This window comes from Gouania willdenowi, unplaced genomic scaffold, assembly GCF_900634775.1.
Source record: "Gouania willdenowi unplaced genomic scaffold, fGouWil2.1 scaffold_160_arrow_ctg1, whole genome shotgun sequence".
In the NCBI taxonomy this organism is placed as follows: Eukaryota; Metazoa; Chordata; class Actinopteri; order Blenniiformes; family Gobiesocidae; genus Gouania; species Gouania willdenowi.
The window spans coordinates 16,457-79,392 of record NW_021144910.1 but is presented as its reverse complement, the minus strand read 5'-3'; the positions used below and the strand labels follow the sequence as shown (position 1 = coordinate 79,392).

At 40.3% G+C, this 62,936-nt stretch overlaps 3 protein-coding genes across 3 annotated transcripts; 1 reads left to right on the top strand and 2 right to left on the bottom strand.

Moving 5' to 3' along the window:
- The first annotated feature begins 2,229 nt into the window (after nucleotides 1-2,229).
- On the top strand, nucleotides 2,230-4,777 carry LOC114458694 (zinc finger BED domain-containing protein 1-like). The gene is made up of 3 exons (XM_028441106.1): nucleotides 2,230-2,520; nucleotides 3,443-4,053; nucleotides 4,247-4,777. The coding sequence occupies exons 1-3, from the start codon at nucleotides 2,253-2,255 to the stop codon at nucleotides 4,664-4,666; spliced, it is 1,299 nt and encodes a 432-aa protein (XP_028296907.1). The 5' UTR covers nucleotides 2,230-2,252; the 3' UTR covers nucleotides 4,667-4,777.
- A 21,218-nt stretch (nucleotides 4,778-25,995) lies between these two features.
- Nucleotides 25,996-38,482, bottom strand: LOC114458697 (NLR family CARD domain-containing protein 3-like). Its single transcript, XM_028441110.1, is given in 8 exon segments — nucleotides 25,996-26,604; nucleotides 31,849-31,975; nucleotides 32,064-32,244; nucleotides 32,247-34,145; nucleotides 34,343-34,445; nucleotides 34,713-34,764; nucleotides 35,234-35,353; nucleotides 38,429-38,482. Coding segments are annotated over 8 exon segments (3,036 nt in total). The 5' UTR covers nucleotides 38,476-38,482; the 3' UTR covers nucleotides 25,996-26,097.
- Nucleotides 38,483-49,807: 11,325 nt separating this feature from the next.
- LOC114458696 (uncharacterized) lies at nucleotides 49,808-51,465 on the bottom strand. Its single transcript, XM_028441109.1, has 3 exons — nucleotides 51,264-51,465; nucleotides 50,822-51,104; nucleotides 49,808-50,684 (listed from the first exon to the last, which is right to left on the bottom strand). Exons 1-3 carry the CDS (start codon nucleotides 51,392-51,394, stop codon nucleotides 49,932-49,934), a joined length of 1,167 nt encoding a protein of 388 aa, XP_028296910.1. The 5' UTR covers nucleotides 51,395-51,465; the 3' UTR covers nucleotides 49,808-49,931.
- Between the last annotated feature and the right edge of the window lie 11,471 nt (nucleotides 51,466-62,936).

The following is a 62,936-nucleotide window of genomic DNA, read 5'->3' as shown; positions in this document are numbered from 1 at the left end:
AATAAAGCAGACACAATAGATCCCTAAATGATATATAATTTGATAATAACAATAACATGTCTACCTAAATAAATGCAGTTCGCTATTCTGTACATACATGTTGTTAAAGTTAATAGTATTCATAGATCTGCTTGACAATGTCATATATTCTCCTTTTTCTATGATAGTGTATTGTTGCTAGGCGACCAGCCTGCTAACTAAACGTTAGCTAAATACTCTCTGGGTTCTAGAATCAAACACGCTGTAATTCAGTCTTTAGATCAATGTGTCCAACTTGTGATACAGTAAAATCAACACCACTGTGAACATTTGAGCACACTGTCAGACTCAGATCCACCTTTTTCACTCAATGATGTTCTGATGAACTTACTGCAGCACTGCCAACAGTAGTTGTTGATGTAACTCACTTTCCTTTACACAGGAGATCTGATCTTTAGATATTGGTGTATTTTTTTATTCAGCCTCTGTTGATCATCATAACTTCATAGCATTTATTCAGACATTCTCAACACAGACACATGGTGATACAGGACTGTGGACCAGAACATGTTATCAGGAGATACAAATGATTTCAGCCTGTCTCACTGTGCCTGATAGAAAATGTATCCCCTCTATAATCCTCAGGTGATGGACTAACATCATCTGCTTTATTCTGTACACATTTATCATCATTCATAATAAAACTTGTGAATTAGGAACAGTTTCACTTTTGTGGAGAAGAAGAACATGAGACAGATGTGACCTCATGCTTTGTGTTCTCAGAGGGTTCTACTTTTAGGCGTCCGGAAAGAAGATATGTCATGTTGACTTCAAAATAGTGTTGGATGAATCTTATAAGATGGGAACAGGTCCTGATAGATGTAGGAAGAGATGAGTTATTATTAATGGGTTATATAACTAGGAATATTAATTATGATTATTAATATTACTTCAAATTTTGCAGGGTGCCACTCCTTTTAACAGGAGAAATATGTCTAAGTTTTTAGACTAAACTCATCAATGTGAAACCAGGGGAAAGTGAATTCTAAACAGCAACATCTACACCATAGTCACAGCTTTAATGAATTAGAGGAATCAAAGATTATGTTTAACCTTTTATTCAAAAGTTAACAATTAACACAGTCAAAATATCAATTGAAATGGGATAATTAAATCATGAAAAAATGCATTTCTAGGCTAATAAAAGTGAGGATTATATGTAATAAAGTGAAATCACTAATCTAGGAGGATGCTAGTCTACTAAATATTGAATAAAAATGCAGGATACATATTCGAATAATAAGATCATAAAATCAAAGAATAAAATCAAAACAAAGAGGGAAGACAGACGGGGGGAGACGGACAAACATATGTGGTGGATTGTGAGTGAAGTGTAAGTATGAGGATGTATTGAATGAGGTTGTATTGTAGTTTAAGTGAGTCAGTTCTGCTGGTCCATTGTTCACTGGTCCATACCTTGAGATATGGCTGGGCGATTAATTGAATTTCGATTTCGATTTCGATTTTGGCTGCCCTCGATTACAAAAACAAGATAATCGTTATGAAACGATCATTCTGCCGCCCGCACGGCGCGTCTTGTGTGGTAAATGCAGCGACCCTTCCAACTGTGCACTCCGCCCCGCCCCTTCCCAGTCCCCGGTGCAAGTGAGTGTTTAGAAAAATCTTGCGGAAGGAGACGGTAGAAGATGGCAGAAAGGGAGCCTTTGGTCGTGAAGAAAGGAAAAGTGAATTCTGTGGTGTGGAAACACTTCGGTTTTGAGGAGTCTGACTCGGAACAAACTAAGATATTGTGCAAGATATGTCACGCGACAGTGTCTGCACCTCAAGGAAACACAACCAATTTATTTAACCATTTAAAGTCCACACACAGAATAATATATGACCAAGCAGTGAAGGAACAAAACTCAAAAATGAAAAGCTCCTCGACTCCTGCCACCGCCACGCAGTCCTCAATTAAGGACACGCTTTATAATGCCACCACATATCCACCCAGCTCCCGCAGGCATAAAGAAATAACTGATGCAGTCACATACATGATTGCCAAAGACATGAGCCCTATTAACACCGTTAACGACCCAGGGTTCATTAAACTGATGAACACAATGGACAAGCGGTATGTGTTACCATCACGTCACCATTTTAGCAGAATTGCGCTGCCTGCACTTTATGACGAATGTCGTGGAAAAGTTGCAAAAGAAGTGTCAAGAGCAGTATATTTTGCCACCACAACGGACCTATGGTCGAGCCGCACCATGGAGCCATATATTAGCCTCACACTTCATTACATCGACGCGGATTTCACCATAAAGACGAATTGTCTCCAAACGGCTTTTTTCCCCGAAGACCACACAGGGCAAAATATAGCCGATGGCCTGAGGCAAGCGATGGCTGCATGGGACTTGAACGAAGAGAAACTCGTCTGTATCACAACAGACAATGCCTCAAATATGAAGCTGGCAGCTGAACTCAATGGGTGGATGAGGCTGCAGTGCTTCGGGCACAGACTCCACTTGGCCATAGGTGAGTAGTAGGTTTCCTTCTCCTGATTGTGTGATGCAATTTATTAATAACTAAACAAATCATGTACAACAGTGGTTCTCAAACTTTTCACAGTCCCGTACCCCTTCAGACATGTAATCTTAAACCATGTAGCCCCTACTTCTGCACACTTAAAAATTATAATAATGAAATGCAGTTTTTTTCCAACTTTGGGGTCAGGACCCCATGTGGGGTCGCCTGGAATTCAAATGGGGTCCCCTGAAAAGTCTAATAGTTTATAATGATAAAAAAAAAAACAAAGCTGAATATCAATGTATTTTTAAAAATGTTATAATTATTATTTTTCAAATTTTAACATCACACAACAATCTTAAACTGTATTGTATACTTTCACTTTCTCAAATATAAATCTAGTTCAAAATAAATTGCAGAATAAAAAACAAACAATAAACATTATCAAAAGCTAATTCTAGAAAGAAAGAAAAAAGTCTCTGGAGATTAAAATGGGGTCACAACCCAAAAAAGTTGGGAACCACTGATTTAATAAACAATGTAGCCCTACAGTGAAATGTGTCTCTGAATAATATATAATAATAATAATAAATTAAATAATAATAATATTCTGTAACCATGGGTTGTCTTACATCAGCTAATGTGTAATTTGTGGCAAAGCATGGAGGCTCCTGACTGCTGGTCGATTTATATTCTAGTTTCCATTTTTTATTTTTTTTATTCACATACCCTCTATGACAATTTGCGTTCCCCACTTTGGGAACCTAGGATGTAGAATATATCATGTTAGCTATCTATCTATCCATCTATCACACACACGATAATGTATTTAATTCCTAATAATAATTCATATTTCCCAGCCTATTGATACATTGATGAAGATTATGATGATGGTAATGATGATAAATGTTTATATTTATTGTACTTTTAGAGAATGCAATGAAGGACCACAGGATTGGCCGTGCAATGGGGGTCTGCAAAAAACTGGTCAGTGCCTTCTCCTACAGTTGGAAAAAAAAAAGGGAGCTGACAGATGTACAGAAGAGGCTGAATTTGCCTGAACACTCTCTTACGACGGAGTGTCCAACGAGGTGGGGGTCTCGGCAGGCTATGATTGGCAGGGTCCTAGAGCAGCAGAAGGCCATTGCAGAGGTCCTCTACAACGACACAAGAAACAGACACCTCACCCCCTCATGGCAGGACATCGATGTACTGGAGGCCATCAACAAGTCACTAAGCCCTCTCGTTGAATTTACCGATGCACTTTCTGGGGAGCAATATGTGAGTGTGTCTTTTGTCAAGCCAACTCTCCACCTTTTCAACACATCCATATTGGCTGTGCAGGAGGACGACACAGACCTTGCAAAGTGTATCAAGAAGAAGATCGTGGGCTATCTCAATGAGAAATATGATGATGCACCAACACAAGAGCTGTTGGACATGGCTTCAGCCCTGGACCCAAGGTTCAAGCTCACATATGTGAGTGAAGACAAGCATGGGTCAATTGAAGAAAGACTGTCATCTGAGATGAAGGCTGTCATGGTAATTATAATTATAATAATAATAACAATGCTATGGTACTAATAACAACCAGTAAATACAATGTAATTTAATGTAAACAAAAGTCGTTTAAGTTATACTTTATTATTTCTAGTTGTGAATAGACATAACCATTTAGTCAGATTAAACATTTTAATCATTTCTCTTCACAATATTCTCCTCCTCCTTTTCCCAGGAGAAGGCCCCTGAGAGAGCAGTGACTCCTGCTGATGACACTGACGCCACCGCTGCTGGTGGTGCACGAAAGAAGAAAGCCCTGGGCAGCTTCTTCAAGCCGGTCATTGAAGGCACAGCTCCAAGATCCGCTGCTTTGCAACCGGACCAGGACCAGGACAAGGCCATAGCTTTTGAGCTACAGTCCTACCTTCAGGCAGGGACACTGGACACTGAGGCGGACCCACTAGAGTGGTGGAAGGTATCCCAGAAGTTCTACCCACGGCTCTCCAACCTGGCAAGGAAATATCTTTGTATTCCAGCCACAAGTGCCTCGTCAGAGAGGGTTTTCAGTACAGGTGGTAATGTCGTCACCTGCCTGCGCTCATCCCTGAAACCAGACCAAGTTAACAGACTGGTGTTCCTGGCTAAAAACCTTTAAGAGGTTGTAGGTGTCAGATTGCAGGGAGCCTGGATGAGGGAGTATGGGACTAGGTGCCAACTACTGTTGTTTTGTTTTTAAAAAGAGTTTAAAAATAAGTTTTGGCAGCTGATTTTTCTTGTGAGTACGATTCAGTTCGTTTATTCTTGTTAAGACTAATTTTGGCCAAAAGGGTGTGCCTTTACCTCAAATATAGTTTTAATTTGTTAACTGTTATATCGTTAATATACTGATTAATACGACAGTGTTTTTTGCAGTACTAGGTAAGGTTGTTGTAGCAAGTGCATTACACCATAGTTGGAGTTGGAATTTTTTTTATGGTAAAGTAATTTTGTTTCAGTGTATAATACTTTAAGTCTGGGATAGTGTTTATTTTTTATTTTTTACATATTATTTAATTCATTTTATCAATATATTTTTTATCTTAATTATTTGCATTTTTCTTGTTTTTCACTTCAAGCTTATGGTGTTAAAAGAAATACCAGAGTTAAAAGATCAATAAATGCTTTTTCTCAAATCAATGAATAATCGTCTTTAATAATCGTGATTACAATATCAATCAAAATAATCGTGATTATGATTTTTGCCATAATCGAGCAGCCCTAGGCGACGGTCTCGGCAGCCGCACGAGAGTGCGTAATAGCATTCACTGACAACGGGTGGGGCTCAGCGAGCTTGGGTGGGTCAAAGGACCAGGGTGTCCCTGATAGCGCCCCCTCCCTGTTTGGCGAGAGCATCGTTGATGTGTTGGTTCTGAAACGCAAGACCATCGGTAGCGAGGGGGTTGTTGGTTGGCACGCACAGGGAGGTACTTCTGGTCGTTAGAGTACGGTCTACGGTTTTAGTAGCCGGACGCATTTGGGCCGGAGACCGGCTGGGGGTCTTCTTTAGAGCCTGAGGGTGGTTCAGTTGGTAGCACTGAACTCCGTCGGGTGAGTCATGCTGCTGCGGCAGTGGCTGCCTGACTTGTGCCCAGATTTTCAGATTTTGAAAGTCGATCAGGGGCTCAAATCGGTTGAGCAGATCGATACCTATGAGAAGGGGAATCTGGTTGTGGTCTGAGATGTAAAACGGGTGCACCAGAGTCAGCTGACCTATGGTGACTTGTACGAGAGCCTTCTTCGTGATAACGGTGGCGTTGTCGCCGTAGGGTTCTATGTCGAGGTGGCACTCTTGGAGTGTCAACTTAAGGTTGTCCTGTGCTAGGCTCCGCAGCTCATTGAACAGTTGGGCGGACATGAGGGATATGTCTGCTCCTGTGTCAAGTAAGGCTTCGTTAGTGAGCACACTTTCTAAAGTGGCTGATATGTAAAATTTTCGGGCGATTCCGCTTTCGTAGAGGTCGCACAAGAATTGGTGAATTGGTGGTTCACCCTCAATGGACTGATGTCCTCCGGAAAAAGGGTGGTTTGGTGCATGTGTTTGCACCAGCAAGACAGCACTAGGCGGATCATCGTCATATTTGCGTTTTGATTGTTTTTGCTTTCTATTGATTTCATCATCTCTCATCTGTTCGACCATTTTCTTGATGGATGCCATTTCTTTAGTGATTTGGTTAGATAACCTAATTTCTAAACTTTCTATTTCATTAGATTCATCGTCTGATATTGATCTGTTTGGCTGCTGGTCGTATGACCTTTGATTATTTTTGTGATACCGAGGTTTTGAGTGTTCGTTTCTGAGTGGAGGTGTTCGGCGGTCGTTGTCGTGTCTTTTCCACTGGTCAGAACGGTCGTAATCATACCACGGTGGTCGCGGTCGGCGATCCGGATAGTTTTGGTTAGGGCGAAAATTTTGGTGTTGAAAGTTTTGCCTTGGAGCGTAGCCGCGGTTATTGGCTCTATTTTGGTAATGTTTTGGTCTCGTACCATGGTACTGTTGCTGGGTGTACCGCGGAGGGGTCTGTGGTGCTTGCGGTGGATGCTCTTGAGGAACGATGAGTTTCTTTTGAATGCCTTCCAGTTGGAGTGAGTGGGAGTTATTCGTTACCGGGAACATTTCGCGAGGTGTGGATTTTGCCGAATTTTGTTTGTACAAGAGGAAGCCTCTGATTGCAAGATCGCGAAGTTTCTTACTGGACATGTTATAGGGATCTGCCGCGACGCCGAGATGGGTGCTCGTGTGTTGATGAAGGTTTCTGAGGAACAGTTTTTTGAACTGTTCTTCTTCCTCCATACCTGGGTCGTTGCGATTACCAAAGTATGCCTGTAGCAAGGTGTGGTAATATTGTTGGGGTGATTCGTTTTTCCCCTGTTTAATGGTGTGGGCATAGTCAAAACCTGTTTGATGAAGTGCGTCAGAGAATTCATCCACCATGAGGCGGCACAGCGTTGTGTAATCATTTCTGACCTGAGGTAGTTGACGTTCAATGAAATCATTAACAAGCCTGCTCGAGGTTGCTTTGATTAGGTAGATTTTATCTTCAACATTAGCCATTGGATAAGTTTTTAGATAAAAATCAATGTCTCTCAAAAATGCTCTAGCATTTTGGGGTTCGTCGAACTTTGGTTCGAATCTCGGAATGTTTCTGGCGATTTTATCCAGGTCGCGGTTGGACGGTCGATTGCTATTAGAGGGCTTGGTGGGCGTCGGTCCGCCGTCAATAGGAGGGTCCGCGGAGGCAATCCTGGGTCTCCTTTGGCGCTGCGGCCGTACCGGTGGGTCGGTGGTGCGCAGGATTTGTCGAGTTGCGTCTTCACCGTCGGAGTCAAGATCGCCATCGGCCTCCGACATTGACAATGATGAGAGAGCCTGCCCGAGCTCACGTCTTGCGTCTAGGAGCTCTCTCCTGGTGAGGTTCAGTTGTCGTTGAACCTTAGCAGTAGCTACTTTACCGTCAGCTACTTGTTGTAATAAGTCATTAACCCTCTCTCGTTCTGCGTCTAATTCCTTAGAAAGCAGTTTAGTTTTGGCTTTTGAGGCTTTCATCGCCCCTTCTGCCTCAAGGAGGAGTTTCTTCCCATCATTTGACTCTTGTAGTTGTGCATCTAATTCCCGGGTTGTGGTGTCAAAATCATGTTCGAGAACGCGTATCTTGTCTCCGAGTCGCACTTTGGATTTTTGTAATTCTTTATTCTCAGTGATTAATTGATCCACTTGATCTTCCGCTTTTTCTAGGTAACTCACACGCATTTGGAGCAATTAATTTTCTTCACGTGTTTCTTCATACTGGGCCGTAATGTGCGCGCAGCGGGCTTCGCATTCCTCGATGGCCTCGAGTTGAGCGTCGCGTTTGCTCTCGAGGATTTTAACCCTATCTTGTTTGTGTTTTAACTGGGCGGAGAATGCGGCTATTATGCATGCAAGGTGTTTCACAAGCTCTTTGTCTTTCAGTTTTTTCTCAGCAGCGATTGTGACGTAATCTGCTATGAGGCGTGCGAGGTCTTGAGGGGGATGCGCTTTTATTTTGGCATTGATAGTAGATTTTTGGTCGCCTAGAATTTCATCGAGTAGGAATTCCAAGTTTTCGGCGGTGTGGTCTCCTGACGAGACAGACATGTTGATTTGTTGTGGGTCAAAATTGTACGAAGAACTCTAAAGAATTTCAAAATTTCAACTAATTTTTCAAATAAAGTTCAAAAATTACAATGGTAGTAAATTGTTTTATCTTTTTTTGTTTGTTCTTAGCAATTCACTGTTTGGTAAATAAAAACTGAGTGGTAAACTTGAAAAAGTTTGGTGTGAGTGTTTAATTTAAACAATTGTTCTTACTCATTCAAGATTTGTTCTTAATGATTTAAGACTTTTATTTAAATTAACTTTACTTTAATTCAATTTCGTTGAATTAATCAACAGGTATTTTTAATCAATTAAAAAAAACGTTTTTATTGAAATTAAATTCAAATCCTATTGTATTTATTTTAATCAATAAATGTTTTCCTCAATTAATTTAAACTTTCGTTTAAATTAGCTTTACCTTGATTCAGTTTCCTTAGATTAATCAGGTGTTTTTAATCAATTGGAAAAAGAAAGAGAAAAAAAATAAATAAAAAAAATAAAAAAATTTTGAAATTAAATTCAAATCCTATTGAATTTATTGTAATCAATAAATGTTAATTTTAATTAATTAAATTCTGTTTTAATTTATCAGTTTTTATTTCAGTTGTAATTTCCTTTAGGTTGATTTTTAAGAATGGTTTGTGTTTAAATTCGGTTGTGTTGAATTTAATTACCTTAATTAAAACTGGTTTAACTTTCATTAAACTCATTTTAATTAATAAATCCTTCTTAAATTAGTTGCTTTCATTTAATTAACTTCCTATTCAATTTAATTGTTTTTAATCAAATTGATTTCATTTTAATCACACTGGATTAATCATTTAGTAAAATGTGTATTTTACTTTAATCATTAATTTATTTATTTAAACTGTTTTAGTTTAATTATTTTTTCCAAATTGGTTTAAATCTTGTTAAACCTTGATTTTAGTGCGTCAATTGTATTTAAATGAGTTATCTTAGTTTTAATAAGATTACCCTTTTAATGGCTTAACTTCCGTTTAGTTATGAGCCTTGTGTGTGTGTGCGTGTGCGCGTGCGTGCGCGTGCGTGTGTTTCTGTGAGATGACGAAATCAAATGAGCACATTTAAAACCACACGATTTCCGCAAAATTACGGTAAAGACAGCTGTATCGATGCACAGTTGTCAAGCAAAATGTGTCTAAAAGACACACTGTAACTTAAATGTGTTTAAAGCCTCACCGGGCGCGTTGTGTTAGCTGGATGCTAACCGCTTATTAGCAGGTTTCTGCTGCTATGCTGAGGCTCTCGTTAGCCTGTTATTCGCGAGCTCGCCACGAGGGGCAGTCGCGTCTCAAAAAGGGACAGGAAGGCCTGTCTTTGTGTATGAACGGTGGCTTGACACACTTGCTTCCGCTTTCTGGAGCTTACACACGTGTTCCAACCACAATGAGCTAACATGAGCTAATACAACGATAGCTTGTCTGTTTTAAGGAACGGAAGATTCAGACGACTTACTCTTTGTTTGCGTCGGCAGATACCAGAGTTTCAGAGCTCTTCGGGGTAGCAAAGTCCTAGTTTGCAATGTCTCTGTGTATCTTTTCCTTTTATACGGGTTTTTCCCGATTCTGGCAACTTACTGTTTACCTCTGACGTCACAGTCACTGACGGCGCAGTGATTAATTTTAACTTTTTCTTTTGGCGCGGCGGCCTTTCATAACAATAGCGCTTTAAAACATGAAGACACGGCGGTCTTATTTATTCAGTTTCTAAGCATTAGCGCGGCGGCTTTGCTTAGAATACAACATTGGTCGGGGCTCGGCGGCTTTCGACCCAATCTGGCAACCGGAGTGTTCAGTTTTTTAGACCGGCTTTGATTTCAATGGTTATTCATTAACGCTGTGTTCATGGCTTCAGCTGTTCCCATCTGGAGGTGTCAGAAATAATGTAGGAGGAGATGAGTTATTATTAATGGGTTAGATAACTAAGAATATTAATTATGATTATTAATATTACTTCAAATTTGCGGGGTGCCACTCCTTTTAACAGGAGAAATATGTCTAAGTTTTTAGACTAAACTCATCAATGTGAAACCAGGGAAAAGTGAATTCTACCAGCAAATCTACACCATAGTCACAGCTTTAATGAATCAGAAGAATCAAAGATTATGTTTAACCTTTTATTCAAAAGTCAACAATTAACACAGTCAAAATATCAATTGAAATGGGATAATTAAATCATGATAAAATGCATTTCTAGGCTAATAAAAGTGAGGATTATATGTAATAACGTGAAATCACTATGCTAAGAGAATGCTCGTCTACTAAATATTGAATAAAAATGCAGGATACATATTCGAATAATAAGATCATAAAATCAAAGAATAAAATAAAAACAAAGAGGGAAGACAGACGGGGAGACGGACAAACATATGTGGTGTATTGTGAGTGAAATGTAAGTATGAGGATGTATTGAATGAGGTTGTATTGTAGTTTAAGTGAGTCAGTTCTGCTGGTCCATTGTTCACTGGTCCATACCTTGAGATGCAGTCTGGTTGGACCTGGAGACGTTCTGGGTTTGCAGGAACAACGTCTGTGTAGCAGTATCGCTGCGCTGGCGTGCCGCCTTTGAGGTCTGTTTCGTTAAACAGCAGTGATTCTATTGGCCGATCCACACCCCTTCTGGGATGATCGCAGCCGGTTTCAGACTAAGAGGGACCACGGTTTGGTCCACGAGTCAGATGTCGGAAGGTCGGCTTTCAGGCACGTTCCTTTGCGTCTTAGGCTTTCACTGCGAGGAAGGTTCTTAAAAGTCTAACTGATGCAACTACAAATAAAAGAAAAATGAAATGAAAGACTGGAACATGAGGGACACGTGTGAGCATGAACGCCCGCGTCCAAAAACTGAAGTTAGGAACGCGCGTCTTTTTTTTAAAAAGGAGTTTGTGGACGCCTCTTGGAGGAGGCGTTTTGGTTGATCATTCTGTGATCATGTCGGTGATTGGTCACTGTCCCTGCTTTCAGCTTGTGGGTGTGTCTCAAGTGTGTGTGTGTAAGACAGGGACAGACGACAAAAGGGATGGTTCTAAACATAAAAGAATGCCTAATAATTAATTCCACATATTTCAAAACATCTTTTCAACATCATATCTTGAAATATCATCTATAATGAAAGAGTTTGATACCAAACACGACTAGGAAATAGCCTAGAATCACTTTAGGAACTAATTAATGCATTTTACTCGTAATTACTCATGAACATAAATGACAAACATCATGTTATGCCTCTTCTTAACTATAGGGTTGCAGTAGATACCTCACTCTAACTTTTGTGATGTTTTCTGGTATTTTTAAGCACTTTTAAATGATAAACACTTTAAAATAGCATTCTGTTGTTATTAAATTACATGAAACGAGTGCAGACACATTTGCAATTTCAATTTCAGTAGAAATCATTCCAATAATGTTTTCATTTGTAACTTTTCAGTCATAATACAAATGCTTTGTTCTCCCTTGAGCGGGAGAACTGGGTTATTCCATCGTCCTGTGTAACCATTGGTGTGGGTTCGAGAGGTGGCAGCATCTGCAGGGGGTCGGAGCCCAGAGTTTGAAAACTTAGCATGTAGACATTGACTGGCTGTTTCCCTTTTGATCGTAAGGTCGCAGAGAGGTGATAACAGGAGGAAGACTGTCCTTGGATTCTCCTGTGCTTTGTTCGGCAGGAAGGGGAGAAGGCCCCCTTTGGGGCACGTTTGCATTTCACAGTAGGCATCAGACTCCTCGACTTCACTGACTGGTGAAGCCAAATGTTCTAAGTCAGATCAACTTGGGGTTTAGTTTCCTACACTGGCATGAATTGATCATCTCTCTTATGGAAGACACCAGTTAGTCTTTATAGGTCCAGATTTAAGCTGGACCTGATCCTTCTTTATAGGTCCAGGCCTATTGGTCTACTATTGTGTCACTGATGAATCCCTTCATCAGTTCAACACACACTTCAACATCAACTCATTGATTCATGTCTCAGGTGTGTGATACCTTGTTGGTGATCAGAGAAAGGACAAAAACCCTAAGGCCACAGTGGGTTGCCACGACAACTTCTGGAGCCGTACTCATTCCTGAAAATAAAGAGAAGTAGAGATTAGCGACACAGTCTAAGCAACACACTGTAAATACAGTGAGAAAAGCTTGTATTTGATCTGTTGGGCTTCATAAGAGAGGAGACTGAGTCAGCACTTTTTGCCTGTTTGGCACCTGGTGACATTTTTGTAACTCTTTTCATTTTCATTACACGTGGGTTTCTCCCTGTCTGTGATTGGGAGAAAAGGGAGATTTGTGAGAATATGGCGTCTAACTGCATGTGCTAAGGTTACGTAAGTATTGGATATTTGCCTGTAGGTAATCAGATTACTATAGGATCATTATGAGGGGACTTATGTTTGTAAATGCTTGCACACACATTAAAGCACATTGCACAGAATGTAGTGGATATCTGGACAGTTGGTGATAAAGAGGAACTGTGGACTGACATCCATAAACAGCTCTGAATGTACTGTAGACCAGTGGTTCCCAAAATAAAGGTTCCATAGAGCGGGGACCCCCACTGTAGCTGAAGGTGGTTGAACACAGACATGAACATTGAAGAACAGTCATGTGGAGACAGGACCATCTATGAGGGGGAATAAAGGAGAGATTTTTGGGGTCCATCGATAAAGTCAGTAAAATGATGGTTTATTGCTCTATGAATCTGTGATAAACACATTTATTTATTCATCTGAATAATATTGATATCGTTAGCCTCTGCTAACTAGCTTAGCCTCTGCTAACTAGCTTAGTCTCTGTTAACTAGCTTAGTCTCTGCTAACTAGCTTAGTCTCTGCTAGCTAGCTTAGCCTCTGCTACCTAGCTTAGCCTCTGCTAACTAGCTTAGCCTCTGCTAACTAGCTTTGCCTCCGCTAACTAGCTTAGCCTCTGCTATCTAGCTTAGTCTCTGCTAACTAGCTTAGCCTTTGCTAACTAGCTTAGTGTCTGTTAACTAGCTTAGCCGCTGCTAAATAGATTAGTCTCTGCTAACTAGCTTAGTCTCTGTTAACTACCGTAGGCTCTGCTAATTAGCTTAGCCTCTGCTAACTAGCTTTGCCTCTGCAAACTAGCTTAGTATCTGCTAACTAGCTTAGCCTCTGCTAAATAGCTTAGTCTATGCTAACTAGCTTAATCTCTGCTAAATAGCTTAGCTTCTGCTAACTAACTTAGTCTCTGCTAACTAGCTTAGCCTCTGCTAGCTAGCTTAGCCTCTGCTAACTAGCTTAGTCTCTGTTAATGAGCTTAGTCTCCGCTAACTAGCTTAGCCTCTGCTATCTAGCTTAGTCTCTGTTAACTAGCTTAGCCTCTGCTAAATAGATTAGTCTCTGCTAACTAGCTTAGTCTCTGTTAACTAGCGTAGGCTCTGCTAATTAGCTTAGCCTCTGCTAACTAGCTTTGCCTCTGCTAACTAGCTTAGTCTCCGCTAACTAGCTTAGCCTCTGCTAAATAGCTTAGTCTCTGCTAACTAGCTTAATCTCTGCTAAATAGCTTAGCTTCTGCTAACTAGCTTAGTCTCTGCTAACTAGCTTAGCCTCTGCTAACTAGCTTAGTCTCTGCTAGCTATCTTAGCCTCTGCTAACTAGCTTAGTCTCTGTTAATGAGCTTAGTCTCTGCTAACTAGCTTAGCCTCTGCTAAATAGCTTAGTCTCTGCTAACTAGCTTAATCTCTGCTAAATGACTTAGCTTCTGCTAACTAGCTTAGTCTCTGCTAACTAGCTTAGCCTCTGCTAACTAGCTTAGTCTCCGCTAACTAGATTAGCCTCTGCTATCTAGCGTAGGCTCTGCTAATTAGCTTAGCCTCTGCTAACTAGCTTTGCCTCTGCTAACTAGCTGGGTCTCTGCTAACTAGCTTAGCCTCTGCTAACTAGCTGAGTCTCTGCTAACTAGCTTAGCCTCTGCTAAATAGCTTAGTCTCTGCTAACTAGCTTAATCTCTGCTAAATGGCTTAGCTTCTGCTAACTAGTTTAGTCTCTGCTAACTAGCTTAGCCTCTGCTAACTAGCTTAGTCTCCGCTAACTAGCTTAGCCTCTGCTATCTAGCTTAGTCTCTGCTAACTAGCTTAGCCTTTGCTAACTAGCTTAGTCTCTGTTAACTAGCTTAGCCTCTGCTAAATAGATTAGTCTCTGCTAACTAGCTTAGTCTCTGTTAACTAGCGTAGGCTCTGCTAATTAGCTTAGCCTCTGCTAACTAGCTTTGCCTCTGCAAACTAGCTTAGTATCTGCTAACTAGCTTAGCCTCTGCTAACTAGCTTAGTCTCTGCTAACTAGCTTAGCCTCTGCTAAATAGCTTAGTCTCTGCTAACTAGCTTAATCTCTGTTAAATGGGTTAGCTTCTGCTAACTAGCTTAGTCTCTGTTAACTAGCTTAGCCTCTGCTAATTAGCTTAGCCTCTGCTAACTAGCTTAATCTCTGCTAACTAGTTTAGCCTTGGATAACTAGCTTAGTCTCTGCTAAATAGCTTAGCATCATAGTTGTCTTTGTCACTTGTCATTTTATTTGACATTAATAATTAATTATGCACATTGGTAAATATTGTACATGATATGAGTGATAACATGTGTTATACAATAGATGTAACTTAATATTTTTACATGTCCTTTGGTGTACCATGGGTACATATAGTTAGTGAACCACTGTCCTAAGGTACCGAGGTTTTATATTTAGAAATAATGTAAAATTAATGGTTCTCACAGAAACTAGATTGTGTTCTGGGTTCTTATAATTTCAATTGAATGTTTATTTTGTGTTTTTCTATGTAATAAGTAAAGTGAGATTACACATATATATTTTACATGGTTAACTATAAATAAATAGTTTTTATAAGACTTTTTCCTGTTTCACTTTGTACAGTTTAGAAGTTTACTAACATAATGTCACTAATTAGTGAGGATGCAATGGCATCATCACTATTGTATTCCGTGACCTTTATTATTCTTATATGTTTTTCTTCTTTCGTCAGAAGCTTTTACTCCTACACTGTTTTTCCGATTTTGACATGTAAGATGTCAAACTGTTCAGAAAATTCCGGACTCGTATGCTATCGCTTTTATAATTTGTAACTTGTCAACTTTTTGAGTTATTGCCCTGGCAACTTTTTGCTCCCATCCACTTACATTGGAAATGTCCCTCACCAGCCATTCTTTAACACTAGCATGACCAGAGAGGTGTCATTTGACACCTATACCTTTAAAGTCCAAGCTGGTGTCAGATGGCGGGTGTGAACAACTCAGCTTGTGACCATTGTTATGTTACTGAGGCCACTACTCCCCCCTCAGCTAGGGTGGGGGGGGGTGGCTGGGTTGGTTCAGGACACAAAGACCTTTTGTATTCTCCTTTGTGTTTCCCATACAGCAGCTACATAGAGGTTGCAACTTATATTTCAACTTTTGCAACAGAAAGTAGTAAGTAGTAATAGTGAGACGTCAACACAGTTTGTTTGCATTCTTGGTGAAATTTATTTAATAGAGATTTTGTGAACATTTCTGGCACTGCCACACCTCCTTTATGCATTTGCCACATGCAAACTTGTCACAATACATACAACGCTTGGTGGCACGGTTTTTCCTGCAGCAACACTTCACCTGGCACAATGCCCTTTTCCCCACATCAGGTGTGGGTGGTTGTTGCTGAAGGTTTTGCTCATTCACCTCCTTGGCTGCCATATGAGACTGGGCAAGCTCATTTGCAAGCTCCAGCAAGAAGTCCACCCTTCTCTCCTTGACCCCAGTGCATGCCTGATAAAGCACATGTGCGTTCAGCGCCGCAATGTCAATCATGTTGTAAAACACAGCGACTGGCCAACGCCGTGTTCCTGAACGCACAGTGTACTTTCGAACCATCTGGTCCATGACATCCACACCGCATTTCATGCTGTTGTAGTCGGTGACTGTGTTCGGCTTTTTTTTCCGAGTAGCCTCAGTCTCCACCACGCTGTGCACGCTACTGAGGAGGCAGACAGTCTTCTTTCGTTTGGGCACATAAACAGTCAGTGTGGCACCAGAGGTTGAAAACACTTGTGTGCTGAATTCCTCACGGGCCAAATTCTTTTTAGCTGAATCTGGAAGCTCCCGGTGAAGCTTATTGACTGAGCCAAGGAGGGTGGTCTTCCGGCTGTGCAGTCGACGTGCTAGTGACAATGAAGTGAAAAAATTGTCGGTTGTAACAGTTCTTCCTTTGTCCATAAACGGTTCCATAAGCTTCATCACCACATTTTCAGACAATCTCTCCCCAGGTGGACGACTGGGGTCTTTGCCAAGATATGGGATGATTTTGCACACATACTTGGATTTAAGGTCACATGCCACCCAGAACTTGATACCAAACTTGTCCGGCTTCGTTGCAATGTATTACAAGAGACAGCAGCGAGTCTTAGTTGGGTCAAAGGTCAAGAGGGATAATGTCAGCATAACTGATGGTGTAAACAGAGATATAGATTGTTTTTCCCTGTTGAAGCATTGATTCTTTGTGCATCTTGTGCACTTTCTTCAAATTTGTAAAATAATAGCTTAATAAAATAATTCATGGACCTGGTTAGTGAATGGTGGACCTCGTGAATTTACCTTTTTAAAGTGAGAACTCAAACAGTCCTTTTCACACTCGGAAATCTTGCTTTACCATGAATAGCAACAATACATTTGATTTATAAGCACAAAAACAATAAAGGTAAATAGTGAAAATACAGGAGTAGGAAACAGGAGCTTGGTTGCTTTATTACTGTTTTTCTTTTTCTAATTTTATTTATTGTGGTTTATTAATTGATCACAACACACATGGCTCATATTAATTTGGCCATTCTTATCCAATAATTCCATATAATGTTATTTGGATTAACAAACATCATCTACGTGGAAGAAACACTGGTTTCTTAACACTGGCCATCATTTACACCAACCCCCAAAGTTTGTCACTGCCCAGCTGCACATTCCGATCGAATGGCTGCATTTACATAACAGAGGTGGCCCACTGAGTTGCAAATCAGTGTCATTTGGCGGCCTCTGGGCAGGGCAACAGGAGTAAGAAAACCTTGGGCATGCTAGTGTTAACTGATCCAAACCATTCAACCTTTAACATGTTCAGCTTCTACCTCCAACCCATTTACACTTCTTTCAACCCTTTCAACCCATTTTAACTTGTTCAACCCATTTTAACTTTTTTCAACATTTTCAACCCATTTACACTTCTTTCAACCTTTTCAACCCATTTCAACCCATTTGAACTTTTTTCAACCTTTTCAACCCATTTTAACTTTTTTCAACCTTTTCAACCCATTTTAACTTTTTCAAACCATTTCAACCTTTTCAACCTTTTCAACCCATTTTAACTTTTTTCAACCTTTTCAACCCATTTTAACTTTTTCAACCCATTTCAACCTTTTCAACCTTTTAACCCATTTTAACTTTTTTCAACCTTTTCAACCCATTTTAACTTTTTTCAACCTTTTCAACCTTTTTCAAACTTTTCAACCATTTTCAAATTTTTTCAAACTTTTCAACTAATGCTATCACAATTCAAATGCTAGCGGAAAACTAGCACAATGCTAATGCTAGCACAATACTATTGCTAGCACAATACTATTGCTAACACAATGCTAATGCTAGCGCAATGCTAATGCTAGTTCAATGCTAATGCTAGCGCAATGCTAATGCTAGCACAATGCTAATGCTAGAATAATGTTTATGTTAGCGCAATGCTAATGCTAGCGCAATGCTAACGCTAGCACAATGCTAATGCAATGCTAATGCTAATGCTAGTGCAATGCTAATGTTAGCGCAATGCCAACGTAATGCTAATGCTAGCATATTGCTAATGCTAGCGCAATGCTATTGCTAGCACAATGCTAATGCGAGTGAAATGCTAATGCTAGTGAAATGCTAATGCTAGCACAATGCTAATGTTAGTGCAATGCTAATGCTAGCACAATGTTAATGTTAGCGCAATGTTAATGCTAACACAATGCTAGCGCAATGCTAATGCTAGCGCAATGCTAACACAATGTTTATGCTAGCGTAATGCTAATGCTAGTGCAATGCTAATGCTAGCGCAATGTTAATGCTAACGCAATGCTAATGCTAGCACAATGCAAATGTTAGCGCAACGCTACTGCTAGTGCAATGCTAATGCTAGCACAATGTTAATGTTAGCGCAATGCTAATGCTAACACAATGCTAGCGCAATGCTAATGCTAACACAATGCTAGCGCAATGTTAATGTTAATGCTAATTTTAATGCTAATTTTAATGCTAATGTTTATGCTAATGCTAATACTAATGCTAATGCTAACGCAATGCTAATGCTAACGCTTTGCCAATGCTAATTTTTTTCAACCTTTTTAACCTTTTTAACCTTTTTAACCTTTTCAACTTTTTTCAACTTTTTCAACCTTTTCAACCTATTTCAACTCATTTCAATTTTTTCATATTTCTCAACAAATTCAATTTTTTTTCAAGTTGCGGTGCGACGGGTGCAAGCACATGCATCCTCACTTGCATTTTCTGCAGGAAATGCAAATATTCTAGTTTAACGTTGTCTTTCTATTATTACACTTACAGCCAATACATGTTGTTCTCTAACTAACATGTGCTATTGTTCACAGATTGTGCTCAGGGATTCAAAACCAGTGAAGATTCAGAGATACCAGTACACCTGTGCGGCAGGTACAGCCTTGTGCAGCCACGTGGCAGCTCTACCGTACAAGACGGCCCACTACTCCCAGCTGAGGATTACATCTGTTCTCCCAGTGTTCAGCTGTACAGAGACTGAACAGAAGTGGTACAAACCAGTTACCATGGTAACCAACCTTTTAATGACACTTTATGTATGGATATCGCTTCAATGTTTATAGAAACGTGTTTTTGTTCTATTGATCTTCTTCTGGTATAATCCATGTTTGGTCAGGTGTAAGAGATAAGTGTGCTGTCATACCAGCTGCCAACAAGGACAGTCCTCAGGACCCGCCCACATACAGTAGCCCCTCCTCCCCCACAGCTGCCACTCTCTTTTTTTTTTTTTTTTTTTTAATTTGTCTGCACATGCTGTCGAAGGTTAACACTACAAGAAGTGCAATCTTTTAACAGACATGCATATTTTATTATTGCAATTAAATAAATTTATTTATTTCATTGCATAATTGTGACCATCACCAGCCCTCCTTAGGGAAGGGTAAGAAATACTTTATTAAAGGGAGGATGTAAAAAAGAGAGGGCAGTGTTACACCAAGGTGAGGGGGTGGAGGGGGGTGGGGAAGTTAACAAGGAAGAGGGATACAAGATAGGAAATGGAATGGGTGGGGAGTAGTCGATAGGTTTCAAGTGATGCGATGTGAAATTGTGGTTGTGTATATTGTGCTTATTGTTGTGTTATCAAGCCAGTTTGGTGACCAGTGTGCGGCTTAGGAATAATGGTGGTGGCTGTGAACAGAGGAAGAAGTGAGTGGAAATTCCATAAAACAGGTATTTGGGAACAACGTGTCTATGGTTGAGCCCAGTATGAGTGTTATCCCACAGCCCAAGGCCAGTGCATCCATGACAAATGTATTTCCAAGAACCGCCACTGCAAAACCCACGAGCCTCCCCCGGGCCCGAGGAAGCAGTCAGGCCAGCAGCAAGAGCGGGCAATCTAGGGGCCCCCGGCGACCACCCCACGGCCAAGCAGCCCCCCGAACGCCCCCAAGATCCGAGGCCGAGAGGCAGCCATTGCCCCCCATACACACCCGAGAAAGCCCCAAGGAGCCAAGGACCCAGCGCACCACGCCACCGATCCAACCCCCAACCCCCAGACCCCCCAGCCCATCCTCCCCCCACCCCCCCCCCATGCCCCCGCGCCCAACCCCCCGAGGGGAGGGCCCAGAGAACTCCCTGCCCGAGACCCCAGCGGAGGAGCCGAAGCCCACGCCCAGCAGATGACCAGAGCCACGCCGAATGGGCAGCCGGCGGGCACCCGCCGGCAAGCCCAGAGCCAGCAGGGACCCGACCCCAGGCCAGAGGGACCCGGAACGAACGCAGCACCAGGAGCAGCCCACCCAGGGAGGACGACCACACCCCAAGCCGCATAAGGCACCAGGGGGCCACCGGGAGTCTCCCCGCCGGCCCCCAGGCACCGCAACCTAGCCCCCCATGGCGCCCCAGATCACCTTTTGTTGATGCCGCCCGCGCCACAAGCTTCAGTTTTTTTAAAGCCAGGGCCCCCTCCAAGGGCCAAGCCAGACCGCCTCGCCAGGATGTGGCCCCCTATTCCGGCCCCGACACCCTGCCTCACGGGGCACTGCCCAAGCAGGGGCCGTACCAGTAGGTATGCAAGGGCGCGGCACGCGCCACCCGCCCCGAAAGACCCCCGCCAGGACCGGCCCGGCCAGCCAGCCAAGCACCCCGGGCCCCAGGAGCACCCCCCGGGACCAGGACCCCCCAAGGGCAAGCCCCCGGGCCAAGCCCCCCGGGACGCCCCGCCCAGGAGCCGGCCACAGCCCAGCAGGACCGCACAGCCCCGGACAGCCCAAGGCCAGCAGCCCAGGGCCCGCCGCCCCCCGGACAGCGCCAGCCACGGAGCAGCGCCCCCCCCCCGGCCCGTGAGCAACCGGCAATCCCCACCGCGACGACGGAGGCACCCCAACGGCACACATCAAGTGCGGAACAGCAGCCCCCAGCCAAAGATGCCCCGGACCCACCCACCAGTCCGCAGATGGCAGGACAGACCCACCAGGCGGCCGACAGCAACCTCCACCACCGGAACAGCTAGCGCCGCCCCCCAGTAAACAGCCCCAACCCCGGCGAGGACACCAGCACACCCACCCCCCAAACCTCACCAAAAGGCTTCTGAGACCATCCAGTCAGACTGCTGACATGTGGTGGGGGCTTGACCTGGAGCCTATAGCAGTAGAGGAGTACTGTGGGGTAAGGGAGGTCAATCATGTATGTAATGTTTTACCAACATGTATAAATAAATGATTTAGATCAAAGCATTATGGTGTTCTTTACAGTTTAAGTCATTAGTTTTAAAAGGGAATTGACAGGAACTAAAAAATCAGTGACCAAACAAAATCAGAGCACGACTTAAATTAACACAACAAACATTTTAATAAGGTAGCATTCAAAGGCTTGAACTGTATGTAAACATATTTAATACAATTATAAAAACTGATAATATTTAGAATAAAGGGGTTGTGAAAGTGAACAGATGAATGTTGACTACTGCTACAATTTAACTATTTTTAAAAGGGATTTAGATTTAAAGTACAAACAAAAACTGGTTTAATGCAGACTTAGATCTGAGAAACTCTTTTTATATTCACCAAGGTTTCGGTCCGACATCTTTCATCAGGTCATTGCAAAAAACATACACACAGTGGAGGCCGACCAATAGAGGGCGCTAGTGCGCCGCCCGCCCCCCATCTTTTTAAAAAAAATACTTATTATTTTTTTAAATACATAATCAATTATTTTGAGCAAAATGTGTTTTTATATTTGCAATGTCATGTCATATACAATATATAAATGATAATTTTCATGAGAAAAGGTTTCCTCGGTGCAGCAGCTTCCTGCTAATGGCTGCCTGGAGACAATCAGAGCCGTATAGAGAGAGGTGTGTCCTAATAGTCCCTCCTATCTCCTTTCCTATCCACTTTTCCTTAACCCTCATAGATGACGTCACAGGCTTAAGGAAAGGTGTTAGGAGAGGAGTTAGGAAAAGGCCATCACGTTTGTTTTGACAATCAGACACACTTCCACTAGGTGACATGATAATCTGACGGTGGTGAAGGTTAGTGACGTCTGTCGTGGTGAAAAAACTACACATTTCCTAAAATGGACTAAAAGCTCATTTCTAACACTTTCCACTGATATAATGTCATAAATCACAGGTATGAATGTAAATCAAAGGAAAAGAGGTTACCATGGCTACGAGGAACTAAAGGTAAACTAAAGAACGTCACATTGAGAATGGTTGATCACACTCACCTTTTACTCAGTAATATGAATTATGTTGAATAAAACATCATGTGGATAAAAATGTCTCTGATCCTTTTTCTAGAACCACAGTGTCTGTTTCAAGTCAGTTATAATCTGATTATATGTCTACATATAATAATATATGGGTTTTAGATTCTTTATTTAAAGTTGTTTATATTATTGCATTGATAACTTACATGATCTATGTTACTTTTCGGTCATCGTGAGTTTCCGTAAACGCCCTGGTGTGTGTTTCTTTTTTCCTGAGCTTATAGAGAACTTGGACGCTCTTTATCATGGCCATGACTTAAACACTTCCAGGGGTGAAGGAACAGTTGATAGGAAAGGAGATAGGAGGGAACATTTAGACACAACCAGAAAGTAGCAACAACTCGTTCACTCCAATGGTTGTTTTATTTACAGCAATGGTGGCTCATTGAGCCTCACATTTAGTCCCTGAAGTGATCAGTTTATCATTGTAGCACATTGAAGCTACAGTAGATTAGACAGTCTGTGATGCACTTTAGAACTTTTGAGATTGAAATCACACAGAAGTTTAAAATAGAACAACAATGTTGAAATTAAATTATACTAAACTTAACAAGGAACTATACTTAATAGTATAAGTAATATAGGCTATTCCTGTATTATACAAGTTGTTATACTAATCATGTAATTTGGTTAGAGTGTAAGTGACCTACTGTAGGAGCACAGGGAGCAGTGATGTTACAGGACTGGTTTCAAATGATGGAGCATCAACAGACCATGATGAGTCATGAAAACATGACATGGTGTGTTTCAAATGTGTATTATACTGTGATATTACATTAGATATCATACTGATCATTTTATATGAATTATATTAGTAATCACACCTATTCTATGTAATAATTTCACACTACTACTGTTGTGATGCTGCATGGTGAGGACCAATAATGCTGCATGGTGAGGACCAATGATGCTGCACGGTGAGGACCAATGATGCTGCATGGTGAGGACCAATGATGCTGCACGATGAGGACCTATGATGCTGCATGATGAGGACCAATGATGCTGCATGATGAGGACCAATGCTGCTGCATGGTGAGGACCAATGATGCTGCACGGTGAGGATCAGTGATGCTGCACGGTGAGGACCTGTGATGCTGCACGGTGAGGACCAATGATGCTGCATGGTGAGGACCAATGATGCTGCATGGTGAGGACCAATGATGCTGCACGGTGAGGACCAATGATGCTGCATGGTGAGGAACAATGATGCTGCACGGTGAGGACCAATGATGCTGCATGGTGAGGACCAATGATGCTGTGTGTGTCCTGTCTAGATGTGATGTTTTTTAATGACCCCTTATTTAAAGAAAATTAAAGAAAATTCAAAGCAATACATACTGTATACAATACAAATAAACATGCTTTTTAACATTTTTCTCATTAATACAAATTTACATTCGGGAAAAAAAACTATTTATGGAACTACATAAACATATATTCTTTATACACATACATATGACGGTGTACAGTATAAATATTGTCAATTAATGCAGTTATTGACGACAAATTACCAAAAATCCCAGCTATGTCAATGAATTCAAATTGCCCACCACTAACTTCCAGATCAAATTGAGTTTAAATGAATCATGTGATGGTCAAGCATTTTGGACTTTGTCGTACCAAAGTAGTGACCCCCAACAGAATCTGTTTCCCCTGCTGTGGGAGCGCGCATGAAGGGCGGAGCTACAATTCTATGTTTAGCTTATTATAAAACTAAATGTGGATTGTTACAATCATGCTTTGATTGTCAAGAAGATGGATTATTATTCATGGTTTCTTTTTCAACATACAATAATTAAATTTTATTTTCAGAACATCTAATTTCATCTTAATCTAAATCTAACAACAAAACCATGTGTGTAAGCAGAGACAAAACTGATATAATTCAGACAGTAAGATTAACACTAAAAAGACAGTTTGAGCTAAATACACACAATAATAATAATAATAATAATAATAATAATAATAATAATAATAATAATAATAATGCTATTCTGTAAATTACATGTTGTTAAAGTTAATAGATCTGCTTGACAATGTCATATATTCTCCATTTTCTATGATAGTGTAATGTTGCTAGGCGACCAGCTTGCTAACTAAACGTTAGCTAAATACTCTCTGGGTTCTAGAATCAAACACCCTGTAATTCAGTCTTTAGATCAATGTGTCCAACTTGTGATACAGTAAAATCAACACCACTGTGAACATTTGAACACACTGTCAGACTCAGATCCACCTTTTTCACTCAATGATGTTCTGATGAACTTACTGCAGCACTGCCAACAGTAGTTGTTGATGTAACTCACTTTCCTTTACACAGGAGATCTGATCTTTAGATATTGGTGTATTTTTTTATTCAGCCTCTGTTGATCATCATAACTTCATAGCATTTATTCAGACATTCTCAACACAGACACATGGTGATACAGGACTGTGGACCAGAACATGTTATCAGGAGATACAAATGATTTCAGCCTGTCTCACTGTGCCTGATAGAAAATGTATCCCCTCTATAATCCTCAGGTGATGGACTAACATCATCTGCTTTATTCTGTACACATTTATCATCATTCATAATAAAACATGTGAATGAGGAACAGTTTCACTTTTGTGGAGAAGAAGAACATGAGACAGATGTGACCTCATGCTTTGTGTTCTCAGATGGCACCACTTTTAGTAGCGTCTGACGCTAACAGCTCTAGCAGTAAGACAATATGTCATGTTGACTTCAAAATAGTGTTGGATGAATCATATAAGATGGGTGATGAAGAAAAAACAGGCTGTGATCAGTGGGAGGGGCCTATAATGTCACTGGAAATTCCTTCACATTCTAAATGATGTATCTTGGCTATTTTTCAGGTGATTCACATCAAATTTACATGTATTATTGACCCCAAGATGAGCAAAAAGTTACATTGTGACCCCGCCCAAAACCAAACAGGAAGTCGGCCATTTAGTCTGTCTGTCTCACAGAGGACTCATATACATGTCTGTCTGTCTCTCTGTCTGTGTGTCTGTCTGTTTTGGCTGTGTGTCTGTCTGTATTTCTGTGTGTGTGTGTATGTCTGCCTACCTTTCTGTCTGTCTTTTTGTCTGTATTTCTGTGTGTGTGTAGCTGTGAGTGTCTGTCTGTCTGTCTGTGTGTGTGTCTGTCAGTCTATGTGTCTGACTGTCTGTCTGTCTGTCTGTCTGTCTGTCTGTCTGTCTGTCTGTCTGTCTGTCTGTCTGTCTGTCTGTCTGTCTGTCTGTGTGTGTGTGTGTCTGTTTGTCTGTCTTTGTAGCTGTGTCTGTCTGTCTTCTGTTTGTCTGTCTGTCTTTATGTCTGTGTGGCTGTGTGTGTCTGTCTGTGTGTCTGTCTCTGTGTGTGTGTGTCAGACGGACAGACACTGACAGACAGACACACACACACACACACACACACACACACACACACACACACACACACACACACACACACACACACACACACACACACACAGCTACACAGACAGACAGACAGACACTGACAGACAGTCTGTGTAGCTGTGTCTGTGTGTCTGTCTGTCTGTCTGCCTGCCTGTCTGTCTGTGTAGCTGTGTGTGTCTGTCTGTCTGTCTGTGTGTCTGTCTGTCTGTGTAGCTGTGTTTGTCTGACTGTCTTTCTCTGTGTGTCTGTCGTTGTAGCTGTGTCTGTCTGTCTTTCTGTCTGTGTGTGTGTGTCTGTCTGTCTGTGTGTATTGTCTGTGTTGTCTGTGTGTCTGTCGGTCTGTCTGTTTGTCTGTCTCTGTGTCTGTCTGTCTGTGTAGCTGTGTGTGTCTGTCTGTGTGACTGTCTCTCTGTCTGTCTGTCTATCTGTGTCTGTCTGTCTGTCTGTCAGTGTGTCTGTCTGCCTGTCTGTCTCTTTGTCTTAGTGTCTGTCTGTCTGTCTCACAGAGGACTCAGAGACACTGAGGAACCAATGAACCAAATCCTAAACCCAGGATACAGAGTGTCAGTGAAGGAGGTACAGACGGTGTGGATGAGTGTCAGAGAGTCAGAGGAGACTTCATAGAAGGACAGACGTCCATCAGGACAGTCCACATACACTCCTACTCTACCAGAGGAACCACAGGGACAGGAGGTATGTGTAAATATGTTATTGTGAATGAAGGAGTAAAAACCTCTGGAACATTCCAGAATCCAGGACTGATTATTAAATCCAAACCAACAATCATCACTGTCTCCTTTCCTTCTGATTCCTCTGTAACTCACTGCTATAGAAACATTTCCATTCCACTCCACCTCCCAGTAACAGCGACCAGTCAGACCAGTACTACACAGAACCTGATAGTGATCAAATCTGTCCTGATGATCAGGATAAAGCTCCTCCTCCTCCACACGTGTCACCATCCTGTTGTTGTCAGACAGTCTGAGGTTTCTGTTGATGGAGTTTGTGTCGAGGTGAATGTGACAGAAATCTGATGAGACACAAAGAAACAACAGTTGATCATGTGATGCTTCATTCTCTCTGTATCACTGACATGTTCATTCACTCAGAGCTTCATGAGGACACTTTGAATGAACACACACACACACTTACACTTCCTCACACCAGCTTTGATCCTCTGCTCTCCTCCATGGTCCGCCCTGCAGGAGCAAACACAGGCAGTGATTTACACACCTAAAGAGTCCAAAGTGCTGCTCAGAAACCTGATGCCATCTCCATCAAGCTCTCCATGTTTCTACTGGTTTGTCTTCAACAGCTTCACCTTCTTCATCTCCTTCAAAGTGTTCCTCTCTTCATCCTCACTGATTGGTTCCACCTCCTCTGATCTTAACTATACACTATTATATATATGTATATATACACTATTTGGTCACCTAGGCTGAAATCCAATCAGAACTCATGTGATCATGTGATCTAACGTATTGATCACATCTAATCTGTCTGTGTTTACAAACAATAATATCATCATAAATCAGGTTGATCAACAGTAACTGAATATTCAGCAGGGCCACAGGAAGTAGGGGTGCTGGGGGTGCTGAAGTACCCCCAGCAACACACAGATTCTGAACTCCCTGGACATTCGTCCCCTCATGAGAGACTTTATCTCCACGCCCCCAGAGCACACCTCCACATCTGGACACCTGTAACCATGGCAACCCTCCCTGCAGCTCAAAGTAAGAGCATGGTGCCACCGTACACTTTCATATCTATTCATACAGTTTAACGTCACACTACAGTATTTTTACAAGGTGGTGGTGATGGAGATGGAGTGTGTTATTATGATTGTGTGTTCTGTGTGTAATGGATGTGGAGAGTTGTTAAATAACGTTTAAATAGTCAGATTATTTCCTTGTGGTGTGCATAAAAGGATTTTGGAGTCACGTGACATAAACATAGATGGTGCAGTGACTCAGGTTCATGTCAGCTGATCTAATCTATTACATTGTTATAGTGTTATTGTGAAGTTTAGCTAATAGTGCATATATTCATCTGAGAACTGATGATGTCTGTGCGTTACAGACCCTGGCTGTGAGTGTGCACCAGGGGCGTAGCACCACATTTTGGGCCCTGGGTACAAACCATCTTGTTGGGCCCCTCCTGTAACTTTTAATATGTACACTTTTTTCACCTGGAAACTATACTAGTATTCTGATATAAACTTTATTTTTTTTTGTCTTTTATTTGAACTAGATTTACATATTTCAGAAAGTTTAAGTATAGGATACAGTTATTTGATATTTATTGTATTTGTATTTGTATTGTGTGTTTGAAAAACAAAAATTCAAAAAACTTTAACAATAGAATTTTAATCAGTTTTTACTTACTTTTTCACCAATTACTAGACATTTAAACTCAATTTAATTCCAGGCTGACCCTAAGGTTGAAAAAAACTGCAATAACCTAATGACTCCATATTCATTGTTTGTATTTTATAAATCTGTTCTACTATATTTTAATGGTTTATTGAATATTGTGTTTGTGACATACTTTTGCTACCATACATATATATATACACACACACACACACACACACACACGGAGAAACGTGTTGTGAGTGTGAGTGTGCTAGTGGGCGTGTCATAGAGTGATTGATTGATGGATGATGACACTTTATGTATAACTGAGAGAAACGTGTTGTGAGTGAAAAATGTACCAGGGCGTGTCTTTGAGTGAGTGATCATGTGATAGAAGGATAGCTGTTTGCACACATATATACATACACACATACATACACATACACAATGTAACACTCCACAACACTTTACAGTTGTAGCTTGAATAAAAGTCATATTTTTAGTTAAAAGGTAAATGAACAAATGATCTTAATAACAGACATGGATAACATTATTTCATATATTGAGGAATCATATATACTGTATAGACCCTGGCCCAGAATGCAAAACAGTGGCTGATCACCTGAGGTTATAAAAACAACCTCACCACCTAAAACGTCTAATCAAAGGTGGGGGGGCTGAACTGTACATGGTACGTGGTCTATAGATTTAACTAGGACTCTTTAGAGAGATAATAAAGACTTAAATGCAATCAAAAATCTGTTCCCTTGTAATCTATATAAATATAAGTAGAGGCATAAATTAACATAACACCTGGTTACATTTGTGTTTTGTTCTAATTACTGTTTTATTCTAATGATTTGATTTACTTTTCAGTTCTTTGGGTTATTTTCTTACTTTTTTATTCACTTCTTTAATAATCTCTGTTAGTTTGAATATTATGTTACAACTGTGTAGAATATTGTCATTATCCTCTCTTTATGTTCTAAAAATCTCACAACTAAAACCCTTACGTGTATTTATATCCTCAGATAGATAAATAAATATGTAGACATGGATAGAATTAGATAGAAATTATAACTTGAAATATTTAAAAAATCATAATCAACCTTTGAAATGTATATAAATGTAGTTTTTTGTTCACAGGATACAGACATCAAAAGCTGAGAACAGAAACCATTGGATAAGTATTTGATTTAGTCTATTTTTAATTATGATTTATTCATTTTTAAAAAACATAATATGTTACAAGAGAGGGCAATGATAAATTACTTTATATATAAATTAAAATAATGTGAAACAACCACCTGCTCAGTTAGGAAATAGAACAGCTGATAGAATAACACTAATTAACTAATATAGATTCATATAATTGTAATTTAAATGAGTAAGCAATATCACTGTGCTTTAATTGATTTTTATTTAACAAAAGTTTATATATTATATTGATAGATTATTTCTGCACAGTTTATATTAGAGGGTGATCACATGTTTTTGTCGTTTGTGCTTCAAAAGCTTCCATATAAATTTGATAAAGATTGATAATAATTTCTGAAAGTCATTTCCTGACTGGTCGCTGTGGGCAGGCAGGACCGTGAATGTATTTTTCCTCACTAAGAAATAAGAATCAATCAATCAATCAGTTAAGGTTCCTGCTGTGGGTTTTCACATTCACATGGAAAGAGAAGTGATATTAAAATAAAATACACACACACTACATAGCAATCATAGACTCACCTCACTATGTGGTTGTATGTAATAAAGAAATTATAAAATCTGTATTGAATAATTCTTACAACACCTTTTGTAATCATGCGATGTTTTATAAGATTGATTTTGATGAGCATGTATTCAGTTATTGTTTGTACGGATAAATATAAGTGGCTAATTTCAAGTTTACTGTGTATATTTAATTTAAACACAAATCATGTTTGTATTCTGTTCTGTTCTAATTATAACTTTTTTCTTATATTAAAACATAGTCTAACAGTAAATCCAAATACAGTAAATGTAATAAAGTTAAATAAAAGTTTTTGGCCCACTCTAACAATGGTAAACAAAATAGGAATATAACTTGAAATAAAATTGAAGGAAAAATAAAATAAATTAACAAGCTTACTTTAAGTAACCTGATATTATAATTTCCAAATAACGTTAATATAACTTATTAAAACATAGTCTGAATTAAATAATTTGTCTTATTCATAATTTTTTATAGTCACACTATTAAACAGTGTGAAGAGAGGGAATGTTAGAATGGATTATTATTCATGGTTTCTTTTTGTGTGTAATACTATAATTATATATCTTTATACTCAATAAATCTATTCATAAAATATAATCAGATCAACTTGTTAGCTGTCATTTTCAGAACAAGGACAAACAGTTTCAGAACATCTGATCTAATGATCAATAATAATGAATAAATCGATAAATCTTAAACATAATTTGTATTGCTTTAAATCACCAGTAAATGACATCTTTAACTAATTACAAGGAGCTGATCATTTGATTTCTAAATATATAAAAACACTGATAAATCTATGTTTGGGGCCCAGGGAGTGAGCAGACCCTGAGGACCACAGCTGTGTTTTAGATGAGTGTCTGTTCTTCTATTGACTTGTTATGACTTGTTGATTCATTTTCTGTTCATCTCTAATAAATTGATTGATTGATTCAGCAAAACCTCTGACTATGTCTCTCTGTATGAAATCTCAGATACTGAACACCAGAGTTAGCTCAAAAACTCTAACAATTGTTAAAAAATGATATTTGTAACATAAGTCTACAGTTTGAAATAGATTTAAAACGTTTTAAAAACATACATATTTCTGTTTTAATAATTGTATGAGTGGGTGAAATTAAACATTTTATTATTTTATTTTATGCATTGTTGGAATGTAATAATGAAATAAATATTTTCATATTTCAAAGGCAGGGTAGGTGATTTTTGAAAGCTAGCATGATTTTGAATGTAGCTTACTCCCCTCCCCTCTGTGCTCTGTCTCACTCACATGCATTAGCACCGCTGCTGCAGAAGTGGATCTAAGCTCATCGTTTGTATTGTGTAGAAACTACGGTGTCTCATTCAGCAGTAAGTAAACACTAAACTTTATCATTATATACTGTATGTTAAAAAAACATGATCAAAAACTCTGTTTTAAGTCTGTCACCAATGACGTACTTTGAGTGTGGGCTTGTGCACGCGAGGGGTGGAGAACGAACAGGGGGACAGAGAGACGTGATGGTTAATAAAAAAAAACTAACCATATTTTTTCATTGGTCAAAGTTTTTACAGGTTTACAGCTGCCACACATGATGGATTGTATTTGTTCCTTTTTCAGAGAACATAAGATCTCAATTTCTGTCAGAACATTAAGAAAATTTCAACCAAAAACTTAAAAAGTGTATCAGGAAAAATTCCCCTACTCTACCTTTAATTGATTGAATATTTGAAACATTGGTTTTGATTTTTAGTGGTTAGTAACATTCACAGCTGGAAATGCAATCATTTATTTAAGTATTCGGGCAGTAATTTATCCATCCCTAATTTTGTGTCAGAGAAAAGATTTAAATGTAATTTCATAAGCTATATTTATATTTTTATATGAACACAATCCTCACTGATTGGTTCCACCTCCTCTGATCTTCTCTCTCATTCCTTCATCAGCTCCTCATAGTTCTCCATCAGCCTCTCCTCACTCCTCACTACCTTCTTATCTCTGTCCTTCATCCCTCTAACCTGTCCCAGTCCTCCTCCTTTAGTGTCCCACCTCTCACACCTTCATCACATTCCTCTGATACAGCTCTCTGTCACACATGTGATGGGGATTGATGTGAACATGTGATGAGCTGCTGTGATGTGTCTCACCTCAAAGTGTTCAGTCTCTGAGAGAGCAGCTTCACTGCTGAGTCTCCTGGATGGTTGTAGCTTAGGTCCAGCTCTCTCACACTGGAGGAGTTGGAGCTCAAAGCTGCTGCCAGAGAAGCCCCGCCCACCTCTGTGATGACACAACCTGACAGACTGGTTTCAGAAAAACATCCACAACTCAGGAAACAAGTGAGGAGACCAGGAACAGGACAATGTTGATGGAACATGTGATCCCACTGACCTGAGAGAGTCCAGTTTACAGTGAGGACTCTTCAGTCCTTCACACAGCAGCTTCACTCCTGAATCATGCAGATCATTGTTACTCAGGTCCAGACGTTTCACACTGGAGGACTGAGAGCTGAGGACTGAGGACAGAGCTGCACAGCTTCTCTCTGAGAGACCGCAAGAACTCAACCTGATGAAGAGTCAGAGAAACCTTACAGATGTTTGTCTGTGACAGAATTAAAGACATGTTCTTCTAAAGTCACATACTCAGCTTTTTTGGAGTCTTTGATCACTGGGAGCAGCTTCAGAAAAGCTTCCTCTGAAGGAGAGAATCTCTTCAGGTCAAAGACATCCAGATGTTCTTGTGATGACAGTAAGATGAAGACCAGAGCTGACCACTGAGCAGGAGACAGTTCCTCTGTGGAGAGACTTCCTGATCTCATGGACTCTTGGATCTGCTCCAGCAGAGAGTGATCATTCACTTCATTCAGACAGTGGAACAGGTTGATACTTCTCTCTGTGGACAAACTCTCACTCAGCTTCTCCTTGATGTATTTAACTGTTCTCTTATTGGTCTGTGAGTCACTTCCTGTTTGTGTCAGCAGGCCTTGTAGGAGCCTCTGATTGGTCGGCAGTGAAAGACCCAGCAGGAAGCGGAGGAACAAGTCCAAGTGTCCATTTGGACTCCGTAAGGCCTCGTCCACAGCGCTCTGATGGAGAAGGTTTAAGTCAGGCTGACCTCCACTATTGAGAAGGTTCAGAATTGGTTTTTGAAATAAAAGCATCCATGACTTATTCTGTGGTTTATGTTCCAGCAGGTTGACTTTAGAGCTGATGAAGGTCTGATGGACGTGAAGAGCAGCCAGAAACTCCTGAAGGCTCAGGTGGATGAAGGTGAACACCTTGTCCTGGTACAGGCTGCTCTCCTCTATGAAGACCTGTGTGAACACTCCTGAGCACACTGAGGCTGCTCTGAGGTCCATGCCACACTCTGTCAGGTCACTCTCATAGAAAATCAGCTTTCCTTTCTGCAGCTGCTCAAAAGCCAGTTTTCCCAGAGACTCTATCATCTCCCTGCTCTGTGGACTCCAGTGTGGATCTGTGGCAGCTCCTCCATCAAACTTCACCATCTTGACTTTGTTCTGAAGGACCACATAGTGGCTGTAGATCTGAGTCAGAGTCCTGGGCAGCTCTCCCTCCTCTCTGCTCTTCAACATGTCCTCCAGAACTGTAGCAGTGATCCAGCAGAAGAGTGGGATGTGGCACATGATGTGGAGGCTACGACATGTCCTGATGTGGGAAATGATCCTGCTGACCTGCTCTTTATCTGTGGACCTCCTCCTGAAGTACTCCTCCTTCTGAAGGTCAGTGAACCCTCTGACCTCTGTTACCATGTCCACAAACTCAGGAGGGATCTGATTGGCTGCTGCAGGCCGTGTGGTTATCCAGAGGAGGGCTGATGGAAGCAGTTCTCCTCTGATGAGGTTTATCAGCAGAACCTCCACTGAGGTGGACTCTGAGACATCAGTCAGGGTCTGAGTGCTGAGGAAGTCCAGAGGGAGCCGACACTCATCCAGACCATCCAAGATGAACAAAACCAGGAAGTCCTGGAAGCTGCAGATTCCTGCTTCTTTGCTTCCAGAGAAGAAATGATCAACAAGTCCCACCAAGCTGAAGCTCCTCCCCCTCAGCACGTTCAGCTCTCTGAAGGTCAGTGGAAATGTGAAGTGGACCTCCTGCTGGGCTTTATTTTCAGCCCAGTCCACAGTGAACTTGTGTGTTAAGAGTGTTTTCCCAATGCCAGCCACACCCTTTGTCATCACTGTCCTGATTGGTCGAGGTCTTCCAGGAGGAGCTTTAAAGAGCTCTTCTAGTGTGATGGCTCTTTCTGCTGTGTCTGATCTCCTGGATGCCGTTTCTATCTGTATGACCTCGTGTTCCTGGTTGACCTCTCCACCCCCTCCCTCTGTGATGTAGAGCTCTGTGAAAATCTCCTTCAGGAGGGTTGGACTTCCTGCTTTAGCCACGCCCTCAGACACACACTGAAACTTCTTCAGCTTGAACTTCAGCTCACGTTGGTATCGAGGAGCCTTTGTTCCTGAGTGAAGACAAACTTAATGTTAGAGTGGAGAAGTCAGAGCAGGTTTGAACATTGGAGATCAAAGTGTGTGATGTTCTCAGTCTGGATTGTTCCTCAGATTAAATGACTGATTGAATCATGCTTTGAAAAAGAAAAGCCAGCTTTGTGTCCTTCATGTGATGTTCCTCACAGTGAAGATGTTCACATGCTCTTACTGCTCTGCAGACGCTCAGCCAGCTCCTCCTGCTTCATCCTCTTCAGGAAATACACTGTGATGTTCAGAAAGGCCTCCCTGCTCCTCCTCTGCTCCTCATCTTCACCCTCCATCTGACTCTCTGAGCACTCTGGATCATCTCCATCCACAATCTTCTGCATGTGTTTGAGTTCAGCCTTAACAAAGCTGATGATGTTGTCCTCCAGCAGCTGCAACACAAACACATTAAAGGTGATGAGTGAAGGTCTGCTCCAATCATCAGTGTGTGTGTGTGTGTGTGTGTGTGTGTGTGTGTGTGTGTGTGTGTGTGTGTACAGTGGTTTGATCACAGTCTGACACAGGTTTAGTGTCTTTGTAGACGTACACACCGTAAAGATGGAGTCAGGCTCAGCTCCAGAAGAACCATCCACACCCTCCAAGCTGCTGTGGAGAAGACACAGACACTCAGACATGCTGAGGAGCAGCTGGAGGAAAGTACAGGAAGCTCTGCTAACATCATGTGAACATCAGTAACAGTGGGTGATGTCCTGCAGAGCCACAGTGCAGTGAGTGTGGAGCAGCCTTTGGAGCTCAGCTCACGTGTGGAACATCTCAGCATCTTTCCACTGAACAGGAGAACAAGTCTGTTGGACTGAGGCTTTATTTGGCTTCAATCCTTCACAAATCTGAAGATCACACTTTGCCTAAGACTCACCTACACACTGGAGACCATTCCTACAAAGCCTTTTCTCTTTCACCTTCCACTGTTTGCTGAGATTTACATCAACACCACGTCAAATAACATAGTCCATCAAAAGTGCTGAGTCATGTTTACTGGTGCTTTATCAGTGTCGAGTGTGAAGAACCTGGACTATCAGGAAGACAACAACCACCCTTATTTATGCTCACTCACCGTGGGTTAGTAGATGGACCATCTTTGAATTCAATGAGTCTGGACATGGACTTGTTACTTCTAAAGGACACACAGCTGGGTTCAGGTTCAGGTCCTGGTCCACTTAGTCTGGGCTTGGTTCTGGTTCAAACACATACAGAGTTGAGTGTGTGAAGAACCCAGATAATCAGGAACACAACAAACAATCTTCGTTATGTGGACTCACTGTGGGTCGTTAATATTCTACACACACAGAACAAGGTACAGACACACGAATTGTATTATGCGCACAAATAGTTGTGTTACAATAATGGCCCCATGCAGTGAAACTACAGATAGAACACAGAGTCTATGAGTGTTCATCAATATCAAACCTCATGTGTTCTGTTTGTTCTTGTGCTAAAAGGCCGATGGCTGTGTGTGTTTAAAGTGAAATAGTGTGACATCATCATGTGATGATGTAATGCTGCTGTCATTCAAACAACACAGAATCACACAGAGATTTTAGAGAAGTCTGACCCTCAGCGCTCTTTAAAAAGTCACACATTTCACATTTTAAACATGATTATTGTTCACGTATCAATAAGTGAGTCTTTGTTCAGGATGTTTGTTTGTTGATCCTTGATTTCATTTATAGCTTTGGTCAGAATCTACTGAAAAAAGTCTGTTCACACATTCTGAACCTCCTATTATCCTCAAATATCACCAACACATTTTACCCTTGGGGTCAATCTGACCCCAGGAATTTTTACCTCCACAAATTAATTTTCAGAAAATCATTGACAAAGTTTTAGGGCGTGTGTTAGTAATCTAAATTACCTCTTATCTAATGCTAACTTCCAGGATTTAATCAGTGTGTGCTGGAATACTAAGCTCGCTAAAGTCTTACAGAGCTAAATCACCATGGTAACTTATGCTGAATGGCTAGCCTGGTTGGCAACAGGTTTTTCTCTGGCTAGGATCTTAGCAAGTAATAAAGTCCCGCCTCCTGACCAATCAGATCTTTTATAAAGCGAGCTGTCCAATAAAAGGTGATGTGTGAACACGTCACTGTGTGGATCTGATCTGACGCTGACAGGAGAGAGAATATTTAGACATTGATGCAATTCTTTCATTTACTGATGACATCATTTAGTAAACATATAGATTTATATCTGATAGACTGCTCTATAGTCAGTATGACAGATAGTATGCAAAGACAGGTGAAGTCATATATTCATTTAATTAATTAATACATGACTTCACTCGTCCACACATACAGATCTAGACAGTCTTTATCAGCTGACTCTGTGAATGCGTAAAAACAAGAGATTATTTATGATATTAATCCATTAAATGTGATATTCCATCTAATGGATTAATATAAATAATCTGTCACTTTTACACAATAATTAGCAGATTCCTGTCTGGGTTCTTTCATTCCTGCCTTTTCTGTAACAACAGTGTTGTTTTTAGTCTGAATTATGAATTTTAATTATTCATCATTTTAAACTTCAGCAACACCTGACCTGTGGATCAGATCTGAGTGAGTATAAAAGCTCCGGTTCCTGGTGCGCAGCACTACTGTTGCTCTTCGCTGTCATCATGGATATAAATTAATGATATCTAGATAATCAATCAATTAATTAATCAATCAATCAGATTGTATTTATAAAAAGAAGCTCCTTTCACACAGCAAGTATAAGATGATAAGCTCCTCCTCCTGTAAAGCTCTGCCAGTTTTCTCCATTGTAGTGATTGGTCAGACGCTGCAATCTCCACCCCTTTCATGTGAACGTGCACGTACCCAGACTGAAAACACTTGGCAATAATTAGCGTGTTGTTATCGACCTCCATAGGACAGCTTCTCTCTGAAAGGGAATGTTTGGTTGGTTGAAGCTAACAGATTAATCGAGGATATAATAATCTAGATTAGTAGCATAGGACCTTAGTGTCAGACACTTTGTTTATTTGTTGAATCCATAAATAAGGCCTTGATAATGAAACACTGACCTGTTCTCTAGCGCCACCATCATGACAAACTTTCACATTCTAATTAATTTATCTGGAATAGTTCTCATTCAAATGTTCTCTAATTTACTGACAACATTAATGAGCACTAGAGTATGAACCTATTGGTTGTGGTGATGATATGACCTTTGACCTTTACTGCAGCGCCACCATCAGGTCAAACTTTCACTTTTACAGTTAGTGGATCTGGAAAATATTTCATCTAAATCTTTTCTAATGTGTGGTGAACATTCTTAACTCTCACACAATGAACCATAGTGATTGATGTTGGTGACACTCCCCCCCCTTCTCTCATAGACATATTTATTTACTTATTTCTATTTATTTTTTGTAATATATATACTATTAATAATAAAAACTCAAAGCGTGAACAGAAACAATTATTCATTCACACCAGTCATACTAGTGGTGGTAAGCTACATTGTAGCCACATATGCCCTGGGGCAGACTGACAGAAGTGTGGCTACCATTTGGCGCCTACGGCCCCTCTGACCACCACCATCATTCATACACAGTTCATACACATTCCTATGGAGTTATTCACTGTAAAGTTTCACTCCTCTTTTAACAGAGTTTTATTTATTTATTTTTTACTTTATGGTTTTATTGTTTTTGTGGTTGTTTTTTGTGTGTGAGGGGTTTCACATGTTTGAAAATGAAAAAATTAAATATCAGTTTGACTTTATAATGTCATTTATCAACTCTGTAGGTGTGAAGATGTAAAGTCACACACACACACACACGTTTTACACCAATGTGTGTAATATGTGTTCATCACAATGAATAAATATCATTATGATCATCTCATGTTTAATTAATTGTATCAAATTAAGAAAAGTCATGAAATATGAAGCAAAAAAAGTCTATTATTTGCTGAGTGATACATTTTGAATGAGGTCAAATTGACCCCAAGAATAATAGGAGGGTTAAAGGGATTGCTGCGACCATAAATGGTCAATTGGAGGCGTGTCTTAATGTAAATGAGCCTGAACATGTGCTAGCTTTAGAACAGGTGGGATTAATCAACACTGCTGTGTGTACGACCTCTGTCCACACGCTTCATAAATACTGATTCTTTTTGTACTGGTGCACATTCTACATTTCATTGGTCTGAACGTATTTAGAACCAGTTCTATGAACGGATCAATAAATGAGGCCCCTGGACCATCAGGAAGACAACCAGCAACCTTCTTTATGTGGACTCACTGTGGGTCAGTAGATGGACCTCCTTTGAAGTCAATGACTTTGCCCATGGACTGGTCACTTCTAAAGGACACACAGCTGGGTCCAGGTCCAGTTGCGAGATGCTTCCTGGTCCTTGAAAACACACACACACACACACACACACACACACACACACACACACACACACACACACACACGCACACACACACACACACACACACACAGTGTAACACTGATATACAGGGGTGTGAGTGCTGAGCTCTGACGTGGTCTCACCTCTGATCTTCAGTCTGGATCTCATGTTGTTCTTTCACCGTGTCCTGATCCATCTCCACGTCATGAGATGATGAGCTGAAAATATGAGTGTGAGACAAACAGCGCTACCTGAGTATCATGGTAAAGAGTGAAAACACACATTAGAGAAGATAAAAGATGTCAAAGCTCTGAGTTTCACAACAAATATCTGGAGCTCTGAAGTTTAACAGCACACTGACTGGATGAGAGTTAGTGCTATACACTGTGATGCTAACGCTAAATGCTACACACTGTGATGTTAACGCTAAATACTACACTGTGATGTTAACGCTAAATGCTAAACACTGTGATGCTAACGCTAAATGCTACACTGTGATGCTAACGCTAAATGCTACACACTGTGATGTTAACGCTAAATGCTACACACTGTGATGCTAACGCTAAATGCTACACACTGTGATGCTAACACTAAATGCTACACACTGTGATGCTTACGCTAAATGCTACACACAGTGATGCTAATGCTAAATGCCACACACTGTGATGCAAACGCTAAATGATACACACTGTGATGCTTATGCTAAATGCCACATATGAGCTAATTTATGTTTATTGTTAATGTCTTTCCACCATGCTAGTGAAGCTATTGTTTTTGTTTTGTTTCCCTCAATTTCTGCTCTTTTATTATTGCATTTTTATTTAAATTTACATTTTTGATTTCACTGACTGAACCAATGGTATTGAGAGTCAGATTGTATATTCTTTATTTACTAAGCTAGAAAAGCTGTTTTTCACTAAACCAATTAAAAGAGAAGATTTTTGTTTATTTTTAATGTTTACCAAACAAGCTTAACTAGCTTGGTTGGTAAAGTTTTTTTAATTTTTTATTTAATTTTATATTGTTAATTGCACTGACTGAAACAGTTAAATTTGTTATGTTTTACATGTTACTTGACCAAGCTAGAGAAACTTTTGGTTATAGATTATTGTACTGGTGAATAGTTATTAAATAAGCAAGTAACTCAGTACATTTACATTTGTTTATTTGTTTTATAAAAAATACAAAAGACATGTTTAAGTCAAGTCTGATGCATGAAAGCAGGATTCAAGTCTTTTCCATACAATAAGACAAACCATTTGTTGGGTAATTCGTTTATGTATCAGATCGGTATCGGCCAATAGGAAACACCAGATATCGGTATCGAAGGTGAAAAAAGGTGATTGGTGCATCCCTAGTCATAATAATAACAGCATAATGTTAGCCTTTATGTATAAAACGTTAAATAAAGTGTGACCTCATTTTCTGCTGCGGGCCATATTCAGATGCTCTGAAGGGCCAGATTTGGCCCCTGAGCCTTGAGTTTGACACATGTGATGTAGAGTTTTCTCTAAGGGAAATGTCCATTATATGTTTACATTTGAGTAGTTATTTTCTGTATCTTTGTGCTATGCTGTGCTTGTCTTTTCCTTTGTGTATCACAATGACATGGTCCATCACCAGTTTACAGTGTGGCACCAGTATGTGGACAAAGACGGAGGACAACGCCACCTTTGGACTTTCACCCAACAAAATATAACACAAGACACTCAGGCCTGTATGTTAACATGGTCCCATTTCATAAGTGACTTTATTACTAAAGCTTTTAAAAACCATTAAAAACTGCATTCATACAAAAAGGGAAGAAAATGAATGGATTATAAAATGATCAGTGCTAAGGCTAACCATGAAGAAGAGGAGATAATGCTGAGGATCCCAGGGAAAAGAAAACAACACATTCATTACTAAACAATGAAAACTAGAATATTTACATTTACTGAAGAAAATGCAAGTAAGGATGCAGGTGCTGGCACTGCATTAGCTTAGCATTAGCATTAGCATTAGCATTAGCATTAACATTAACATTAGTCTAGCATTAGCATTAGCCTAATGTTAACAATAGCCTAGCATTGAAAAAGTTGATAAAAGTTTAAATGGGTTGAAAAAGTGTAAAAAGTGTAAAACGCTGAAATGTGTTCCATATTTTATCTGAAAATGAACAGACATTCAGGGTTAAAGGTTGAAATCAGTTGAAGAATGGATGAACAGCTGAAGGTTTAAAATGTAGAAAATGTGGATGGAAAATAAAAAGTTGAATATTAAAAAAACAAAAAAAAAAAAACAGTTTGACACCAAACTTGTTGAAATGTGTTGAAAATGCAGGAGTAGTTAAAGCAAGAGGAAAGAATAATAATAATAAAAAACTATAATAAAGTTTAAGGATAACACTAATAAATGATGGTTAAATACCAAAACAACTCTGACACAAATGTAATAAACTACCTAAAATATAAAGAAACTACAGTAGAAGCTATAAAGCAAACACCATTAGAGAAATGAACAAATGACAATTATAATAAAACTTCAACAATGTAAACAATGAGAAATGTCAGGATTAAAGAATAATAAAACACACACACACACAGAGGCTAGACTTTATAAAATAGTCAATCATCAACTGCCTGATTAAAAATCATTGACTATAACATTATCATGGAAACAATTAAAGATACCATACAATACACTGTGGTGTCCACGTAGGGAAGTGACTTTTGGACTCCAAGCTGTGTGTGTGTGTATCTAACATTATAAACCTTATTCTACTGTTTATTCACTCTTCCCACCGTAAATACATACGTGAGCACCGCTCCACAAACTTCAATTTATTACCGGTATTTGATTTTTATTTAAACAATCAGCAATCTTATTTTATATATAAATAAAAACCAATAATCAATAGGTGTATGACTTCTGATGTCAGTCGCTCCTACGCAATTTCCCTCCACGATCGGAGGCTGTCCTGCACACAGTCCATGATGCCTCCGTCCTGTTATTAAAGCTGTGAGAGTTGTGAGAGACATTATGTGAAGCTGGTTTCTGAACGTTCAGTTTGCCATGATGTTCAGTGGCTGTTACAGTTCATTCATTCTGCTGTAGGGGGGGCTGTCAGTAAAATTCTGCCCCCTGACACCCGCCTTCACTGGACACGTGTGACTGACTGAAAAATTCACACATAAAGTGCACTGTCACATTGCCTGCACCCTCAACTTGAAATGGAAAAATTAGCATCCGATATGCTGCAAAATACGGAAATAAGTGCAATGTGAATGAGCTTCAAACTATTCTATAGTAAGTGGTGTACAAATTAATATAATTTTGCTCAATTAAATTCATTTCATGATTACACATTTCTTAATGCAGTCCAAGTATGATCTATACGATGAGTACAGAACACTTTTTTTAATTTCTTTTTTTCCTTTCTCTAACAACCAATCACAGCTCTGAGTAGGCTGCATCATACCCACTAATGGGGTCCGCCACACCTCCTCACTAAGATCAAAGTTTTTGTCCCTCTTTACTCAGAGTTTCTCTCTAAAACTGATGATTTCCTGTTAAGTTCAGATTCCATGCTAGGAATGTTTATGCTAAGTGAGGAGCTCTCTGAGAGACTCTGATAAAGCTTCATGAATACTCACTGGTAATCACTGGTCATCACTGGTGCAGTGATTCAGAACAACTCCCAGATCTTATCTCCATGGTTCAACTCAAGGGACTGTGAGGTGAAACAGACTACATCTCATACCTCAACAGGACAAAAGTACCTCACAGCAGCTGGTTTCAGATCCAAAGCCAGATGAACCTCTGGTGACACCTGCTGGAAAATCTCCAGTTCATGTTTCACCAGGAAAGACTCCTAGTCTCACAACTAGGTCTGGGAGAGCTGTAGTTACACCTACCAGGCTTCACATGTGAACTACAAAAGGACAAAGTGAAAGTAAAATAGTATGTTTTGGTCTCTGGGAAAATAATTTGTTTAAAAGTTGAAGTGAAGTAATGTTTGAATACTGTATACTACAGGTAAAATGATTAGTTATTAAGTGTAATAAGTATTCATTTTTATTATACAGGAAGTTCACAGAAGTGTCTAACCTTGTTCACGTTTCCAGGATTAAGATCGTCTCTAATGTTTGAAAATAAAAAGCTTTGTCTTTGTTTTGTAAAAAGGAGATGTGGTGTAAAGGTTCTCTTGAGCGTTACCTAGAGCTGTTGTTATGATCAGCCAATAGAATCTGTGTAAAGAGTCACGTGATTATGGGACAACAGGGTAAAGGAGTTTAGAGTGTAAAATAAAGATCTTAATGTGACGACACAGCCTGACTCCTGTGTACATTCCTCTAAATAAAAGACGTGACACACCAAAAACATTGACTTGTCCAAACCTGCTAAAGTATCAAGTTTGTGATCCTCTCACATACATTCATGTCCTCAGGGTGAGGTTAAAACCAGTCCAACCTGTAGCTGCTCCCCATGATCAGTTTAAAGGGGAACATCAGTTTGGAACAAACACACACACAACTGTAATATTTCTCATCAACACACTGAGCCAATACAAATATTACAGTGAAGAACAGTTTTTTTCAATCATTTTAAAAAGGATGGATAAATCTTATTCATACATTTCAACAGTAGAAGCTTCAACACAAACCTGTCAAAAATCAAACCTTGTTTAAAACTGTTAAAGGGTAAATTTACAGTAACAGTAATCTCTGAAACTTGGTAAATGCTGGGGTTACACAGAACCCCGACGATACGTTATGAACATCAGGAGTTTATATTCCTGACAGAGTGCCTCATATTTATATGTTCATATATTCCTCCATCAGGTCATCAGGCTGCTGTTATTGTTTTTTTTTTTTTTGTTTTGTTTTTTTTTGTCACGGGGTAAAATAACGTATCATTGTAGAAATGGAAACAAAACAATAAAAAAAAAAAACTAGGACATGTGTTGAATTATTTAAAGAGAAAATAAATAAAAACTAGTAGTAGTTTTTTTTACATGTGGTGATTTTAACATTGATTTTTTTAAACCCAAAAGAAAACAATAACATAAAGGAATTCATTAACTCAATGTAGATCATGAGCCTTTACCCATTAATAACGTGTCCAACCAGGATAGCTACTCATAGTGAGACACTAATAGACAATATTTTCACTTATGGAATTATTATTAATAAAAAAAAAAAAAAAAAAACTACTATCCAGAACTCTAAAGGATCAAACAAAGAAAATATAAAATAATTCAAACAAAACAAAAAATGGTTAAGTCTATGTTGACGATGTCGGAAAAAGTCTATGAAACATTCATATCAATAAAAAATGTCCTATGATTAAAAAAAACTTTTTAAGTATAAACTTGTGAAAAAAGCCACGGTTAAACTAAAGGTTTAATAAAAGCATGAATGAAAGTAAAATAGATTATACAAAGACTCAGAATCCATAGAAAGGAATACGACAGCAATTTACTGATGGAAAACAAAAACCACATGAAAATATCAGAGTCTCTCAGAGAACTCCTAACTTAGCCTAAACATTCCTAGCAAGGAATCTGAACTTAACAGCGATTCAGGAAGTTTCTGAGAGCAACTCTGATTAAAGAGGGACAGAAATGTTGATGTTAGTGAGGAGGTGTGGTTGACCCTGTTACTGGGTATGATGCAGTCTGCTAAAAGCTGTGATTGGTTGTTAGAGAAAGAATGGAGAATAAAATCAACTGGTCATACCTTGACTGCTTTAAGAAATGTGTAATCATGAATTTAATTTAATTCAACAAAATTTAATTTGTACAAAGTTGAACATGTTAAAACCTCATTCACATGCTGATTATTATATTGATTTACTTATTGTAGTTAACTGTCCACGATGGTAATTTTACCGCTATATGTATTTGATATTAATGGTGGAGCAGACACAGCTGTCAGTGATTACTGTGACTGCTGGAGCTCTTTTAAAAAGTGAAATACAAGAGTATTAAGTGGGAAACTGGCTCCTGGGATCACATCACAAGGGAAGAGGCAGAGCTGGAAACTCATTGCCCTGATAATTAATGTGTCGTTCCCTCTTCTGTGTGGGCACAAGATACGTGTGTGAGAAGCGCTGCTACGAGCTGCAATCAAAGCGAGGGCAAAGATTACAGCACAAACAAAGGAGTGAACAAATCGCAACGCAATACAAGGCTGCTATTACATTACGCTGTGTGAGAAAAGTCACAATCAGAATAGTTTTATTGCCAATTAGATTTTAAAACAATACAAAAGGAATGTTACTTGGTGGACAAGAAACACTTTATTAATAATAATAATAATAATAATAATAATAATAATAATAATAATAATAATAATAAAAATACAAGCCGGTAGCGTCTTATTAAATCACTGTAGTTAAACATACAGAGAATATCTCCGTCCTCTCTGTTTCTGTCTGTTTAAGACGCTTTTAAGGCTTCTTAAAGTCTTCCTCAGTACTTCTAACAATTTTTCACCTTAGGAGCTCTCTTACAGCCTAAGATGTTTTGTGAATTACTTTTATCCAAAAAAAAATCTTAAAATTTGAGGAATTCTAAGATTTTTCTAAGAGTGACATCGCTAAGAGCTACTTTTAGCCATAGGATGCTTTGTGAATACGGGCACAGGAAGGTATTGAATGACATCAGGAAAAATGACAAAAAAAAATGAAGGATACCCAAATAACCTTACCATCAAAAAGGACATACTGTAACTAGTAATGAAAGACAGAGAACAAGTTTCATATTTTTTTTCTTTGACGGTGTTGTTAATTGGCTCAAGAGTTAGAAGTCAAGACATTGTAATGATTTTAATATGTTGTTAAAATTATCATTGGGTGTGCAGTGACACTTCTCACAGATATTTGTAACCAGTCACTAAAAAACGTTGTTTTTCCAAAAAAAAAAAATCTAAACAGCTAAAGTCATCCCCACAGACACACACTCTCACACGACACACCTGTTTCTCTACTGCCACAATTCTCTAAAACACTGGAAAAATCATTTTATAGTAGACTAGATTTCATTACAAAGCATGATGTACTGTGTGAACAACAATATGGCTTCAGAACTAAAAGAACAACATCACTCACTCTCATGGAACAGAAAACAAACAATACACATTAGGAGTATGTCTAGACTTTAAAAAGCCTGTGACTCCGTTAACTACCAAATTAAATGTAGTGACCTGAAATTGTGTTTATTTGTACTTACCTTGTTTGATGAAAAATGATGAACTTATTTGCCTTGTGTGTTATGTTCAAAGGTTTTTCATCTTTCTTGTCACTGGAAAGAATAAAAATAAGAACGAGTGAAATCCTGAGTCTGGTGAAGTTCTTCCTTTTTCAAGTGTGTGAAACCAGGACGTTATAAAGACACTTGACACATACAGTCACGCCCCTCCCCCGAAGGGTAAAAATAAAGAAAAGTGAACGTCTCTCTACAGGGACTGGGTTCCCATCATTCACAGTGAAGAGATGTTCAAAAGACTGGATTGGTCACATGACTAGCTGCACCCCTCCCAGGCAGCATGTGCATGAAGTCATAACTCTAATCTCATAACAGACATGTCTGGACCAGTGTGGTCTCCTCACATGCTGGAAGACAGCAGAGATTTACCATCCAATAGAATAGAAGAAACGCTGAAAACCACCACACCATCACTGTTTAGTCCTTCAGAAATATTCACTGTTACATTTTGACAACATTCAAAGATTTGCATAAATACGATTGGCCCATAGAATGTGACATAACTGTGCACCAGCACCTCCTAAGAACTTTGTACAGTTGACTTCTGCTGTGACAACTAGAAGCACACGAGCCTCCACCAGGGGGCAGTGTACCATAGCCACAATCATCCTTCTCATAGAAAGCAATAAAGGAATGGAACGAGCTCACAACACACCTGAAAAGTCAAAGTGAGTGTTTTCTGTTCACTGTAGAACTTCAAAAGTGTCTGTGGAACAATCAAAGCTGCTCACACGGACACTGAGGTGGACACTATGTTTGAACCACATGACTTACAACTTACCAACAACACATTCATGTGGATTTGATGAAATGTACTTTGTGTATTGAACTGATGGTTATTGTTTATTAATAATGAATGAGAGGATGTGTTTGTCCAGGTGTGCTACTGTAAATGACAGGTGTGGATGTCATGTACAGGTGTGATGCTGTTCATGTGTGTGCATGTGAGAGTGCATGTTCTGACTGTTCTTAACTCATTGTTCTTGTAGATTTTACTATTGTTATTGATTGTATGTTATTGTATGTTTTATACAGATGGAAACTAGCTGTTTAGCTATTATCTGGTGGAGAACATCTGTCTTTTATCAGCTTCATGTCTCTATGCATTGGCCCTTCAAAATAAGACTACATAAAAAATATATCCTAATAATACTATTATGAGAATACATAGTGTTTTTAATTAATCATGTATGAAACACCTCATATACATCTTGTAAGTTTTTTCAATTCAATGAGGCTAATGATGTTGCTAGCATATTGCTAATGCTAAGCTAATGCTAGCCAATGCTAATGCCAGCACCTGCATCCTGACTTGCATTTTCTTTTATGATATTGCAGTTATTCTTCTTATATTATTATATATTATTCATAAACAGGATAGGTCAGATTCAGAGACACATTTTACTGTAGGGCTACACTGTATATGACATTACATCACTAGTTCACAACTTTTTATGTGTCGTGACTCCATTTTAATATTACACATTTTTCGCGTCTCCGGAGAGTTTTTTTTTTTTTTTAAGAATTAGCTTTTGATGAGATGCACCAGCTCAGATATATTTATACCATATATACTATTTTTATACTTATTTAATTTGAACTAGATTTATATTTGAGAAAGTAAAATTATAGAATATAGTTGTTTAACAATGTGTTTGTGTGTGGTGTTATAATATGAAAAAGAATCATGATTTATTAGAGAGATATTTTCTATTATTATAAATTATTAGACATTTCAGGGGACCCCATTTGAATTCCAGGTGACCCTACTTGGGGTCATGACCTCAAGGTTGAAAAACACTGCATTCCATTATGTTTTTTTAAGTGTGCAGGAGTAGGAGGTACATGACTTCAGGTTAAATGTCTGAAGGGGTACGGGACTGTAAAAAGTATGGGAACCACTGAGTGTGGCAGGCTACACAATTATTAGCACACAATTATTAGCACACATTTATTAGCACAGGATTATTAACACAGGATTATTAGCACATGATTATTAGCACACAATTATTTGCACACAATTAATAGAACACAATTATTAGCACACAGTTATTAGCACATAATTATTAGCACACAATTATTAGCACACGATTATTAGCACACAGTTATTAGCACACAATTATTAGCACACAATTATTAGCAAGCAATTATAAGCACACATCTATTAGCACATATATATTAGTACACAATTATTAGTATACAATTATTAGCACATAATTATTAGCACACAATTATTAGCACACAATTATTAGCATACAATTATTAGCACACAATTATTAGCACACCAGACCACTGTTCTCCACCAAATAAAGACCATCTGAATGAACTGATCAAAGTTTGTAATGGAATCATTTCACCTTCTGACCTGAAATATGACCATAGACATTAACACTCTTTAAAGTGTACTGGAATGTTAGTGGGAGGGGCCTCTGCTATTACGTTGATTCTATTCTATTCTATTTCTATCTATTGATTGAACGTGAACTGTAAAACTTTGCTCATTGAGTCAAAACTCTAAACACAGCAAATAAGACACAACACTGTGAAATAAAGCATTCACATCTATGTCAAATATAAACTCTGCTATCATAACCTAACAATCCTTTGTCTAAATATCACTGTAATAATAAATTAATACACACTTCTATCACATAAATACACTTTCAAATGAGCAGCAACACACTAGTCTACTTTATAGAAAACACTGCAGTCTTTAGTTTTCACTGTTTTTATTCAGTTCCACAGTTTTCACACCAACTAAAAAATGAAATAATCAATTCTAAATTATTATAATAATGTATTTTACAGTTCAGTAAATTCAGCTAAAGCAGAAATAAAACAATATAGTGTAAACATAGAAAAACACAATAATGTGTGCTTATGGATCCATCCGTCTGTTGGGGTCTGACCTCAGGATCTCCCCTTGACCTCACATCAATGTCCCCCCAGACCTGTTCCAGTGTCTGCAGAAGAGACATACGGGCATGTGGTTGGTGGTCATATACACACCATCTCCAAGCCTAGTCCTCTGTAGGATTCAGAAATGCTGAGTAAGGGGCAAATACACAACTTTTAATGGATGATGGTTGGTGAACCAGTTGTGGATCAGAGCAGCCTGATGGAAACCAACATGATCCCAGACAACAACAAACCTGTGCTGTTCTGGTCTATCCTGTACCACTGCATCATGAAGTCCATCTAGAAATGTGATTATGTGTTGGTATTATAGGGACCCAGTTTGGTATGATGGTGCAGTAGGACTTATGGTGGTACACAATGTGACGTTTCCTTTGGCCAATTATATGACGTCCTGGTGGTCTGTTACTGTAAAGCACAGGTGTCAAACTCAAGGCCCGGGGCCCAAATCTGGTCTTTTAGAGCATCCATTTCTAGATTCACAGTTTTTATTGTCATGTACACAGTAAGGAAATAAGGGGTATTTATTATTGTAATTGTTATTAATTGAATTTGAACTTCAGTAATTGAGAATATAATTCTAATTGACTTTCAGGGGATAATAATAATTGAAAATGAAAAAAATGGTGGTAATTCAGTCGTAATTAAACATGGATAATTGAAGATGTAATTGTAATTGAAAAATGTAATTGACTCCAACCCTAGAAAGTGTAACAAACTGACACATATGTTGAATTCTACCCATAATACAGTTTTTCTCGAATGTCAGGACACATTTCAGGAAACTGCCCTCCATTTTCTCTAAACTCTAAACACAAAACACTTTTCTCAAGCTAGCTCCACAAAAACTCGCAGTCTCTTTACAAAACGAAACTCTCACTCCAAAACCCAAACTTTCACCACAAAACTGTTGCTCCTATGGCCAAAACCAAACTTTGACAACAAAATGGTCCTCACAGCTTGCAAAAATGTAAACACTATTGGATATCTATCACACACTTCAATAAAAATTGAAAACACAATGTTCAGGGTGTGATGTTCTCAGTACCCCATCATTTGTATAGTAATCACATCTGTATAGTAATCAATAGTAAGTCACAGATTATTTTTAGGGGAACCTCATTTATTGACAACCTGTACAAACATACTTTTTCCAAAACAAATTTCAAAAGAGAACAAAAGCATACATGGGGATACATGTCACAAATTCTTACAGTAAAGAGGTTCTATGGGGTCTGTGGGGGGGCCTGTGCAGGGGCCTGTGGGGGGGCCTGTGCGGGGGCCTGTGGGGGGGGCTGTGCGGGGGACTGTGCACGGGCCTGCGCATCACGTCGTCGGGTGGGGTCAGGCCACAGGACCTCGTCCACATCGCAGGCTATGTTTTCCCTCGCCAGGCAGCGGGGGAAGAAAGCTCTGGCATGCCGGACCCAGCCTGAGTAATCCCCCACATCATCACAGGCCAGGTCCATGGCCCTGAGGAGGTTCTCTCTACTATATGGTTGCCGGTCATACACCTTCCACCGCCATGATGAGAAGAACTCCTCTATGGGGTTGAGGAAAGGTGAGTAGGGTGGCAGACATACATTGAGGAATTGTTGGTGTATATTGAACCACTCTCTTATCTGGTTGGTGCGGTGAAAACTGACGTTGTCCCAGATGATGACATAGATGGGAGGAGGCTGTGCTGGAACCAGATTCTGCTGCTCACGGTCAATCAGGATGTCCCGTAGGTCTCCCAGGAATGTGAGGAGACGCTGGGTGTTGAAGGACCCAAGGAGAGCCTGCCTGTGGAGAAGCCCTTCTGAGGTCATGGCTGCACATAGGGTGATATTCCCCCCACGTTGGCCAGGAACGTCCACAATTGCTCTTTGGCCAATTATGTTACGGCCTCTCCTCCGTCTCTTGGTGAGGTTGAAGCCAGCCTCATCCAGGAAGATGTATTCATGTTGTCTCATCATGGCGTCCAACCCCAAGATTCTCTGTGGAAATGAATAGAGTATGGGTAGTGTCACAGAAGGAGTACTACAGTACACTGTGGGCTACTGTGCAGTACAGTGAGCTTGTACACCCACTGTACTGTGAACAATCAACATTGTATACCCGTATGTATACTTACTTGCACATACTGGAAACGTAGCTCTTTGATTCTGTCCGAGTTACGCTCAAAGGGAACTCTATAAGCTTGCTTCATGCGTAGCTTCTGGCGACGGAGGACTCTGTCTATGGTGGCCAAACTGACTCTGTCAATACCTCCAAAATTTATGTTGTCAGCTATGACTCTCTCCTTTATTTCCCTGAGTCTGATGATGTTGTTTTCCCGGACCATGTCCACAATGAGGATCTCTTGCTGTGCTGTAAATAGGGGAGCCCTTCCACCATGATGTGGCAATCTTTCAACCCTATAGAAACAAATATGCTTTCACTCTTCAAAAAAAGACTTACAATCTACAATACAAACATCAATGGAAATGTCCAGTCTCCCAAAGCAAACGTAATGTGGTGAAACCAATTTAGATTGTGGGCTACAAACATTTAGACAAAGTAACTACAGTACATACCTGTTGTGTTGTCTGAATGCCCGAATTATGGTGGACACTGAGAACCTGCTGAGGTTGGGTTGGACTCTTAGTCCAGCTTCTCTCAGTGACATTCCATGGACAATGACATGGTCAATGACAGTAGCTCGCATTTCATCTGTGATGATTGTACGTGGTTGTCTTGCTCTTCCTCCTTGCACTCCTCCTCTCCCTCCTCGCCCTCCTTGGCCTGGTCCTCGCCCTCCTCTGACACGAACTCCGCCTCTGTACATTCTGTTGCCGTTTGGCACCTTCAGCAAACTGTGCATTCTAAACTGGCCTATATAGGTGTTGTCACATCATTGGCAGGTGTCTTCAATTTTGAGTCGTTGTGCATTCTCAAGCGGCCAATATGGATGGTGTCACATGTGTCTTCAATTTTGAGTCACAGTGTTTAAGCAATGACACCCGTGCTTTCATTGTGTTCAACTTTTGATGTCTGAGTCTACCATTTTGCATTGTGTGAGCAAAAGTGTGTTTTAGCAAGTGTGAAAGTGTTTAGCATAAGTGTGAATGTGTTTAGAGCAGTGCAAATGTGTTTAGAGTTCTGCAACATGTGTTTTGGCAAATGCAAATGTGTTCAGAGTTTTGTGAAATTGGAGATTGAGGTGAAATGTGTTTATAGTTAAGCCAACTAGAGGCCAGATTTATTAAAGTGTTTAGGCAACTGGTCATTGTGCTCAGAGATCTAGAAATTGTGCTTTAGCAATCGAGAAAAACTGTAACGTATAAATCTCTAGCTACGTGTAGTGTAACGCAGTGGCTCCCAGACTTTAAGTGCCCAAAGTACACCAACAGAGATGTGTAAATCTGAAGACACACCTATTGTGTGGGTGTATGTGTGTGTGTGTGTGTGTGTGTGTGAGCAGCTTCAGGTTGGACTGGTTCTACATATTTTATCCAGTGAAGTAATGACACACACACACACACACACACACACACACACACACACACACACACACACACGTACACACACACACACACACACACACACACACACACACACACACACACACACACACACACACACACACACACATACACACACACACACACACACACACACACACACACACACATACATGCACAAAAGAACACAAACAAGTAAATAAAAGTTAATTTAAATAAAGATCTTAGTAACAGGTTAAAAATATATATTATTCATATTTTAATCTAATTAATTAGATTAAAGGCATTGCACTAATAGCTTTAGCCAAAATAAAAACAACAATAATTGAACTTAAACAGCTGCAGCTTGAAGACTTTAGTACAAACTGTAACTTTGATACTAAGTAGAAACATATAAAGTGGCTCTAGTGATAATTTAGCTCATCAATTATTATTATTATTATTAATACTAAAATGTTTTACTATTGACATTCATATTTTGTGAAAAGATGCAAAACTTCCATATTTAACAATAAATAATAAAATATCAGTAATGAACACACATCAACATCAAGCTATTAAGATTAAAATCAAAATTAAAATACACAGTTATCTTAAAATGACGTTAAACTACAATGAAATAAATTAATAGACCGCTGTTGCCATGCAATCAGTGTTTTTTTAAACAGCTAATGCTCTGCTAGCTGCAAACAGCTAACGCTCTGCTAGCTGCAAACAGCTAACGCTCTGCTAGCTGCTAACAGCTAACGCTCTGCTAGCTGCTAACAGCTAACTCTCTTGTAGTGTATCAAAGTATTTAACATCCTGATAATAAAAGGTTTTTACTCTTTTGAACAAAGATGAACTGTTTCTTATACATCACAGCAAAGAGCTTAGAGGCCTTCATTTTTGAGTCAGTGTACCACTGAGATATATTTAAACTTGGGGGTCAAACAACAAGCTCCCTGTTTCACTGATTGATAGGTTGTCTTTTTCTCATCTATTTCTAGAGCAAGGTGATTCCATATATGGTGATGAGATATGACCCTGTAGGATGACCTTTCTCTTGTCTATATAGACACTAGCTCATAGTATAGATCATACTTGGACTGCATTAAAAAATGTGGAATCATGAAAATAATTTAATTTGGCAAAATCATATTAATTTGTGCACAACTTAAATTGTTTGAAGCTCGTTCTCATTATTATTTCCATATTTTCCAGCGTAGAGGATGGGTTTTTTTTTACATTCAAAGTTAAGGGTGTGGGCAATGTGGTGACTTCCCTCATTGTAACACCATGATTGATCACATGATCAACCAAAGTGGTTCAGATCTCATCAGAGATTACAGTCCTTTGCTTTCCTCTTCCTCCTCCTCTTCCTCTCACTCCTCTGGCTCCGCCTCTGTTTTCAATGTTGGCATCCATTGGTCCAAAACAGAAACACTCACCTGTTGTTCTTTTATGCTGAAGCTCTGATTGATAATTATAAACCTGTGTGACAGATGTTTGTGTAGCGGTCTGTACTCTTCTCAATGCGTTGTGTTAAGTTCTTAATTAAAACCACGTCACTTTTGGCCAACACAGCTTTTATTGGCGAAATCCTGGCATGAAATTAAAACAGTCAGTCCTTGCTTCTGCATACACACACACATATCTTACACAGAAGACAGCGTGGTCAGAACTACAGCTATTATCATGAACATGTACATAAAATGAACAAAACGTACCTGGCATGAAATTAAAACAGTCAGTCCTTGCTTCTGCATACACACACACATATCTTACACTGAAAATATAAAAATCAACAAAAATCACCCATTAATTATAAGTTTAAAGTAAATAATAAAAATAAAACCGGAGCTCAAGGCCTGTGCTACTCACCAGAAGACAGCGTGGTCAGAACTACAGCTGTCTTCCGGGTGCACGTCCCACGTTCACAGGGGTGAGGCATTCAATGACGCTGGGATAAACCTGATTCAATGCAATGTGTGCATATTGATGGCAAGTGGAATTATACATTTTTAACTCCGTTACACTCCCCCCTACTGAACTCCACTTGCCTATCAAAATGAAAAACAAAGACATAACTAAAAAACCACATCACATACATACCAGGCAGCAACAACACATCAAAAGCATAAAGATACAAACAATTTCGTGTACAGTACCGTTAGTATGACAGATAATAAGTACTCCAGCTAAAAAACTATTCCAGAGGAATTAGAATGAGGAAGGGTTGCAAAACCTTCCGCATCCATAGGAAAAAAAACATGCCCAAATACATGTAAAATCACCCAGAATCATGTCACCAAAACAGCACACAATTTCCACCACCCATATGGACTCACACCAAAACTCACGCTCAGGTAACCTTCTATCACAGATGGGGAAAAAAAAAAGAGGGAAAAGAGAAGAAAAAAAAAATGTCAAATCGCCAACAAAAAATCAAAGAACATCAAAAACTACACATGAGAAAACGGCAACATATACACATGGAGAGCCAACACATACAACAGCAACCTCCAAGAACTCTCAGGTACCTGAACTCTTTGATGCATGTTCTCAATAAGTCTGACAACAGGCTTAACGATCCTCCCATACCTAGTCCTCATCCTCTGAAGATTGTCACAAGAACAGTCGGGTCCCGCCTCCAATGCAACAACACAACCAGCATCAGAAGGCAACAAGTCAACAGGAAGAGGAGAGTCAGCAAGTACAGAGTCAGATAAATCAACCGCACAGTCGGCGTCAACAGTCGGAGTACAAGTGTCAGGCTGAAAGACATCACTATGTCTAGTCCCATCCTGACAGTCAAATCCACACTCATCGTGATTGTCCAAGTCAACCTCCCCAGATGTGTCCGGTCCGCCCCAGTCATGTCCATTCACATCGTCCATGGTAGTCGACTGATCCCCGGATGAGGGTGGAAGCTGAGAAACCCAAAACGCAGTTCTGTCCTCAGGTACACAGACAGAAAGGACAGTTGAACGATCACGTCTAGACGCCAACAGAGACCCCTCCACAGCCTCATCTGTCAGGTCACTAAGAAGGGATCCATCATCCTCCACATTCTCTGGAATGGGCAAGAAATCCACAGGCATGATGAGATTCCGGTGCACCACCTTTTCTTGGCCTGTCACGCTGTTCATGAGTTTGAAGGTGTGAGAGTTTTCCTGCTTTCCCACAACAGTGTACAGATGGCTCTCCCAGCGATCGGCCAGTTTCCTCCGACCTCGTTCTCCTTTGTTAGCCAATAAAACTCTGTCCCCAACCTCCACAGGTGCGCCCTTCACCTTCCGGTTGTAAAGCTCAGTCTGCCTCTCTTGTTGCTTCACGGTGGAAATCTGAGCAATCCTGATAGCCTCCGCCAAGTCACGCTTGAGACTTAGCACATAGACATCATAATCCACCACTTCTTCGTCCATCAGAACCGATTGAAACATGAGGTCAACAGGCATCCTGGGGACTCTGCCAAACATCAGGAGAAAGGGAGCAAAGCCTGTAGTTTCATAGACAGTTGCATTGTACGAGAACGTGAGCGAACGCAGGAGCTGGGGCCATTTCTGTTTAACTCTTGGCGGGAGGGCTCTGATCATGTTACCAAGAGTACGATTGAACCTCTCAACTGCCCCATTTCCCATTGGATGGTAGGGCGTAGTGTGAGATTTCTCTACACCAGCGACCTTGAGCATCTCAGCAATCAAGTTGCTTTCAAAGTTTGCACCTTGATCCGAGTGCACTCGTTCAGGAAAGCCATAAACACAGAAGAAGTTGTTCCACATTTGATGAGCGACAGCTTTAGCAGACTGGTTGGGACAAAGGTAGGCTTGAGCGAGCTTAGTGAAATGATCAGTCACAACGAGAACATCGTGAGACTTGTTGGATGAGTCCTCAGCTGACCAAAAATCAATGCATACCAGCTCAAGAGGTCTAGAAGTCTTTACACTCTCGAGTGGCGCCCTCGCCTCAGGTTCAGGAGACTTACTGACCAGGCATCGATGACAGTGCTGCACATAATCCTTTATGTCTTTCTCCATCCCAATCCAGTAGAACCGTTGTCTTGCCAAGTAGATTGTCCTCTTCTGCCCTTGGTGACCTGCCTCATCATGGATACCTTCCAACACCTTATCCACAAGACTATTAGGCACAACATATCGGTACGTCTTTCTCTTTGTCACAACATCTTTCGACGTACAGTAAAGGACACCCGCTTTGATGGTAAGTTGCTTCCAATGTCTGAGAAGTTGTAAAGCTTTAGCCGGCTCATGAGTACGCTCACGTCTCGAGGGTTGTCTCCGACGTTCCACGAAGTTGATCACCCGGCCCAGATATGGATCAGCACGCTGCATAGATGCCAGTTTGTCTTTTGGTAAGGGCCGGAAATTCAACAGCTCAGATGGTAGAATTGATTGAGCCAGCTGCGGCAAACAAAATGCATGAGGGGGAAACCAGCTGTCCTCTCTTGAGTACTCCAACACAGCTGATACAGCTTTAGAAGACATGGGGGGATGCTGGGACACTGCTGCCGCACTGTTGATGGCCAAAGTCAATGGTTGTCGCTGTAGGCGGCTGAGAGGATCACAAGACAACCGAAAAGCATCTTGCACACAGTTGATCTCCAAAGCATTTGCCTCCTCCAAAAGTGCACCATACGGGACTGTCGTGAGTCGGTGGAGAACGCTGGGATGCACAAACGGCTCACGGCTAAGGGCATCGGCCACCACATTTTTAGGACCAGGAATATATTTGATGTCAAAGTCAAATGGTGCCAGTTTTGACACCCACCTCTGCTCACAAGCATCCAGTTTAGGCTTACTAAGGATGTAAGTGAGCGGGTTATTGTCAGTCCATACCGTGAACTTATGGCCCCTCAACCAGTGGCTGAACTTGTCGCACACAGCCCATTTAAGTGCGAGGAACTCAAGCCTATGAGCTGGGTAGCGGGACTGGGCGTAATTCAGGGACTTGCTAGCAAATGCAATGGGTCTCGCAACTTCATCACCATCAGCCAGCTGAGACAGCACTGCACCAAGTCCGTTGGAGGAAGCATCAACTGAAAGGAGGAATGGCTTACTGAAGTTGGGATGAGCAAGTGGGACTGTGTTTATCAGAGCTAGTTTAAGCTGCGTGAAAGCATTACTGCATGCAGGGGACCAATCCGCAGATGACAGGCTTCTGGAAGTAGGCTGGTTCTTTTTATTTCTGGCACGACGCTGCCTTTTCATCCCAGATGTCAGCGCGAACAAGGGCTTGCTTATACCAGAATATCCCTCAAAAAATTGCTGATAGAATCCCACCATTCCAAGGAAGGATCTGATCTTAGTGGGGGATGGGGTGTCAGAACCATCTATCATTAGATCCTTCTCCTGCAAGTCAACAATTGCTCTGACCTTCTCCGGATCTGTAAAAATGCCTTCCTTTGTCACAATATGCCCCAGAAACTTCACTGAAGACTTCATGAAGTGGCACTTTTTTGGTGCCAGCTTCAGATTGTGTGCTTTTAACCTCTCAAACACCATCTCCAGTCTCTGCAGTGCTAACTGTTCATCGGGGGCAAACACAAGGATGTCGTCGAGGTAACACAGAAGACTCAGGAAGTTTTGATCGCCAAAGATAGCCATCATCATTCTCATGAACGTGGCCGGGCTGTTGCAAAGTCCTTGTGGCAATCGATTGTATTCGTAAAGCCCAAAGGGAGAAGTGAAAGCAGTGAACTTTTTATCATCCTCGTGAACCTCAACATTGTAATAACCAGAGGTCAGGTCCATGGTAGAGAAGAACGCATTCCCCCCCAGAGCAGCCAGGGCGTCAGCTTGGTGAGGCAAGGGGTGTGCATCTCGAACTGTGCGTGTATTAAGCCACCGAAAGTCAGTGCAGAGCCGCAGGTCACCATTCTTTTTCCAGACGAGGACAAGCGGGGATGCATATTCACTCGTAGACTTCCTGATGATTTCACGTTCCTCCATCTCAGTCAAGGCCACCCTCAGCTTCTCGTAGTTAGATGGCGACAGTCGGCGATAGGGAAGCCTGAAGGGTTTACTGTCACTCAGTCGGATGCGATGGACAAAGTCTTTGGCTTTACCACAGTCCAGCCTGTGGCGAGAGAAGATGGATTCATACCTAGCCAGCAGATCAACCAGCTTTGCCTTCCAGAAAGGTGACAGATGAGTTGCGTTGATGTCAATGTCATGTAGTCCCAAGTCAGAGAGAGCGGGGCTAAAGGCTGGTTGAGCAGTAAAGTCCGAATCGACTGTCAAGCTCTTCTCACTAGCCACGTCAAACCTGTCAGCCGTCTTGGTCACAGTACATTGTACTTCATCAGGTGAGTCAGGTACATAGAGGTAGTCAGTGTCAAAGTCTTCCAGTGCCAGACAGGGGGAAACGTCAGCAATCTTACAATTACGTCTCAAAGTCAGTGGTTCATGAGAAGGGTTAATAACTCTCACTGGGACCCATCCGTTGCCCCACAGTGGTGTTACAACTCGACCCACCATCACTGAGCGCGGCACTGTACGTGACTCACTTGGCTCCACTACCACTGTGCTACCGATGGAGAGAGACACATGAGCTGGTAGGCGACCCCAAACTAAATGTTCTGTCATGGGTTCTAGGGTTACTGCTTTTGTGAGTTTAACAGTACCCACTTTTTCAGGACAATCATCTCCTCTCCATGTCTCCACAGCGCTCAACAGCTGCAGCATACTCTGTTCATTCATGGGCACCTGCTCCAAGAGTGGCGTTGTCTCCTTGGAGTCTTTAGAGTACTTTACTGCCCGAATGAGGTGCTTCATCACGTTGCTGCCGAGAACGAGATCATCACTTTGGCCTTCCACGATGAGCGTTGGCACTGAGAAGGAACACCCAAACACGGTCATCTTTAATTCACACACACCAACAGGGCTTGTTCTTGAACCTCCACATCCAATAAGAACAACCAGAGTGGGGGAAATCGAGTCAGGGGAGACAATGTTATTTTGCTTTAAAACAGGGAGCAACCGAGAACTTAAAGAACAGGCCATTGAGCCACTATCCAGCATAGCTCGGAGTTTCATGATGTCTTGGATCAACACGTCAGTGTGAAAAAGGTTATCAGTTGCAGAAAGTCTTTGTGTATTTTGCATAATCACAGTTAAATTATCACTTGCTTGGGAACAGAACTGTGAGTACACTGACTCAAAATCAACATCATTAATATCTTGTGGGGAAATGTCACATGGCCCTACACTACTCCCCTGCTCATGTGGGCCGATCAGTTTCCCTGCTGGTTGGAGCCACCAGGTTGAGCAGCAGGTGAGTCCACAGGAGGAGTAACATGGCAGGATACAGCCTGATGTCCAGCACTGTAGCAGCGGAAACAAAGACGTTCTCTTCTGCAGTGGGAAGTGGTATCATTTGTCGCCCCCACAAATAGAACAGGGACCCCGAGACCTGTTACGAACAGCACTACCTGGCCTTGGCAGCCTAGAACGTTGAGAAACATCTCGCTGCAGCAACTGCTCAAGAAGAGTGATAACACGCTCAAGCGACTGTCCTTCAGGTTGCGAGGTTTGACTGGTTTTCACCTCTTGAGGGGCCGGGCCACCCTCAGCAGTTTGGACACGGCACTGCAAAACAGCTTGGTTGTCCTGCAGCTTTCCAGCCGTGTGTAAAGACTGACGCTGCTGAAGACGCCTTTTTCTGTGATGCTCATCTAACTGCACTTGGACATCAGTGGCAGTCCACTCCTCCAACGGCTTGCCGCTAAAGATCAATGACAGCTCAGTGTCAGGGCAGTGGATTATAAACATGACCGTCACTTCACGGGAAGGGTTGTCGAGAGTCTTTCCCTGTTTCTTCAATCCATCCACAGCATGTCAATGGCTTTATTGAGTCGAATCCAATAGTCAAAAGCAGTCTCACTGGGTCTGGGTTTTGTGTCATAGAAGTCAGCCATAGGCATAAAGGAGGTCACAGAGTCACTAAAATGTTGCCTCAATATATCAAACACAGGTTGAGGACCAGACTGTAAATCTACAGAAGGTTGGCTACGGAGTCCAATGGTCACTACGTCACGTGCTCTTCCCTGTAACTTACTCAAAACCTCATCCACCTGGTAACACAGCTCTATGCCCCGCCTACTCAGATAAAGCCTCATAGACTCCTCCCACTCCACAACTGAAATCCTATCAGTAGTTTCTCCTCTGAAAGGATGTGGCTCAAAGCTGTCATGAGTAACTGTCAAGTTAACTTTAGATAAGTCAGCTTTAGTGGACTGAGACATGTTAGCATCACTAACTGGAATGGATTTAAGACATGAAACAATGTTTTCACTTATACTGGTCCCGATCTGTTTCACTAAATCACTAAGAACATGAATATCTGGACCTACAATTGCAGGTTCCCCATCAACATCAACATCTGTGACAGCAGAAGTATTAACTTCCCCAGGGAGACCATAAGGAGTAGATGTAACATGTTTGTTCTCACCAAGTCCACCCACTTGGGGGGTCTGACTAAACCAAAGTTTTGATCCTCTTCCAAAACCTGAAACATTGTGTTCATCCATTTTTTTTTTTTTTTTTTTTTTTAACAATATTATATAAATTCTTTTTTTTTTTTTTTTGTTTTGTTTTTTTAATTTGTCTTAATTTTTTTTTTTTATCTGTGGCACAAACAGGCCATCATACTAAACACAGAAACTCCAACTCGAAGAAGAAAAAAAAAAATCAGGCTATAAGACACTCTCTGACTCACAAAACCAAGGGAATGGATAACACAGATGAAGCTTTGACTGTCCCACGTCGATCCTGGCGCCCCCTGCTGGATGATCCGGGTCACGGCACCATTGTAGCGGTCTGTACTCTTCTCAATGCGTTGTGTTAAGTTCTTAATTAAAACCACGTCACTTTTGGCCAACACAGCTTTTATTGGCGAAATCCTGGCATAAAATTAAAACAGTCAGTCCTTGCTTCTGCATACACACACACATATCTTACACAGAAGACAGCGTGGTCAGAACTACAGCTATTATCATGAACATGTACATAAAATGAACAAAACGTACCTGGCATGAAATTAAAACAGTCAGTCCTTGCTTCTGCATACACACACACATATCTTACACTGAAAATATAAAAATCAACAAAAATCACCCATTAATTATAAGTTTAAAGTAAATAATAAAAATAAAACCGGAGCTCAAGGCCTGTGCTACTCACCAGAAGACAGCGTGGTCAGAACTACAGCTGTCTTCCGGGTGCACGTCCCACGTTCACAGGGGTGAGGCATTCAATGACGCTGGGATAAACCTGATTCAATGCAATGTGTGCATATTGATGGCAAGTGGAATTATACATTTTTAACTCCGTTACATTTGGTCATGTGATCAGTCAGTGAGCATCGTAGAGCAATGCTTGACAAAGTTTCAGGTCGAACTCGCACCGCGTTGGGGAGATATTCGCTCCACACACACAGACCTACACGCACGCGCAACACACACACACACACACACACACACACACACACACACACACACACACACACACACACACACACACACACACACACACACACACACACACACACACACACACACACACAGACCTTTCTGTGTATAACACCCTAACCATTTTAATTTCACAAATGTCCAGCGACACCAGAGACATTTTTTTTTTTTAAATTAGTTTTTGATCATGTTTATTAGAGTGTGTTAAAGTTAGTCTAAAAAAAATGTGAGTGTTTTAAATCTCTGAAGAACTGAGTAAACAGTTGTTTTCCCTCATTTCACCTTCTCTGCCTTTCTTTGACTTTTTGTCCTGGTTTTCCAGACTGTGATTAACAACCATCTTATTTTCACACAGGGCCCTTTGAATTCACATTTAAATAATCTAAAAACTTTTCAAATGCATATATATATATAATAAGCAGACTTCTGAGGGCCCCCCACCCCTTGCCCTGGGCCCTGGGTACTCAGTCCCCTTTACCACCTCAGTCCGATGCCTCTGGGGAAAGGAATGATAATGAAAAAAATAATAATAATAATAATTAAAAAAAATTAAAATCCATCAAACAAATCAAAGAGAACTAATGGTATACAAATCCTGCTGGTGAAACCTGTAAATGTTCTAAAAGGAGTAGGAGAAAGTATATAATTATATGATCCTACCACATGTAATATCTAGTACTATACATATAATCTTTTTATAATATACACCTATTTACACTATAAATATACATATATAAAGTATATACACAAAATTAATTGGTATATATCTATATAATCATACAATTTATGTGATCAACTATACATTCATCTCTCCACACATACACATGTATATACACACATATATACAATTTTATCCCTTTAACATTTATGCTTCAAGAAGATAAACTTTATGTATTTATGTTTAAATTCCTTTAAATTCAGACATATATATATATATATATGCACAATAGATTGAGAGAAGAGAAGGAAAATGAGAGAAAAAAAGAGAATTAAGTAAAAATACATTAATCAATTAAATAATTTAATTTAATTAAAATACATCATAAATAAAAGTAAGGGGGATCAATGATAGTTTCAACACCTAGCAGGAGTAGGCAAACCCAGAGCCACAGAGCCCCCCCCCCCGACCGAGTGGCGCAATTTTTGGTATGGGTGGTCTTTGTGGTCTTCTATATCTACCGTGTAAACTTCACAGCCCTCAAAATAATAATTCAGCTGAAATAAATTGTATTTATATGTTATCATGTAATAAGCCACGCCCACTTTGACCAATCACGAAT

Coding starts and splice junctions, on each gene's coding strand:
- LOC114458694 (XM_028441106.1), top strand. CDS start 2,253: ATGGAGCCATATATTAGCCTCACACTTCATTACATCGACGCGGATTTC. Junction 2,521..3,442: donor CAGACTCCACTTGGCCATAG/GTGAGTAGTAGG, acceptor TTGTACTTTTAG/AGAATGCAATGAAGGACCAC. Junction 4,054..4,246: donor CTGAGATGAAGGCTGTCATG/GTAATTATAATT, acceptor TCCTTTTCCCAG/GAGAAGGCCCCTGAGAGAGC.
- LOC114458696 (XM_028441109.1), bottom strand. CDS start 51,394: ATGCGAGCTACTGTCATTGACCATGTCATTGTCCATGGAATGTCACTG. Junction 51,105..51,263: donor GCATTCAGACAACACAACAG/GTATGTACTGTA, acceptor TTGTTTCTATAG/GGTTGAAAGATTGCCACATC. Junction 50,685..50,821: donor TACGTTTCCAGTATGTGCAA/GTAAGTATACAT, acceptor TCATTTCCACAG/AGAATCTTGGGGTTGGACGC.